This window comes from Camellia sinensis, chromosome 2 (assembly GCF_055761805.1).
Source record: "Camellia sinensis isolate YWXY chromosome 2, ASM5576180v1, whole genome shotgun sequence".
Lineage (NCBI taxonomy): Eukaryota > Viridiplantae > Streptophyta > Magnoliopsida > Ericales > Theaceae > Camellia > Camellia sinensis.
In genome coordinates this window covers 47,692,389-47,764,477 of record NC_138962.1, presented here as the reverse complement: position 1 = coordinate 47,764,477, position 72,089 = coordinate 47,692,389, and the positions used below count along the sequence as shown (strand labels likewise).

General features: G+C 36.6%; 2 protein-coding genes across 4 annotated transcripts; both read left to right on the top strand.

Moving 5' to 3' along the window:
• Positions 1 to 57,469: 57,469 nt before the first annotated feature.
• On the top strand, positions 57,470 to 61,329 carry LOC114266784 (endo-1,4-beta-xylanase 5-like). 2 transcript variants are annotated; one of them, XM_028207711.2, is made up of 8 exons: positions 57,470 to 57,604; positions 57,907 to 57,984; positions 58,221 to 58,267; positions 58,430 to 58,652; positions 58,751 to 58,917; positions 59,088 to 59,189; positions 59,322 to 60,113; positions 60,932 to 61,329. In XM_028207711.2, exons 2-8 carry the CDS (start codon positions 57,927 to 57,929, stop codon positions 61,274 to 61,276), a joined length of 1,734 nt encoding a protein of 577 aa, XP_028063512.2. In that variant the 5' UTR covers positions 57,470 to 57,604; positions 57,907 to 57,926; the 3' UTR covers positions 61,277 to 61,329. The 2 variants fall into 2 exon arrangements, with proteins under 2 accessions (XP_028063512.2, XP_028063513.2); XM_028207712.2 differs by lacking the exon at positions 57,470 to 57,604 and having other exon boundaries at positions 57,782 to 57,984.
• Positions 61,330 to 63,600: 2,271 nt separating this feature from the next.
• On the top strand, positions 63,601 to 67,404 carry LOC114266785 (14-3-3-like protein). Of its 2 annotated transcripts, XM_028207714.2 has the most exons (4): positions 63,601 to 64,340; positions 65,297 to 65,419; positions 66,909 to 67,025; positions 67,122 to 67,404. In XM_028207714.2, the coding sequence occupies exons 1-4, from the start codon at positions 63,738 to 63,740 to the stop codon at positions 67,182 to 67,184; spliced, it is 906 nt and encodes a 301-aa protein (XP_028063515.2). In that variant the 5' UTR covers positions 63,601 to 63,737; the 3' UTR covers positions 67,185 to 67,404. The 2 variants fall into 2 exon arrangements, with proteins under 2 accessions (XP_028063515.2, XP_028063514.2); XM_028207713.2 differs by lacking the exon at positions 67,122 to 67,404 and having other exon boundaries at positions 66,909 to 67,094.
• Positions 67,405 to 72,089: the final 4,685 nt, after the last annotated feature.

Sequence of the window (72,089 nt, the reverse complement as noted above, 5' to 3'; positions counted from 1 at the left end):
AGTTGTGGGAAGCCGCATCTCGGGGTTTGTCGTTGGGCGACAGGGGCCTGCTTTAAATGTGGCGAGATAGGCCACCGCGTGAAAGACTGTCCGAAGGCAAGGGCTGATGATGGCAAGAAAAATGGGAGCACCTCGGGCTCTGCACACGAAAGCAACGTCGGAAGGACACAGATGAGACAGGGCAGAGTTTTTGCTCTGGTGCCAGGAGACACCCAAAATGCTGAAACGGTAGTGTCAGGTACACTCTCAATTTGCTCTCAAGTTGCATACATCTTGATTGATTCGGGCTCTACACATTCATTTGTATCTGTTAAATTTGCCGAGAAGTTGAACAGACCGCTAGAACCCCTTGATTATGTGCTATCCATATCTACTCCATCTAGGGGAATTATAATTGTTGCATCCATATATAGGGCGTGTGTTGTGGTGATTGAGGGTGTAGAATTATTAGTTGATTTGATGCCATTACGCATGACTCACTTCGATGTTATATTGGGAATGGATTGGTTAATAGCGAATCATGCATCCATTAATTGTGCTACTAAGAGAGTCACATTGAAGACCCCAAACCAAGCTGAGGTCATTTTGCAGGGTAAGGGAGTAGTACCCCCACCTTACTTAATCTCATCCATGAAAGCCTATAAGTTGATCCAAAAAGGGTGTTAGGGTTATTTGTGCAGTATACTAAGTGATTTGAATGGAAGTGTTAAGTTAGCCAACATACCAGTTGTTAAGGAATTCCCTGACGTCTTTCCAAATGAGTTGCCTGGCCACTTAGTTGATAGAGAAATAGAGTTTACTGTGCACATCATGTCGAGAACGCAACCTATCTCCAAAACACCCTATAGGATGGCTCCAGCTGAACTTAGGGAACTGAAACTGCAATTATAAGAATTGTTGGATAAGGGATTCATTAGGCCGAGCACTTCACCATGGGGAGCACCCGTTCTATTTGTTAAGAAAAAAGATGGCACACTTCGCCTTTGCATTGATTACAGAGAACTTAATAAGGTAACCATTAAGAACAAGTACCCATTGCCTAGGATTGATGATTTGCTTGACCAACTACAAGGAGCACGAGTCTTTTCCAAGATTGACCTTAGGTCGAGCTACCATCAGCTGAAAGTTAAAGCCGAGGATATTGAGAAGACTGCTTTTCAGACAAGGTATGGCCACTACGAATTTTTGGTAATGCCTTTTGGAGTAACCAATGCTCCTGCAGCATTCATGGACTTGATGAACAGAGTCGAGTTCGTAGTTGTTTTTATTGACGACATATTGATTTATTCCAAGAGTACAATTGAGCACGAGAATCATCTGAGACTTGCCCTGCAAATCTTAAGAGACAAGAAGTTGTACGCCAAGTTGAGCAAGTGCGAGTTTTGGCTTTTCAGCATTTCATTTTTAGGGCATGTGATTAATGAAGAGGGTATATCAGTTGATCCTAGTAAGATTGAAGCCATTGTGAATTGGCCGACGCCGACCAACGTGTCTAAGGTTCGTCGTTTTCTAGGCTTGGCAGGTTATTACAGAAAGTTTGTGAAAGACTTCTCAAGGATTGCAGTACCATTGACACAACTAACTAAGAAGGGAACAGCATATGAATGGACCGATGATAGAGAATCAGCCTTCCAAGAGTTGAAGATGAGGTTAGTTACGGCACCAGTTCTTGTACTTCCATCAGGTAATGAGGAATTTCAGATTTTCAATGATGCTTCACATAAGGGTTTGGGTTGTGTATTAATGCAAGGGGGCAAAGTCATAGCATATGCATCTCGTCAGTTGAAAATTCATGAAAAGAACTATCCAACCCATGATCTAGAGCTAGCAGCCGTGGTGTTTGCTTTGAAGATTTGGCGTCACTACTTGTATGGAGCCTTTTGCCAAGTTTTTACAGATCACAAGAGTTTGAAGTACTTATTCACTCAAAAGTAACTAAATTTGAGGCAGAGAAGATGACTTGAATTATTGAAGGATTACGACATGCAGATTCAGTATCACCCAGGTAAAGCAAACTCGGTAGCCGACGCATTGAGTAGAAAGTCAGTGGGAAGTTTGGCATGCCTAGCCATGATTTCAGTGGAGCCGAGTACTATTGGGGAAGTAAAGGCAAGGCAAATAGAGGATGAATTCCTGAAGAAGGTAACCGATGAGATTATCACCAGGCCGAGGTCAGGTTACACCCTTGAGAATAGAGTGTTTAAGTTTAAAGGAAGATTGTACGTGGCCGACGTCCTAGAGTTGAAAGGAAAGATTTTGCAAGACTCTCATGGATCCAGATTTACAGTTCATCCAGGGAACACCAAGATGTATCAAGATGTAAAACAGACTTTTTGGTGGCCGAATATGAAAAGAGAGATAGCCGAGTTCGTGTCCCAGTGTTTGTATTGTCAATAAGTGAAAGCAGAACATCAGAGGCCAGCAGGACTTCTCCAACCTTTGCCGATTCCTGAGTGGAAATGGGAACACATCTTCATGGACTTTGTGATTGGTTTGCCGAAGACATAGAAAGGAATGGATTTGATCTAGGTTATAATCGACAGATTAACTAAGTTAGCATACTTCTTGCCTGTTAAGACTTCGTTTAATGCTGATCGACTTGCTGTGTTGTATATGAATGAGATTGTTAGACTTCATGGTGTGCCGATGTCCATTGTGTCAGACCGAGATCCAAAGTTTGTTTCTAGATTTTGGCAGAGTTTACAAAGGGCTTTAGGGACCGAATTGAGGTTTAGTACGACTTTTCATCCCCAGACCGATGGCCAAACGGAGAGAACAATTCAAACACTTGAAGATATGCTTAGACTATGTGTATTGGACTTCAAAGGAAGCTGGGAAGTGCATTTGCCATTAGTAGAATTCGCTTACAACAACAGTTATCAAGCTAGCATTGGCATGGCGCCGTATGAAGCCTTGTATAGAAGAAAGTGTAGATCGCCGATATGTTGGACCGAGGTAGGAGATAAAGCTTTAATCGGCCACGATCTAGTTCAAAGGACAACCAAAAAGATCAAGCTTATCCAACAGAGAATCAGAACCGCTCAGAGTCGACAAAAGAGTTACGCCGACCAGAGAAGAAAAGAGTTAGAGTTTGAAGTTGGGGATCATGTATTCCTGAAGATCTCGCCGATGAAAGGAGTTTCAAGATTTGGGAAGAAGGGTAAATTGGCACCCCGTTACATTGGGCCGTTTGAAATTCTTGAGAAAGTTAACCTGGTTGCCTACAGACTTGCTTTACCACCGAGATTAAGTCAAGTTCATAATGTGTTTCATATCTCGATGTTGATGAAGTATATTTGGGATCCACTGCACGTGATTGATCATTTTGGGATTGTGGTTGATGAAGATTTAAGCTATGAAGAAAAGCCGATGCGTATTATCGATAGACAAGTGAGGCAATTGAGAAACAAGGCAATACCGATGGTGGAAATTGAATGGACAGAGCATTACAGCAGGGATGCTACATGGGAAATGGAAGAAGAAATGAAAGTCCGATATCCGGGGTTATTCTTGAATCGAGGTAACTCAAGTTTGGGGACCAAACTTCTTTAAGGGGGGTAGGATGTAATAACCCTCACACTGTCCTAACCATACTCATATGCATTCATATGATTCTGTCTTGTTAAGCTTGCATTTCAAGTCTTGCCCTTGTTCACTTAAGTGTTATAACATGCTTTGTACCTTGCTCGGTGTGGGTTTAGCCAAGGTCACCCTGATCCTAGGTCAGTTTTGAACCTCTTACATCTAAGACCATCTTAGAATTTACTTTGGTAGACTCCACCTTCGCTCTGACATGTTGGCCGAGATGTCACTATCTAGGCCGAGGTGTTCATTGCCTAGGCCGAGATGTGTATTATCTAGGCTGAGATGTTACCCTTGAACCCAAGTGACCTTACTCCTAGATTGGTACGACCTAGACCGAGGTGTGGCACATCTAGGCCAAAGTGTGGCACAGCTAGGCCAAGTGTTGTCCTTTCTAGCCGAGGTCTTTGCCCCTTGCTAGCCGAGGTCTTTGCCCTTTACTTGTCGGAGTGCTCTTGTCGCCTAGCTTGTTGAGTACACTTTGTCATAATCTTGTCTTTTCACTCAGTCATCTTTTTTAGTAGAACCAACCAGCCGTTGCCACGTATCCCTGCAGAGGGTTAAGTCAGCCGACAAACCCAGAAAATATACATTTTTGTATTATATCTTTGCCTTGTAGAGAGAGAGAAGCTCTAGGAAGAAGAAGAAGTTTTAGAGTGAGAGAGTGGGCTTTCGAACTTGATTTCTAGAGATCAAACCGTTAGATTCGTGTATTGGGGTTAGATTCTTGATTTACTCTTGTTGTTCTTTATGTTTATCTAGCTGCATTGCATGATCTAGCATGATTCATGAGCCGTGCATTGATTTAAAGTCTGGTTCTAGAAAGAGAAATGGTGTTCTTGAGTTCTTAAAAGAAAGTCTTGTTTTGATTCGAAAGTTTGTATTGAGAACCATGTTTTTGTGTTTGTTTTCGTAAGATCCTCGAGTATGGAAACCCAGGACCATGTTTTCGAACTCATAGCATGAAATCTTAGATTTTGAAATAACAAGTTGCGATTGAGCATTCATATTTCTCATGTTCATGTTCTTCATGTTCTTCAGCAGAGGGAAACCCAGATTTTCCCGACTTCATTTCCTTGAATGTGGCCATCGAGGCCACAGCTCCGCAAGGAGGTGTGGGACCTCGGCCTAGACCTAGTAGTTGCCCAGCATGTTTTCTGAGATAAGAAACTGTGTTTTGTTTTGATTTGACTTAGTTTTTTGAGGAAGGCCGAGATCATCTGTATGCATGTGAAACTTGTTTGAAAGTGCATTCAACAGACTTTGCCATGTGTTTGTAGGACTTGGACTTGCCTTGACCCCGACGTTTGAAGAGCTATGTGAGTGGTATTTTTAATAAAGCTATGTTATAATGCTTTGATAAAAGCCTTGTTTTGCTTTGTTTTGAAAAGTATTTGTAAGCATGAATGGTTATTCCTAGTTGGAAAATATGTATTATCTTGTTTTGATGACATTCTTGGAAAGTCCTTACGTGCCGGAGGACTCTAAGCATTTGCAGCACAATCTTGAAAGTCCTTACGTGCTGGAGGACTCTAAGCATTTGCAGCACAAAGTTTGGAAGTCCGTACGTGCTAGGGGACTCTAAGCATTTGTAGCACAAGTCCTTACGTGCTGGGGGACTCTAAGCATTTGCAACACAAAGTTTAGAAGTTTGTACGTGATAGGGACTCTAAGCATTTGTAGCACAAGTCCTTAGTGCCAGGGGACTATAATGCAACTGCACCACTGAATTGAGATATCTCCCTTGTCTTGCCTTGTTTGCCGCGTGGGTTTGTTTGTCCGAGATGTCATCACTTGTACTATAATGATGCTAGTAAGCATCCCTTGAAGCTTGAAAGATTTGCTAGATGGACTTGGTTCATCCCTTGACTTGCACTAATTATGTTATGTATCGTTTGATAAAGATCTTGAATACCAGTCATGCAAACTCCATTATTATTTATACCATTCACTGAGTATCCAAGCTCACCCCTCTATATATATATATATATATATATATATGTAGGTGACGAGCAGAACGGCGGTGACGCCTAGATGTACTTGCCACTTGTTTTGAATTTTGCACTTTTGCAGTATCTTGAAGATTATACTTCTTAGTTGTATTTCATTGTATTTTATATTTGATGGCTGAGAAGCCTTCTGATCAAGATGTATTTTTGTACTTCATTTTGTTGTATTAAAGCTATGTAAAGATGTATGCCATTCCATTTAACTTATGCACTGCTCTTATGGACTACTTAGCTTTGAATCTATTGCTTCCGCATTTGTAAGCCCCATATGTACACTCTGTTTGTGTGTGAACCCTTGCAAGTTGGCCTTGGGTAATTTCGAATTACTGGCCATCATGGCACCATTCTACTAGGGGCGGAATGGGGTCGTGACACATAGTGAGCATTGGGAAACCAATCCTGCATGTACAAAAATTTCTTTTGAAATAAGTGAATATACCTTGAATGGGTGGGTAGCTACTACCCATCATAATATCATCTCAAGTTACCTTTTTTTTTTTTTGTTTAGAAAAAATTAAATTTATTTATGACTCACAATTTTTCTTTTGGCCCCCAAATCAATTCATATAACACATTTTGGTTACCATATAGTATTTGTCTAAGTGCAAACCATTGTTTAGATACATAGCATGAACATGTAAGATTATGCCTTCATTTTAGCCGACACTCACACTAGTCACACTTATACTTTTCACAAAATAAATAAAACAAACTACTTAATTAAAACCCAACCGACCCTTTTGATATCATTTGAATCTCAATTAATCAGAATTTTTATTTACCAACAATGGAGGACCATAGGCATTTTTTTTTTCTTAAAATAATCTTATTTAACACTTAATTATTAAAATGGGGGTACCAATAACATTTATAACTTATTTATCCCCATAAATTAGCAAATTAATTTTCATGTCATCATAAGTAACATAAAAACCCACAATGTATATATATATATAAACATGAATATGGTTACATGCCATCAATAACAAAAATAATATTCATGAGAAAATCTATAAAGATTTTTATCAACTGAACAACTTCCCATTAACTATGGCATGTCTAAAGCATGATAAAATATTAATTTCACATGATAATATCTCAATGTAATTCAGAAAAGAAAACATGTTAGAATATTTAATCATGAAATTAAAATTCATCAATATAAATAAATCATGTTATTTAAAATAACAGTATGCTACAAGTTCTAATCATTTAAAAGATCTTAACATGTTGTATACAATATTTAAATAATGTTACAACATATTTCTATAATTTCTGCAATTTTCTGATGTTTTCTAGAATTATAAGTGATTAATAATTACACAGAAAATCAGAAATAAATATTACAGAATCTGAAAATACAAAAATTATACCAGTAAAATAAAATTACATAGCAGTAGTCTATTGTAAAAATTTCAAGTCCAGAATCCAACTCATGCTCCCCCAAGAGCAATTTAACATAAAACTATTGAATTATTCATAAATAAAAAAATATTTTATCTTCCATAAAATTCTGAAACTTTACCATCTTGTAGAAAAAATAATTGCGAGTCCAACGGTATAAGCCAAGCTTCAATCAGAATTATAACGAATAATATATAAACAATTAAGGTAGTTTTAAATTAAAACCCAAACAAACAAGGTCTTAACAGTCCTACGCCGCATCAGCGTGTGGTAGAAGCGGATGGCGTCATCACGCGTGTCAATGACATTAGCACACGGATCGACAACGCTTTCTTCTTCGTTAATGGCTCCAACCCTCACCAAAAACTAGGATTTGAGTTTTCTCCTCAATCCCAAGTCGGAATTAAACCCATAATATATCGTTTCGAAGGTCTCAAAATAAGGATTCTAAACATATATAATTTTCATAACATGAAAACGAAGCATGTAGTCAAAGTTACGAAAAACAAATATAAATATCAATTTTTCTCAAAATTCGGTCGTCCGATTTTTGCAAAATTTTGCAAATATGATCTATATTATATGGACTACAACATATATAAAATTGGATGATCAGATATGGTACGAAAACTATCAATTTTTTTTTCACAAAACTGTAATCATTGATATGTGCATGCCATCAATAAAAACAAAATTTGGGGTGCAACCTTATCACCGATTAAATAGTGACCTATTTTTTTTTTCCACTATTTTGGTCCCTTTTCTTTTGTGATTAATATAAGAAAATATAAATCATATATTCACAAGTTATATAATCAACTATTATGTGAGACAACATTGAATATTCAATATTGCTATCAAACTATGAAAAACAAAAATATAGATTCATGCAATCAAAATGGCGTGGCTTTGATACCAATGAAAGTTTGCGAAAAAATAATTTATTTTGAAAAATAATTTTTCAAAGAAATGTCACTTGATTACACAATCTAAAATACCTCAATCCAAGGGTTTGATAATACCTCACAAAGCGATCCAAGTGTCTCGCCTCCAAAGTGATTCACCTTGCACCCACTTAAATTTATTTCTGTGTATATTTTGTCACGACCGGCTCCCTGTACCTAAGGGTTAAGCATCGTGATGGCCAGTAACTGAGGTTACCTACGGCTAATTCTTAAACAAATCAAATAACGCGAGCGGAAGTAATATTTAAATAAGGGTACCAAAAGAATCATTGAAGCTTCTATTTTTATTATAAAATATATTGACCAAAAAGGTCGATATTTACATAGAAAAATATTAAAAAAGTGTTGTGTGTATCTATTCCGTAGCCTCGCATCTAAAACTTTCCAAAAGCTATTTCTGAATTGCATTATTTCTTGAAAATTGGTAAATAGCTATAAGCACATGGCAAAGTGAGAAATATTATACCAAGAGTATAAGGGACACAAAATAACCATGGATAGTTAGTCAAGCCAAAACATTTACATAACCCAATTTGATACATAAATCATTAGTAACCAAATCATTTAAGTAGCAGAAACTGAAATACAGATATTATGTAAATATATAATCACGGTACAGAACAGAACAGAACAGAGGTCACAGAAGTGACAGTCAGAACAAAGGTACGGATTCAAGAAGTGGCTCGTACGGATTCTAGAGGTGGCTCCCACGATAGTGTAGCACTTAGCTCCGCATAGCACTTTGGTCCGCACAGAACAGAGGTACGGATTCAAGAGGTGGCTCGTACGGATTCTAGAGGTGACTCCCACAATAGTGTAACACTTAGCTCCGCACAGCACTTTGGTCCGCATAGAACAGAGGTCAATGGATCCATGGCAGACAGAGGACCACAAAGTGGTCAAACAGAGGCCAATAATTATTTAAGTCCCCCAAGGCGTGGGACTCCCATGGTGGTACTTACAAAACATAATTGTATATAAGGTTATAGTCAAATATTCTTTAAATATAAACAAACATATCCATCGGTTTCCTTTTAAGCAAATAGGATTCAGAAATAAAACCACACAACTGAAATAATAATATAGTTTATAATAATTTATAAAACATAACTTGTATAAAATAAATATGGTAAGTCAAAACATACGTAAAATACATTTTGGTAACTCAAGATATAATACAATTCACCTTAATTTTAATACCCCACTCTTTCTTTCTACCACCAACGGCCCTTTCAGCTTCCATTATTTTTTCTCTATTTTCTTTCATTTCTTTCTTTCTCTCCTTTCTTTTCTTTTCTTCTCTTGTTTTCTCTTCCTTTTATATTAGACGTAAAGCTTGGCCAGCAAGCATACGTGACACGTAGCCACACACGTGGCCTCTCTATATTAGGTATCATTATAACTCAAGACTTGAAACTTATTTGGATAAGGTTAGATTAGTTTACGTATTTATATTTTAACCCCTAAATTCATAATAATTAATTATTTATTTTAGTATCACACCCATTATTATTATTATTATTATTATTATTATTATTATTATTATTATTATTTATGTTTTGACCACTAGATTCATAATAATTATATTATTTTATAAAATTACGCATAATAATATATAATAAATTATATATTTTCCAAACTGAGATTAAATAATATTAGTATAAATTCTACAGAATAATTAAAAATCTGGGTTGTTACATATTTTTCTACAGACCTTAAAAATTCTAATGGCCAATTTTTGTATCAAATACATCTGATATATATACACAACACATGATAGAGTTTGCATGTAGGTGGGATCCTTAAGGATCTCTATCTTTTAGTTGTGGGGATAAAATAAAAGATGTATCTTTCATCTTAAATATGCAGAATACAACTTATCCAATTTTTCATTAATTATCTTTTAAATAGATAATATAGAACTTCCACTAATTGTAATAATGTCCATCAACACATTACAATTAAATCCCTAAAAGTAGAGAATTACAAGTGAGGCCCTTCTTACAATTAGTCACAAATTTCCTTCCACCAAACTATATTCCACATGAGCTACTAGGTATGGACAAATTTATCACAATCAAAAAACCCTAACTCATGTAACCGAATTTAAAATTTTTCCTTTTTCTAATTGGACCCCAAAAGCATTTTTCAAAAATAGTACTTTGTAATTATATATGTATAGAAATATTTTTATGAAAAAGTAACCGGCCAGTTTTCTTTTGGTCCAACGTTAATAGGAAAAATTGCTTGAATATACTTTCTCACTTTGAGAATGGTGGATTCCATGTTAAGCACCTATATAAATTGTTGGAACAATCTTCTGTGTAAATAAAATAAATTGAAACTAAATCAAACAAAATAAAATAAAAACTTACAGAATTTATTTTGTCGAACCAAATAAAAAAAATAAAAGACCAAGTCGAGTGTGTGAGACTCTATCCTTAAGACAGATTCGCCCCGCAACGGTGCTTACGGTTGAGTGGCGTCTATCTCTCAAGATACAATGATCTTCACAAATTTGTAGTAACACTCCAAACATATTTGTCCGGCGAACTAGAACCTTGTGTTCTAATACTCTCTTTAATTTACTCTAATACTAGAATTAAGAATAAAATGCAAAAGTGAAATATGGAGAGCAAAAATGAATATTTTCTGACTAGTTTTTGGATATCCAAGACTGCTGGAAATGTCAAGTATTTATAGGCAATAAATGAGACCCGAACAGGTGCTTTGTGGAAGTGAACAGGTGTGATACTGTCTTGAATAGATATGATTTCAAAATTCAAATAGATCTGGACACTGTTTGAATCTGTAATTGCTAGCAGTTAATTTTGTAAACTGCTGGCAGTTTTCAGCAGTTAAAATACCTGTTAAACCTTAGTTTAAATCTGTTCAAAACTGGCTAGGTAGATTTAAATTTGTTTTGAATAGAAATAAATCTATCCGGGTTCATACAAATATAAGACCTGTTTGGACTGATCTGTCTGAACAGTGCACTGTGCAAACTTAATCTGTGAAACTACAACAAATAGAGCAGTTAATCTGTTTGGAATTTTCGGACTGAATAAGATAAAAATGGACAGAAAATTAATTCAATTTTTGGCACAAAAGTTGAATTTAATTTTATTTAAAATTAATATTAGAACTGACCCGACCCATACCCACGCCCGGCTCGACTCAGCCGGACGGACGGACGGCGCTCGCGTGGTGGTTTGGGCTAAGGTTCACTTTGTCCATAACTCCTCCCTTCTACAAACTTGGGTGCCCCTTGGGGCCCAACCCAAGTGTTGTAGTCTAGAGCTTATATACACAAAAAAGCTCTCTTAAAGTTTCAATGTGGGACAACCCATTAAGAGGAAACCCACATTTAAATTTTTAAATGTCCATTCTACGAACCCAAAAACGACGTCAACTTTCCATTCACTCATAAATGGTTTTGACGAAACGTCTTCATCGTCTGATTTGCCATGCGGCAAGGAACACTTCACCTCTTCGGAGAGAAAATGCAATAACATGATCTAAATATAGAGAGTACAGAAATTGGAAATATTCTGCAAATGATAGGTAGCTTTTGGCTTTCAACCTTCCCTTGTGAGACACTATCGGATTTACTAGCTAACCAATGAACATGATGTCTTGAACTGTTCAGCCGTTTATGTAAACCAAGACAATAGAACTCACACAGTATATCCCCAGACACAGTTTAGTTCTCACTATTATGTTCATTTTGGTCCTAAACAACCTGGCTTTTCATGAGTGCTCTAGGGACTTGTAGCCCTTCACAAATCTCATAGAACCAGTCCAGTTCACACTCACTTAGGTGATTCTTATGAAGAGTATCCTGTCATACTCTACTAGGTTTTCCTAGATATAAGAATCGTTAAAATTTTACTTAACCTAAACCGCTGCAGATATCACTTATTTCATCCTAGAAATGGATAGGAATTGGACTCCCCAGTGATCATTCTGAGTCATTCACAACTCGGTTGTCCCTTTGAACCTAGATCTTGGGATCTCCAATTAACTAGGTTGGATTGCCGTTGTGGTAACTCTTACTTAATAGGCTTAAGTCTCATTCCCCTCGATGAATTTTTAACTAACTCTTTTACTAACCCTTTAGTTAGTGGATCCACTATATTGTCTTTAGACTTCACATATTCAATGGCAATAATTCCATTATAGAGTAGTTGTTTCACGGTGTCATGTCGACGAATGTGTCATGACTTACCGTTAAACATATGACTCTGTGCTCTACCAATAGCTGATTGACTATCACATTGTAAGCATATAGCAGACATCGGTTTTGGCCACATTGGAATATCTTCAAAGAAGTGGCGAAGCCATTCTGTTTCTTCCCCAGCTTTGTCTAAAGCTATGAATTCTGATTCCATAATAGACCTAGCCATGCAAGTTTGTTTAGAAGATTTCCAAGATACAGCTACCCCACCAAGAGTAAAAATATACCCACTAGTGGACTTTGAGTTTCTAGTATCCGATATCCAATTTGCATCACCGTATCCTTCAAGTACTGCTGGATATCTAGTATAATTAAACCCAATGTTACGAGTAAATCGGAGATATCTTAGAACCCTTATAATTGCTTTCCAGTGTTCTACTCCCGAATTATTCGTATATCTAGTTAATTTACTTACTGCATAAGCTATATCTGAGTGAGCGCAGTTCATCAAGTACATTAAGCTTCCAATAATTTGGATATACTCTAATTGAGAAATATTTTCCTGTACATTCTTAGAAAGAAACAAATTAACATCTATAGGTGTTCTAGAAAGATGGTCATCATCTTTGCTGAATTTGTCAAGTATTTTCTCAATGTAATGAGATTGTGACAAAGCATATCCTTTTGATGTTTTGGTAATTTTCATACCAAGAATTACATCAGCAATGCCCATGTCCTTCATGTCAAAATGTTTATTCAACATTTTCTTGATAGTTTTAATCATATCATTATTACTACCTATGATGAGCATATCATCCACATAAAGACATACAATGGCATAACCTTTGTCTGTGTTTTTAATATAAACACATTTGTCACAATCATTAATTTTAAAACCATTTGACATCATAGCCCTGTCAAATTTCTCATGCCACTACTTTGGCGCTTGTTTTAAACCATATAATGATTTAACCAATTTACACATTTTCTTTTTTTTTCCTGGAACAGAAAAATCTTCTGGTTGTTCCATGTAAATTTCTTCATCTAACTCACCATTTAAGAAAGCGGTTTTCACATCCATTTGATGAATTTCTAGATTGTATAGACATGCAATGGCAATTAGCATTCTAATAGATGTTATTCTAGTAACCGGTGAGTAAGTGTCAAAATAATCAAGACATTCTTTTTGTCTAAAACCTTTGACCACAAGTCTTGCCTTGTATTTGTCAATTGATCTATCCGCTTTCATTTTTCTTTTGAAAATCTACTTGTACCCAAGAGGTGTACAACCTGGTGGCAAATCCACCAATTCCCAAGTATGATTTTGCAAGATGGATTCAACTTCACTATTGACAGCTTCTTTCCATAAATGAGCTTCAGGACTGGACATAGCCTCTTTAAAAGTTAAAGGATCATTTTCTAACAAAAATGTTAGAAAATCTGGACCAAAAGATTTTGAGGTTCTAGCACGTTTACTATACCTAAATTCCTCTTCCTCATTTTGATATTATTCTTGATCATTATTAGTAATAGCATCAAAAGATCTTTTATTAGTACTAGTCTCTTGTCTAGTCTTATTTGGAAATACATGTTCAAAGAAAGATGCATTTCGAGATTCAATAATAGTATTTACATGCATTTCGGAATGTTCTGATTTGTGAATCGAAAACCGATATGCACTATTATTCTTAGCATAACCAATGAAAATGCAATCAATAGTCTTAAGACCTATCTTAGTCTTTTTAGGACTAGGAATAGCCACTTTAGCCAAACATCCCCACACTTTTAAGTATTTGTAGGATGGTACTCTTCTATGCCACAATTCATAAGGTGTTTGATCCACTTTCTTTCGGGGTACTTTATTAAGTATATAATTAGCAGAAAGTATTGCTTCCCTCCAAAGTTCTGAGATAATCCAGAATTTATTAACATGGCATTCATCATTTCTTTTAAAGTCCTTTTTTTTCCTTTCAGCAATTCCATTTTACTGAGGTGAATAAGGAGCAGCGGTTTGATGAATTTTTCTATGTTCTTTACAAAACTCACTAAAATGTGATTCATATTCACCACCTCTATCACTTCTTAGTTTTTTGATTTTCTTACCAAGTTGATTTTCAACTTCTTTCTTATATTGAATGCAAGTTTCCAAAGCTTCATCCTTGGTTCGAATTAAATAAACATAACTATATCTAGTATAGTCATCTATAAAAGTGATAAAATATTTTTTCTCACCTCTGGTTTGAATTGATTAAAAATCACAAATGTCATTATGAATTAATTCAAGTGGTTTCGTACTTCTTTCAATTGAATGAAAATGAGTTTTAGATAATTTTGCCTCAACGCAAATTTCACATTTATGATTTGAATTAATGTCAAATTTAGGTAAACATTCCATATTAATTAATCTACGTAAAGATCCATAATTAACATGTTCTAGTCTGTCATACTATAAATTTGAAGACTCAAGCAAGTAAGAAGAAGATGTATTTTTATTAATAACTGAGGGTACAACGGTCATTACATTCATCTTGAAAAGGCCATCAGACACGTAACCTTTTCCTACATACATCCCATTATTAGTAAGTACCAATTTATCACTCTCAAATACTAGCCTAAACTCATTCTTACTCAACAAAGATTCGGAAACAAGATTCTTGTGAATGTCCGGTACATACAGCACATTGTTGAGAGTGAGTTCCTTTCCATATGCCATCTTAAGTATAATCTTTCTTTGTCCTTCAACTTTGGAAATTGAGGAGTTGCCCATAAAAAGTTGTTCACCGTTGTCCACTATAGAATAAGATGTGAACATCTTTTTGTCGGCACAAATGTGGCGAGTAGCACCAGTGTCCACCCACCATTCTTTAGGATTTCCGACAAGATTTGCTTCGGAAACAACTGCAGAAAGATTGATGTCATCTACACCATTGGAAATATTGTCCACTTCAGTTATATGGGCTTGAGCATGCTTCTTGCTTGTTCTTCTTTTGCTTTTGCTTTTGCCTTTGCTACGGCAATCTTTGGCCCGATGTCCCTCTTTGTCACAGATGTAATATTTGCCATTAAACTTGTACTTTTTATTTTTCTCCCCTTTAGAGCTTTGTGATGAACTTTCTCCAGAAGACTTTCGTTTCTTGGTTTTTGAAACATGTTCCACTACATTTGCCTTTGACTCCATAGGATGTTTACCAGCCCGCTTTTCAGAATTGCGGTTGTCCTCCTCAATCCTCAAACGCACAATTAATTCTTTCAAAGACATTTTTTTGCGCTTGGGTTTGAGGTAGTTCTTGAATTTCTTCCAGCCTTGTGGTAATTTCTCAATTAAGGCTGCAACTTGGAAGGATTCACTGAGAGACATGCCTTCTGCGTGAATGTCATGCAGAATGAGTTGGAGATCTTGAACTTGGTTTATCACAGTCTTAGAATCAACCATCACAAAGTCCAGGAATTTGCCAACCACAAATTTCCTTGAGTCGGCATCGTCCGTTTTGTACTTTTTCTCCAAAGACTCCCAAAGTTTCTTTGTTGTCTTGATAGGACTATAGACGTTGTATAATGTGTTGTCAAGTCCGTTCAAGATATAGTTCCGGCAAAGGAAATCGGCATGTTTCCAAGCATCAACCGCAGCAACCACTTGCCGGTCGGTTTCATCCTCTTTCAAAATAGGAGCATCTTCACGGAAGAAACGAGACAGGTTCAGAGTTGTAAGATAGAACAACATTTTCTGTTGCCATCTTTTAAAATCAGTTCCTGAGAACTTCTCTAACTTTTCACCGTGATTTACTAGTAGTGTCACAACAGGAGAGGGGGTTGGCGCAATTGCAGTCACCACAATAGTATTTGTTTGGGCATTTGTTTCAGTAGCCATGAATTCTAAATTATAAAATAAAATTATAATTAGAATTTATACTACACAGAAAATTAAACCAAATTTACATAATTAAATTCTGTAAAAATAAAAGAAACAAGAAATGTAAATTTTATTTTTTCAATTTAATTTGAAAATAAAATAAAATAAAATTTTATTGAACCAAATTAATTTCACACAGAAAATTAAATTTATGTAATACTTCAATAATTAAAAAACTGAAACATAATTTTAATTAATGAACACTCAAAAAATAATTTCTAAAAATTAAAATTAATTTCTAACAAAATTCCACAATAAATATTCTGAATTGTTAATGACACCATTATATTACTACTAGTTGTCAAAGAAAATAGACAGCATATTACTATTATCTGTCAAATAGCATATAATCGCTATTTGTTTTTCCAATCAGAATATTATTTTGTAAATTCACAGACAATTATTTTTTTAAAAGAAGAAAGAGAAAGGAAAACAAACGAAAAATTCTGTAAACAGAATAATTCGAATATGTCTTAAGATTGTTGGAACAATCTTCTGTGTAAATAGAATAAATTGAAACTAAATCAAACAAAATAAAATAAAAACTTACAGAATTTATTTTATCGAACTAAATAAAAAAAATAAAGACCAAGTCGAGTGTGTGACACTCTATCCTTAAGACAGATTCGCCCCGCAACGGTGCTTACGGTTGAGTGGCGTCTATCTCTCAAGATACAATGATCTTCACAAATTTGTAGTAACACTCTAAACATATTTGTCCGGCGAACTAGAACCTTGTGTTCTAATACTCTCTTTAATTTACTCTAATACTAGAATTAAGAATAAAATGCAAAAGTGAAATATGGAAAGCAAAAATGAATATTTTCTAACTAGTTTTTGGATATCCAAGACTGCTGGAAATGTCAAGTATTTATAGGCAATAAATGAGACCCGAACAGGTGCTTTGTGGAAGTGAACAGGTGTGATACTGTCTTGAATAGATATGATTTCAAAATTCAAACAGATCTGGACACTGTTTGAATCTGTAACTGCTGGCAGTTAATTTTATAAACTGCTGGCGGTTTTCAGCAGTTAAAATACCTGTTAAACCTTAGTTTAAATCTGTTCAAAACTGGCTAGGTAGATTTAAATCTGTTTTGAATAGAAATAAATCTGTCCGGGTTCATACAGATAAAAGACCTGTTTGGACTGATCTGTCCGAACAGTGCACTCTGCAAACTTAATCTGAGAAACTACAGCAAATAGAGCAGTTAATCTCTTTGGAATTTTCGGATTGAATGAGATAAAAATGGATAGAAAATTAATTCAATTTTTGGCACAAAATTTGAATTTAATTTTATTTAAAATTCAAATAAATTTTGTCCAAAAAATTAATATTAGAACCGACCCACACCCACAATCACACCCAACCGGACAAACGGACGGCGGCGCGTGTGCATGTGTGATGGTTTGGGCTAAGGTTCACTTTATCCATAACTCCTCCCTTCTACAAACTTGGGTGCCCCTTGGGGCCCAACCCAAGTGTTGTAGTCTAGAGCTTATATACACAAAAAAGCTCTCTTAAAGTTTCAATGTGGGACAACCCATTAAAAGGAAATCCACATTTAAATCTTTAAATGTCCATTCCACGAACCTGAAAACGACGTCAACTTCTCATTCACTCATAAATAGTTTTGATGAAACGCCTTCACCGTGTGGCTTGCCACGCGACAATGAACGCTTCACCTCTTCGGACCCACCCCAAAGACGTTCGGGGCCCACTCAATTTTGGGCTCAAAGATGACCCAAAATAAGCCTATATTACACCATTTTTCCAACATAAATCAATTATCATTTACATAACCCAACATGTCCGTATATAGCCTTTGGTTCGATGTCATCGATATACAATATCAAAGTTAAATGAATAGTTAATTAATTTATATAAATCTCTCAAGTCAAAGGAAAATAAGTGTATTGTAATAAAACTACCTTTTAAACTGATAATGATCATTCTATAGGTGTTCTCAAAATCGATCATGTTCAGTGCATGTACTTATTGCATAACACCCACCTATTTGCTTAAGGTCACTACCTCAATGATGAAGTTAATTATTCTATCATATAGCAGCAAAACAGGTGTAAGCCATAGTAGTGCGATGCCCAATCAACACCCATAGCCTAGAACATTAATTGGGTCTACAAAGCACCGAAAAATCATAACTCCTAGCTTTTAGTTCATTCCATTAGCATGTTTTTCTACAATGTTACCTAAAGGACCTTATGTTCACATCATATGTAACATTAAATATAATATTACCTATAATAATATACAAAATGCAAAATAAAATGCCAAGCAATTTTATATAATCAATTAATAAAGTCAATAAATTGGTTTTTGATGGCACAAATGCTAACAAAAAGATACTCTCCCTCACTTATATTTTTTTTTCTCTTTTTTTAGTTGTTGTTGTTGTTTTTTTTTTTAAAGAAAGTTATTGATGATGATGATGAAAATTTTCTTTTAGTTGTATTAAGTTTCTCGCTTTCCAGTTTTATCGATTTTGTTCTGTTACAAAAAATGAGAACTTAGCCAGTCAGTTCTTGGTACTTCTGTGGTCTAGCTTTTGTGATGGTAGCTCTTGTTCTATTTTGACCGTTCACGATTTTATTTGTAAGCATGTTGGGCTTAGTCAGTTCTTGGTACTTCTGTGGTCTAGCTTTTGTGATGGTAGCTCTTGTTCTATTTTGACCGTTCACGATTTTATTTGTAAGCATGTTGGGCTAGGTAAGATGAAGATGCATAATAGGTTTAATTTTAGTTCCTGATTTATGCTTATTGATTATTTTTTTTTGGGATTACTAGTCACTGACTACCTTGCACTTTTGGTTTCATATATATATATACACATAAACACACACACAGATATATATATATATATATATATACATTAGCGGTTGGTACACGTGATGCATGTGCAATTCAAATAAATGAACATAAAATAAAATATTTATTATATATTAGTGTGCTAGTCAAGTGGCAAAAGTTTTCTTCATTTGATTTAAGTCCAAGGTTCAAGTCTCCTCGTCTTATCTATCTATTTTTTTTTTAAATAAAAAAGTAGACACATGGTAGCACAAGAAATTAAGGCTTCAGGGCATCATAAAAGATTTTCTCTTTATATATAGTATAGATATATATAATCTACAAGTTTGTGATCCGAAAAGATCCTCTCTCCTCTTCTCTCCTCTATCTTTTTTTTTTTCTAGTAGTTATTGTAGGTCTGAGATATCTCTCTCTCTTCTCTTTTTTTTTTGTCCTTTTATCTATCTTTTTTTTTTTAAATAAAAAAGCAGACACATGGTAGCATAAGAAATTAAGGCTTCAGGGCACTATAAAAGATTTTCTGTTTATATATAGTATAGATATTTATAATCTACAAGTTTGTGATCTAAAAAGATCCTTTCTCCTCTCCTCTCTCCTTTTTTTTTAAGTTGTTAGTGATATTTTTTTTTTAGAAGATTGTTGTTGTTGATGATAATAAAACAGATTGCAAAGTGAACAGATAAAATGCTCTGATCTGTTCAAATAGATAAGGGACCTTATGTGGCTCTGATTTGTTCAAAATGACTCTGATATTTCAACAGGTAGTTTTTTAATAGATAAAATGCTTTGATCTATTTCAAAAAATTGAACAGATATGTTGAAATAAGAAAAATATGATTGATTAATTGAATAGATAGTCAAAAAAATAAACATATAAGAAAAAAGATAATTTTTTTTGAACAGATAGGAATTTTAACAGATAAAAATAATTTGAACTTTACACAGAAAAAATTTAAACAGATAGACAAAAAATTTGAACAAATATAAATTTGAATCAATAGTAAAAAAAAAAAGTCAACAGATAAATTAAGGGACAAAATTGAAAATAAAATGTCATTCAAAACAATGTAAAATAACTTATCACCAAACTATTTCACAAAAGGTGAACCTCTTACCAACAAATAATATTCACTGGACCTAATGTTTTAGACAATTACTAAACTAGATTTATCGACAATTTTCTCTATATCATTTATGAATTTTCCATAAACAATAGGAAAAATTATATTTTGTTGCAATAGCAAATTTGTATTTGATTGATTAAGACAGTGGACGTAGTCACTATAATTTTTGTGTACGAGACAACAAAACAAGAGTGATGCGCTAAGTAATGTGGAGCAATGCACTCATTCTAGGGGTGTGAATTGGGCTCGGCTTGGCCCATGTCAGGTTGTCTGGGCTCATACCAAAATTCGGGGTGGTTCACGGGTTAGCAAATTAGACCAAAGCTCAGGCGGTATTTGGGCTTTGGACGGATCTTCTTTTTTTTTTTTTTTTTTTGCATTTTTTCGATCAAAATTTTATTATTTTTCACTAAACATGACACTAGGCCTTTGGTGGGTCGGGCCACGAACTGGACTTTGAGAGGGCCTTGAACGAGCAGATGGGTCGGGTTATGAGTCGGATTTCAAAATGACGGCTCAGTCCCAGACCCAGAGTCCTAGGCTCGGGTCGGGCCCATCTCGAATCGCAAGTGAGTTTCGAGTCACTCACGAATCGCAGACTATTTTTACACTCTAACTAAGTCCATTGAGTCACACATCAACTAGTTTAATAAATGCATGGATGATGACTTTTAACGATAAGGTGAGTTGATGAGTTAATTTTAGTGGTACAATCCATGCCTTTATAACACAACAAATTTTACAAAAATAAATAGTTTAAAGGTGATGAGCCTCATAAATTCAGACGAGGAGATTATTTAATATTTTTGGAGTATTGTTAGGTGGTGTTTTAAAATAATAATTATTGGTTTAAATTATGGGGCCTATTACTTTTGTGTTAGATATATAAGAAAAAACTAATAATGTGGGGCCATTTGGGAAGCCAAAAAAGGGTTAATTTTTAGTTTTTAACTCATTTTGAGTCATATCACCTCTTAAATTTTTTACACACTAAAAAGATAAAAAAGTCAAAAAATTAACTTTTTAACTAACTTTCCAAATCACCCAAGTATTTAACCTGGAAGTGAAAAGTAGCAATGCCCCAAAAGCATTGAATAATTTCCCATGTGGACTGGACTAAACGCAAAGTAGGTTGAAATTTTTGTTTTTGGGGTATTTTAATCTGGGATTAAAAAGTCTCGTTTCGGAAGAATTTTTTGACTTTTTATGAGAGAAAAAATGTAATGATTATAAGTTGAATGTGATATTTTGTCTTATTAGACTAAAAAACTTATTTGTCTTTTTGGGACTAAAATAACCCAAAATCCAACCCAACTCAACCTTCTTCCCAAATGAAACCAAAATAAACTCTCTAATTCATTTAACTTATCAATTTATCTTTATGGCTGAATTACACTTTGTCTTATATTTGATTATTTTTTCATTTTAGTCCTTAATTTTTTTTTTCTTACTTTAGCTTTGTTATGTTTCAAGTTTTTTTCAATTACCTCCAAAATTAATTTTTGTTTAAAATTAGTTAAAAAAAATATAATAACTGTCACATAATATAAAAAATATATTATTATATAGAGTTTCAGTTTATGTTAAAGATGTAAGTTATATATAATAAAATATTTTTATGCCATATGATTATTAATGTGTCATTTTTTGTATAATTTTAAACAAAAATTAATTTTAGGAGTAAACTGGAAAAAAAAAATCGAAACATAAAGGATTAAGTGAGAAAAAATAAATTTTAAGAATCAAAATGAGAAAGTGACCGAATATAAAATGAGCAAAGTATAATTTACTCTATCTTCGTCATTAAAAGAGATCATCCATACATTTACGGGGGGAAAAAAAATTACACAAATATGAAAGGTGCAAATTTACACCCCATATATTTTTATAATTTTTTTTATATGTTCCACTATGTTGAAATTTCCCCTATATTTATTAACTAGCCGACGTGTGAATCAAGAATTGGAAGTCCATAACTTTATTGTTTATAGGTAATCCGAACATATTCTCATAAAGTAAATATGACTGTTTGATATTTGAGTCAATGTTCGAGAGTCTCTTTATTTTAATAAAAAATGTAAAATTAAATTTTTGGGAGTCTGTTCTTCTACTTAACAAGAATTAAATTTGAAATTGTCATGGTTTAAATAAGAATTGAATATCCTCTAAGATTTTAGGAGTCTGTTCTTCTACTTAACATTTATAACTTATGACCAATCTATAAGAAAGTAAAGTATAATAAAATAAAATAACTTTTATAACTTATGGTTACGAGTCAAAAAAAAAAAATTAATAAGAAAAAAAAATTGATCTCAAAGATAGGGAAATGGAACTATGAAAACTACAATGGCGCGAATACAGATGGGAGATGTCTCTCCATGATCCCATTTTTTTAGGGTAAACTATTAATACGTCCTGATAGTTGAACTTAATTTTTATCAAGTTTTATTAAAAATAATTTTTGGTAAAATTATCGTTAAAAATATTTTTTTTGTGACAATTTTTTATATATGTTGCTAAAAATTAATAATTAGTCACTTTTTTGTCATGATTTTTATAAATTATCGCTAAAACTTACAATTAGTAACTTTTTTACGACAAATTTTTTCCCTGAGATCTATTAGATAAAAAATTCACTTATTGAGACCTACACGTAAATACCATTTTTTAAAAATATTAGCGATGCTGCTTCTTCTGTGTAATTGGCCTTTGGCTTTCTGCATTTAAAATTTAAAAATTTTAAAAAATAAAAATTAGAAAAATAGTCCTTTTAAATATAGCTTAAGAAAAATGTTTGAACTCTAGAATTATTGGTAACTTAAAATAAGTACACTAATTGGATATATGACAATTTCTCTCAGCCTCCACATCCCTCATCCCAATGAGGAGGTGGGACAATGGCAGATTTTGCTCTTCTCATCCTGCTCTACCTTGGCCTTCCATCTTTTTTTTTTTTTTTTTATTAAATGTATTTATATATATAATCTATTTTTTAAATATAATAAGAATTTTTTTATCAGGAAAAAAAATTCATTGCAAAATTGATAATAAAAAAAAATTAGATCAATCCAGTATAACGGTATTTCAAGAATGAAGGATTCAAATCTCTATAGAGGAGGAGGAGAAAAGGCCTATAAGGGAGGGAAACAAACCTCTACACAAGAATAAATATTACATCAACAAATTAAAATTAAGAAAATCAAATAAAAAAAATACCTATTTTATTATAATAAGATTAAACACTAAAATATTACACTTGTCACTTTCCTTTATTATGTTATTTATCAATTTACATCTTTTAACCCTCATCACGTGTAAATCATTAATCAAAATATTCTATATTTGTTGGCTTTTTTGACTTTCGAAAGTTAGTATTATAATTTTAAGCGTGTCAGTAAAAATCAATCAGTCCTTACAGAAGATTAATTGCCAACCAATTATCAGACGATTGTGTTTTAGTTATTTCAGTCTCAATGAAAAAGACTTTTACTAGTAACTTGTTTAGGAGAATTTAGTAAATAACAACAAAGTGAAGAATAATTTCAGAATTTCATTAAGTAAAATGAAAGACTTACAATGATTTGACCTAACCTCGTAGAGGTTTACAGTAACAAGCTATTTGAAACTACTCCTATGAATGAAGTGCAATACAGTATTTTGAAGTACATAAATGTAAAGAACTGTGAAAACTAGAAGGGAAAATAAAGTAAATAAAACTGATTTTTTAATCTGAGTCAGGATCTTCTTTCTAGGGCCTTCTTTGCTATTTATACTTCTCATTATGATAACCGTCAAAGTGGGCTTCTAACCGTCAAAATGTCCTTCCATGATTGCTGAACATGCTCTCTCACAGTCAGTCCCACTATGCCACATTTGCAGTTAGGCTTCCCTTCTGATTTTGAATTTGAACCTTGTGAGTAACCGTTAGGCCACATCACCTTATATCCCTCGATCATTCCAGTGTTACGTATACCCATTAATACAATATGGGCTGACACGTGTTTGACTATGGTTGGCAACTTGTATTAACTCCCTAAATTGTCCTTTTCATGTCACGTGTTGAATTGTGATTGACTTATACAAATTATACAGCCAACATTACCCCCCGCACTAATATACCCAATACTTGGTGATATTAGTGAATCAAGGCACTTTACCCACATCCTAGGACGTACATAGGCCTTGAATCTTCTTAGAAATATAACCAACGTCCCTCATTGCAATGTTTGTACTGCATTAAATTCTCTTTTATGCCTCGAACATTTCCCACTATCTGAGCATTCGAAAAGGCTGATACAGTTCGCATGGCCAAACAACCCTTTTCTTACATAGATCAAGCATACGAAGAGTTATTAGATAATGATGTTCGCTCTCGAAAGAATTTTCATGCATTTATTAACCACACCTATCCATCTCTATTTATTCAAGTCATGGAAGCTTTTGCAATTCATCGACCTTTGGATCAAGAAACTATTCTTCAAAATTCTTTAGTCCAAGACTTTGCAATAATGGATATTGAAAGCTCTTCTTCTACCACAAAACTTTTTGCGTGGGATGAGACTGCTGCTTCCTTTTCTTCTTCTAAAGCTTCTGGCTAGGGAGTTTGGCCTACTCCTACTCAACCTCAAACGAGGGAACGCATCCATCATCGATTTCCTGAATTCGATGACCCTCTTGCAATCCATCATTCCAAGCGTAGCTCTGTAGTGTACCCGTATGTCACGACCCAAACCCGCCCCTATGGGTTTAGCACCGTAACCGGCCAGTAATCCGAGATTATCGAAGGCCTGCTTAACAGTAATACAGTAATACAGAGTACAGGGGCTGGCGGAAGCCAATACAATAATTAAACAATGTCCAATGAGCTGTGACAGTCTGTATGCCAAAAAGACTTTTCATTCAAATATATATATAGTCGGACAAAACAGTATGTACATATATACAATCATTCAGTTCAAGGACCTAATCCTTATTAACCAGTACAGTACAGTAAACAAAACAGTTACAGAGACAGAATGGGGAACTAAAACACCCCTAAGCCATAACTTGACAAGCTCGGAATCTCGCAGTGAGGCACAGTGGTTAGCTTGACAAAACTAGAGCTTACCCCGACGCTTCTAACCACGGTCTGGTGCTTGTACACCTACATATATATATGAGCAGTGAGCTAAAGCCCAGTGAATAGTGTAATGCGTAAAGAGGTTAAGAATGAATGTCCTTACAGTAATGAAAACAGTTCGTTAATCCAGTATATCAGTCATTCAGTCATATGTGGTACATCCATTAGCATAACAGTACAGTAAACAGTAGGTCTTAAAAGACCGGACAGTAAATGATGGCCATCAATCAGTAAACAGTAGTGGTTCCAACAAGGGAACTGACAGAGATCTCTGTAACAGTAACAGTCAGTAACAGTAATTGCTAAGGATGCCACAATACAGTTCAGAATATAGGACATACATTCATTCAATTAACAGTATCAGTTCAGAAAGCAGTACAGTTCAATTGTTCAGAAGATAATCATTTTGAACATATCTTTACACAGTTGTTACTCACAGAGTTCTGGGCTACAGTAAAGCTAGAGCGCGTCCCCATTCGCCAACCCTACATAGTTACAGATTGAACACACACTAAGCTACATAGTTGGGAAAGATAATAACTTAATCCCTAATTTGCCTCGGTGTGTTCTACATCTATATCCTCATTAAGATGTCTTAAACTAGGCCTAAGAATGCCTAGGATGGGATGAGGATGAAAAGATGCACTTTAAAAGCATTTTCAGAATTTTCAAAAAATAGGGGTCACGTTCGAGCGTAGGTTACTCCGCTCGAGTGGACATGCAGACAAAGGTTTCCGCTCGAGCGCAGACTTACCCGCCCGAGCGTTCTGCAAAACAGTCAAAAGTGCTGGATAGATGAAAATCACGCTCGATTGGGCGCTCGACACCCGCTCGAGCATGAGACACAATGTCCCGCTCGAGCGTCAATTATTTCGCTCGAGCGGAAATCAAAACAGTGCAGAGTACTGGGAGCACGAATTTCACGCTCGAGCGCCAGTCACCCCGCTCGAGCGTAAGTTCAAAATCTGGAATTTCCAAATTTGAACCTCAAGCTCAAATTCAACTTTTAAAACATAAATTTCGATCCTCTTAGGCCAATTTTCCAGAAAACATCCCAAAACTCATAGTTTAACATGATTCCAAAGCTCAATTGTAAAATCAAAGCCCAAGGGTGTTTCAAACAACTCAATTTCAAACCAATTTTCAAGAATATGAAAAACATGCAAACATGCATGAACTTAAACCATTTCAAAGCTTCAATTTGATGCTCTAGTGAGCCAATTGTTCCCAAAACAAGATGAAATCATGGACTTAAGCTTAATTATGAACATGCATGTGACAATTTGCTATGAAAACAACTTAAAATTCATCAATACAACCATGCATGCATGAATTAAGTTATAATTCAACATGTGAAGCTATTTCATGACTTAATCCACTAAATTTGACAAGAATCATGTAAGAACAAGTTCAATTCACAAACAAGAGGGTAATTACACTACCTTAGGTCTTGAATCAGAGGTATGGAGGCTCAATGTTGCAAGTTTCCTACAATATCCTCAAGATTCCAAGCAAATCCCTCAAGAACACATCAACTCTCTCACTCTCTATCTTGGTCGGTTGGCTTCTCAAATGTGGCTGAACAAATGTGTGTCTAAGTGTAATAAGGCTCAACATGTTGAGGTAGTGGTCACTAAGGATGGCAAAATGGTAATTAAGTCTAAGTTATGCAATTTATCAATAATTAACCTAATTTAAACATACCAAATCACATTTTAACTAAATATGCCATAAAATCACATTAATTCTGAGGATCACAAATCATTAATCAATTTCAGATTCAGTCGCCGATAAGGCCTTCAATTCGCAATTTAAACACAAAGGCATGAACAGATAATCATACAGTCAACAGATAGACATACAATTAAACAGATATACTTAATCAATTCAGTTCCAGATTTCAGTCAATCAGTTCAGTACTTCAATCAATTCAGTTACCAATCATAATCGGTCTCAGTTTAGCAGTAATCAGTGGTTAATCAGTAAACAGTGACGAGGGTTGTTACACCGTATATTCCTTTCAACCATCTACGCAGCCTTGAGCACAACTTGCTTTTAGCATGGTACACTTCTACTCTGCCATCCCGAATGTTGCGAAGGGCTCCACACCCCGATGAAGCCTTAGGAATCAGCCCCGCACTCCTAGCCAAAAGAGCAAAACTTTGCTCCTCTGATTGGCTTGAGTGCGTGAACGAACCTGAATTCTCATCTTCTTTCAAAGCGGCTCCTATTGCTCCTTTATCGCCCCCCAACCCAAATTGGATTGAGGAATTGAGGCTAGTCAACACTTGACTCCTTATCAAGCTACAGTTCCCCTAACTGCTTACCAGTAATATAGGGCTCAGACCCTGCTTGCCGCTTTTTCCCATTTGTCCTTTGAAGTCCTGTGAAATGATATTCCTCATAAAAACCTATTATGGGCTTGTGACATCATTTCTCGCAGCCATCTTCTCACCCCTGTAGCCCATGCAAAGCTCCATACTTTTCTAGACCAACTTCTTCTCCTATTCAATTGGCATATCAATGCTTCAATTACCAATGAAGTATTGAATGAAACCACTGCTGCTCGAATCCAAATTCAGTACGAGGCAGAGAATCTCCTTGAAGAATTTGAGAACTTCAAAAACCCAGACTTAGAGTATGGAGAAGATGCTATTATGGGCAAAACACATGAAGAAGAGAAGATGGATGAGATAGAGTAGGCTCTTAAGCACATAGAATTTGAAATGAAAGCCCAACAACTCTTTTTCTAATTAAGGACTCATCAATTAGATAAACCAAATTTGGATAGGATAGAAGATAGATTAATAAAAGAGTATGTGTTTATTGATTTTTGCTGGACTAAGTTTCATGACCTTGTAACTTTGTCCATTCCTTATTTTTACGAAATTGAGAATGTAGCCAAATAAGTCTTCCCAATGTAAATATTTTATATCAATAAAGCTAGGCTTTTCTTTCTTTATTCAGCATAGTTTGGTTTTATATTCTAATTGCATACTTGTAACCATTATATTTGCCCAAAGCAACCAAAATCAGAGCTTCAAATTTACCAATTTTGTCATTCGAAACCTGATTTGAACATTTCCAATGGAATAATGGAAACCTAATTTGAATTTCTTCAACATATGGAGTATAATTGACAATCTTTGTCTTAGGTTTTCTCATTCCAATTATATGGTTAACACCATCAACAGCTTTGAATTAACTATCTTTGCTTCGAAAAACAATCTACATGTTTCGAAGTATGGAAACTTCCCTTAAGGATTGCACTGTTTTATTCTAAAAGAGTGAGTCCCTTTGTGTTCTTTCACTACTTAACCAAATATTGGTTTTTCGTAACTGTGAAGTCTAAAACAAACAACTTCTAGCTGCAGAGTACTTCAAATTTTACTTTGAAGGATTTTACTTTTAACAAGAAACCTAAAAGCAAGTCTTTAACCCCCTTGAAGCAAACAAACACCTGAGCATTCTTGTACTCTTAGGTATGAAACGTACTTCGAAGTCAACTTCCTGTTTTCGAAGCCCTAGCTGGATGTTTGTCATCTGGCTTTGGAGCCAAAACTTGGCTTCGAAGCCAAATATTTGATTTCGAAGCCAGCATGAGTGTTTAAGATACGTTTCCCTCCCAAATGATCACTCTTGATAAAAAAAATTCATATTTGTACCTTCAGTACTTCTTTATGAATTTTACCCATTTAAATTGATTGGATATTTTTTGGACAGAAAGGTTTAAAAACTCTTTCCTTTTGTACTTTTAATTTACTTGCTAGTCCAACACACAAATCCTTCATTTCTATTGATCTATCCTCTTCTTTACCCTTCTTTCTCAACTTCGTTCTCTGAAAACTTCGTTCTCTGAAAACTTCTGTCAATAGCTTCTTCCTCCTCGAAGATACCAGTCATAGAGCGTATGAGTCCATCTGTAGCTTTAAAAAAGATCATTGCTGAAGAGTGTGAGAAATACAAAGCTGGCGAGAAAAGTGCTATTGATGGGTGCATTTTCATTCCCCGTCGCCATGAGCAACAGGAATATGCGCTTGGGCCTATTTTTAAATAGGTCTCTACTCAGTTTCTAGCTTTGTACTCGCGTTTGGAGGACCATTGCCTCCTTTATGAAGACGATCTTGATTGGGGAAGCTGGAGAGTGAACCAACCCCATCGCTGCTGGCCCACAAAATGGGAGGAATGGTATGATCGGGTCGTCCTAGCTAGAACACTGGATCTCCAGGAACTTTGCCTCTTCAACGCCCTTCAACTGTCTAGGTTCGCCATTTCGGAGGACCTATTTTTAATACCTGCTGCTCTTTGTTTTTGGAATTTTGCTTTCAATTTCTTCCAATTTAGATGTGGTATGATGGCTCCTACTATCCTTGACATCTGTCATCTGTTAGGATTATCCCCTATTGGTACTCCATTTGGTCCAGACTACCCTGACCTTAGCATCCCTTTTTCTCTTTCCCTTCTGAACTCATCCTATAGTGACTTTGTCAAGACTGAGAACAAAAGAGAAGGCCTTGTGACTGATAGGGAATTCTTTTCCTTTTTATTGTATTGGCTTTGCAAATTCCTCTTCTATATCTCTTCTCAGAGGATTATGCCTGAGTTTGCCCCTCTTGACAAAGCCTTTGTTTTGCATAAACAGGTGGCCTTAGCTTCATATGTTTTGGGCCATGTCTACAGAGCTTATTTCCTCTTTTGTGAAAAATCCATGGATGCCAATCAAGGAGGCCCATTTTGGATACTCCAACTCTGGCTTTTTGCATACGTCACTGATTTGCGCTCTAAATGTCTAAAGTTTTTAATGCCAAACCCTACCACTTATGGCATAAAGTTAGCCAATGTCTCTCGTTATCCTTCCAACTTTGCCTTTTACTTTTCTTTTTTTCACAAACTTCCAGCTTTCTCTTCTTCTCTTAACTTTTTCTGTTCCTTTGAAGCTAATATTGGCCCAACCTGGCTGAGGACCTTTCTGAGCGATAGGTCCTGCTCTAGGCCTCAGCATAAAAATATGTAGGCTTCTATTTTGATCTCGAGGGAGTTATTCATTGGCACTATGAACCCTAGAGCTTATAAGTGCGTCTCTGAGCCCTTTTACCCTGTCCAATTTGCTAGGCAATTTGAACTCTCGCAGGGGATCCCTATTAAGGGTGCAACTTAGGCTGATTCGGTCGGGTTGGGAGGTTGTTCAAGCCCACCCTAAGTTATGCTGAAATCTGCCTAGGCCTGCCCAAGCCCAAATTGTAACCTGAGGTTGCCTGCCCAAGCCCAACTCGAGTTAAACCCGAATTGCCCGAATTGTATTTTTTTTGCAGCTACATTATTAAATTATTAAAATTTGACTCTATTTATATTTTTTTATATCTAGAAAATTATTAATACCATCAAAACAAATAATTTATATAATGTAAGAGAGATATCGCTATAGTAGTCTTTACAATTTATGAGTGAAAATATAAAAAAAAAAGAAGTAAGATTTTATGTTATTTGTATATGTAATATATATTCAATATGATTTAATAATTTAAATTACTTTAATATCATGCAATGACTAATAATTTATATATATATTTAATATTTTATATATATATATATATATATGTATAATTCGAGCTCGGGTTGCTCGGGTTGTTTGATGTCTTTGCCCAAGCCCGTCCAAATTTAATTTGGGCTTCTCAATTTTTGTCAAAGCCTGTACTTAATTTAAAAATATCTTATCCGAGTCCTAAAAAAATTCGGTCTGGGTTCGGTTTGCTCGGGTTAAGCTCGCCCAAATTGCACCCCTAATTCCTATCCCTCTCTGCAGTCAGTCTAACTCAAACCTGCAAGCAGAGAACTGAAGACTCCAAGATCCAGATTATAAGAGGCAACCCCTCCAAATTTATCCAAGACTTAATTGATTTTGAATACCTACCTTTCACTCCCCAAAGCAATGCATTGAAAAGATATCAGAATTGATGGATGGCCAATATGGAAGTGCACTTGGCCATTGCTCCTCAAGATCTATTAATGGTATTAGATGTGCCTCAAACCACGTCCAAAGGGACTGGAGTTATTACTTCCTTCACTACTCATGCTACTTCAGCTCTTACTCTTGCTACCACAAAGTCTGCTCATGCTGCCTCACCTCTTCCTAGAGTCACTAGAGTTGCTTCGAAGAAAGGTACGCACTGCTGCTTCTTTTCTTTTCTCTTCCTTTATGACGCTTTTGTTTTTTACTTATAGTTCCTTCTTTAGTATAGGTGATATAGGTGCCTCACAGGGAGACTCTCCTCAAAGAGTTCAAGCTTTAAATCTCCTCAAGAGCAAGCAGCAACAACAAAGGAAAAGAAAACTCTTACTTGATCTTGAAGAGGAGATACTTGAGGCTCATGTGGAAGAAAAAGAAGCAGAGAAAGAGCAGGCGACACCATTAAAAAGAAAGAAAAAAATGACAATCTTTCCCTTTGATTTCACTGGGGATTCCATTCATGAAGCATCTGCTAAAGCAGTGGAAGTGGAACACTCCAAAGAGATCATTGTATTCTAGAGAGTTGAGAAGAGAAGACAACAACAAATACTTAGGGATGAAGCTGCTGCTGTTGATGCCCTCCAAAGAGAAACTGCAAGGAGGCAACAAACTGCTGAACATTATACCCTTCGCAGTTCTCCAACCATTGCTACCACTTCTGAAACTAGTAATTTCTTTTTATGTCACTAGTTTTCTTTCTCTAATTTTCAATACTGAAACTTAACATTGTTTCGTATTTCTTCTTTTGTAGCAACAACTACTCTACTTTCTCCTTCGATAAGGACTTCTTTAGTTTCATCTGAAGTTGAAAGACTATTAGAAGCACCCTCAAAAAAGAAAAAGAAGACTGACACTAAAGTGCCTCTAAGTGTAGAACCCATTCAGGCAATAGTCCCACTTCCTGGTTCTACACTTTTCACATCTTTTTTTAGGCAAAGCATTCATATATCTTTATCCTTTGGCCTGACTCCACATCTTCCTTTTCTAACCTTTAAATCAACCCAATTTATTCTCCCCCTTGCTACTCCTTTCCCTCCTGAGGAGATCTCAATTATTACTTCATCTCCAGTGATGGCTGATTCCCTTAGAGAAGATACTGGTAGCTTACCAACTCTTTGTCCACCATCATTATCCAGCTCTATCCCTTCTTCTCTTGACCTACTGGTGGCTAGGACTATGGAAACTGATAGGGACACTTCATCCTCCTCTCCTATCTCTATGCAGCCATCTCTTCTTACCACTAGAGCCCTTTCTGCACTACCAATGTCAATGGAAGAGATAGACATTTTCGAAGCTAGAGTGGCTAGCCTTTTTGACATGCCTTCTACCATTCCAACAGCCAATAATGAAACTGAGCCATTGGTTTTGGCTGATTCTGTCTTGGAAATTTTTTAGAGCTCTTCAACCATCAGTAGGGCTTCTTCACCTTCACTGGATTTGGGCATCTGTTTAGAGTTGCTGACATTGTTCTCGAGGATCCCATTCAAAGCCTTGCAAAGACCTATTATCAAGAATGGTTTCCTCCAGTGCTGCAAGGTCATTGAACAAATCAACATGGCCATTTCAAGTCATTTGTCTCAAGCAGCGACTACTATTGACTTTTATGTCAACATCTACCATGTTGCCAAAGCTGTAGAGAAGAAATTGTTAAGAGACCAAGAATTTGTTTCCTATATACATGCTGAGGTGTCTGAATTGAAAGAACAACATTCCTCTGTCTCTCAATTTCGAGCCCAACTGTTGGAGAAGAAAGCTCAATTAGAGAAAGAGTTATCAGCAGGTAACCTGACTTTGGATCGAACTGCCACAAAGCTGCAAATCACCAACCAAGGATTGGCTGATTGAAGGCAGGAGATAACTAAAGCCATTTAATTGTCCTCATCCATTAAGAGTACAGAATCAATTGTAAGGGAGCAACTGAAACATTGTACTAACTTTTGGGCCAATCTATGGCTGCATGTACTTAACCCATTATGAAATGAATTCTTTATTTATTATTTGAGTGTTTTCATGTTTCTCTTGTTTAGCATCTTCTATACTCCTTGTGTTTCCCATACAGTTGGATAATAAGGCTTCAAGTACCTGCCATTAATTTTCTTAGGGTGTACATACCCATTCAAATTTCTCAAATGGTATGCTTCTCAAGGCAAAACTCTATGAACTTGATATGGTCCTTCCCAATTAGGTGACCATTTGCCAAACTTATGATTTTTAATTCCTATTGGGAGTATTGTCTTCCATACCAAATCATCTTCATCAAAACTAATGTGCTTGACTTTCTTATTATAGTTTTTGGCTGCTTTCTTCTTTTGGAAAAAAATGCTATTTAATGCCAAAATTCTAGCTTCATCCACATTTTCTAATTCCAAGAACATGCTCTGATGGTACTGCTCAGGAACTGACTGACCTTGGCATCTCACCCTCAAGGACTTGATGTTAATTTCTACAGGTAATACTACATCATGCCCATATACTAATGCATAAGGAGTAACTCCTGTACTTGATCTTGGAGAAGTCCTATAAGCCCATAATATATCCAACAGCAAGTTATGCCAATCCCTAAGATTGTCTTCCATAACTCTCTGTATTCCCTTTTTCAAAGACTTATTGGATGATTTTGCCTGACCATTTGCTTGTGCATGATAAGGGGTGGAATTAACAAGGCCAATTCCAAACTCTGCCGCGAAAGACTTTACCATCTTTTCATCAAATACAGTCTCATTATCCACAGTTATGGTTTATGGGATACCAAACCTATGAGTCAAATCTTTAATAAATCCAATAACGCCTTATATGGTTTAGCTTCGACCCACTTAGTGAAGTAGTCTGTGGCCACTAAGATGAAACAATGGTGCTTCGAAGAGGGTGGATGTATTTTCCCTATCATATCCATAGCCTATCCTCTAAATGGCCAAGGCTTCACAACTGCATGTAAATTAGTTATTGGTAAATGTCTTATCATGCCATGTTTTTGGCATGCCTAGCAACCTCTAGCATATTCTATACAATCTTTGAGGATGGTGGACCAATAGTAGGAATGTCTTCGAAGCAGCCATTTCATCTTCACACCAGGCTGATGAGCACCACAGATGCTGTAACAACCTCGACCCATGATTAACATTAATCCATGATTAATTATGCCTAAGGAGGAATTCTGAATTAATTTGCATATGTGTGTTACATTATCTGTGTTTATATCTGTTTTGCGTAGGAAGATCTATTCGTATCTTAGTTTCGATTTACGAATTGAAGGTCTTATCGGCATCCGATACAGAAATTGATCTGAATTATGTGTTAGTTGGAATTTATAGGATTTTATGGTAGGTTTAATTGAAATTCGCTTCGGAACGATTAAATAAGATTAATTTAATCCCACTTAGTTGCCTATGACTTAAATTAACTAGGCACCATTTCTTTTACGAACACTCATCTATTTTCATCTATTTTGGTTACATCTTTGAGCCTACAATACACACACGTGAGAAAGAGAGAGGGGAAAGGAGAATTGAAATCAAAAGCAAGAGGAAATGAGGATTGCTAGAATTGTTGGCAAATTAAAGAGAATTTGGGAGCTACAACTTTCATACTTGTAAATTCAAGCCTTTAGGTAAGAATTTTGTCTTATAGCCTTGAAGCCTAGACTTTAATGCATGAAAACAAGAGGGTTAAGTTGATTAATGCAAGAATTGAGCTAATGATTGGAATTGAGAACAAATTTGTGTTTACATGTGCATTTCATGAAGTTCTGAATGTGTTTTTAAAGAATTTCCTCATGCATGTCTTGTATTCACTTTAATTTTGGGAAAACAATGAGTTTTATGTTGTTTGGTAACACTTGATCATGTTTTGAGAAGCTTTGGTTCATAGAAATGCATGCATGTCATGTTCTTGGGTTATTCTTGAGTTTCGAGTTGAATTTTGTACAATTGGCATCTCATTGGGCCATGATTTCTTGAAATGACCCTTTAAACATGTTGTTTTATGAGTTTCTAAGTGTTTTCTAAAGTTTTGGCCCAAAAAAAATGAAGTTTGATGCTTTAATGTTTGAGTTTGAACTTGAAGATCAAATCTGGAAATTCCAGAAATTTGATCCACGCTCGAGCGAGCACTCTGAGTACGTACACTTCTGCTCGAGCGACGTGAGTCACGCTCGAGTGTGAAATGCATGTACCCAGAAGTTCATATGTTTTACAGTCCGCTCGAATGAGGAATTTCACGCTCTAGCGAAGGTCTAAATCTCACGCTCAAGCGGAGGTCGAGCGTCCGTCGAGCGTGAAATTCATTCATCCAGTACTTTTGTTAAAATTTACAGTCCGCTCGAGCAAGAGAATTCACGCGCGAGCTAACCATCACTTCTTGCATGTCCACTTGAGCGAGGAAAGCTACGCTCGAGCGTGGACCCTGTTTCCAGCAAGTTTTGGAAAATATTTTCAAGTGCATTTTTGCATCCTCATTCCATCCTAAGCATTCCTAGGCCATGATTAAAGCTCCCTAATGAGGTTAAAGACTAGAAACACACTAGGAACAAATAAAGTAAGTTATGTACGTTTTGAATGTGTGTTTATTATATGTTCGTGTAGGTTACGTGCCATAAACCGTTGGTTAGTCTGCACTGTCTGTCTGTACCTGAAGCCAACTGTGAGTAATAACTTAGTAAAGCTATATTCAACTTTATGTATTTTTTGTATGAAGAATTAAGATCTATTTTTTGAAACGTTATGTTCTGTACAATGAATGATTGTTCAATTTCTGACATGTATTCGTGGCATCCTTAGCATTATGTGATATATGTTAGCTATTACCTGGTATCGGAGGTCCCTGTCACGACCCAAACCCGTCCCTATGGGTTTAGCACCGTAACCGGCCAGTAATCTGAGATTACCGAAGGCCTGCTTAACAGTAAGACAGTAAAACAGAGTACAGGGGCCTGGCGGAAGTCAATACAGTAAATAAACAATGTCCAATGAGTTGTGACAGTCTGTATGCCAAAAAGACTTTTCATATATATATATATATATACAGTGCAGAACAGTATGTACAACATTTATAATCATCCAGACCAGGGACCTAATCCCTATGAAACAGTACAGTAACAGTCTATACAGTCTACAAAACAGTTACAGAGACAGACGGGGAAAATTAAAACACCCCTAAGCCATAGCTTGACAGGCTCGGAACCTCGCAGTGATGCACAGTGGTTGGCTTGACAAAACTGAAGCTTACCCTGACGCTTCTAGCCGCAGTCTGGTGTACACCTACATATATATATGAGCAGTGAGCTAAAGCCCAGTGAATAACATAATGCGTAAAGAGGTTTAGAATGAATGTCCTTATAGTAATGAAAACAGTTCATTAAATCAGTATTTCAGTCGTTCAGTCAATACAGTCATATGTGGTACATCTATTAGCATAACAGTACAGTAAACAGTAGGTCTTGAAAGACCGAACAGTCAATGATGGCCATCAGTCAGTAAACAGTAGTGGTTCCAACAAGGGAACCGACAGAGATCTCTGTAACTGTAACAGTCAGTAACAGTAATTGCTAAGGATGCCACAATACAGTTCAGAATAGAGGACATACATTCATTCTATTAACAGTATCAATTCAGAAACAGTACAGTTCATTGTTCAGAAGATAATCATTTTTGAACATATCTTTACACAGTTGTTACTCACAGAGTTCTAGGCTACAGTTAGGCTAGAGCGCGTCCCCTCAGAAGCCAACCCTACACAGTAGCAGATTGAACACACACTAAGCTACACAGTTGGGAAAGATAATAACTTGCTCCCTATCTTGACTCGGTGTGGTACTACATTTATATCCTTATCAAGATGCCTCAAACTAGGCCTAAGAATGCCTAGGATGAAATGAGGATGCAAAGATGTACTTTAAAAGTATTTTTAGAAAACAGGGGTCCCGCTCGAGCGTAGGTTAATTCGCTCGAGCGGACATGCAGACAAAGTTTTTCCGCTTTAGCGCAGACTCAACCGCTCGAGCTTACTTCAAAACAGTCAAAAGTGCTGGATAGGTGAAATTCACGCTCGACGGACGCTCGACGTCCGCTCGAGCGTGAGACACAAGCCTCTTCTTGAGCGTGCAATCCTCCGCTCGAGCGGACTGTAAAACAGTGCAAAGTACTGGATGCTCAAATTCCCCGCTCGAGCGCCACTTTCCCCGCTCGAGCGGGAGTGCAAAATCTGGAAAATCCAAATTGCACCTTCAAGCTTAAAACCATGTTTTGATGCATAAATTTCGATCCTGTTGGGCCAATTTTCTGGAAAACTCTTGTAAACACATAATATTACATGGCTCAAAGCTCAATTTGTAAAATCAAAGCCCAAGGGTAGTTCAAACAAACCCAATTTCAAATCAATTTTCATAACAACAATTCAAATGAACATGCATGAGTTTTAAATCAATTCAAAGCTTCAATACATGCTCTAATGAGCCAAATCTTTCAAAAACATGATGGTTTCATGAACCTTAGCTAGAACTTGTACAAGCATGCAACAATTATCCATGAAATCAACTTAAAACTCAACAATACCAACATGCATGCATGGAATGAGCTCCAATTCAACATTATTAGACTAAGACATGACTTAGCTCTCTAGAGGCTCAAGAACCATGCAAGAACAATCTTAAATACATCAATGAAAAGGTGAAATTCTTACCTAAGTCTTGAATTATAAGGTGTAGGAGCTCAAATTCACAATTATCTTCTAAAATCTCCAAGTCTACAAGCAACTATCAAGGAGGAACTCACTTTCTCTCACTCTAACTCTCTTGTTCGGCAAGAACAAGGGAAATGAGCTGAGCAAATGTTTGATCTAGGTGTAATAAGGCTCAAAGGTGGTCTTAGATAGTGGCCACTCACAATGGCAAAATAGTAATTAAGTCAACAATGCAATTTAACCCATTTTAATCTAATTAAAACATACCAAATCAATTTTCAGATAAATATGCCATAATTTCACATTAATTCTAACGATCATAGAACATCAATTGATTTCAGATTCGGCCGCCGATAAGGCCTTCAATTAACAGTTTAAACATAAAAACTGAACAAATAATTAAACAGTCAACAGATAGAAATGCGATTCAAACAGATATATTCAATCAATCAGTTTCAGATTTTAGTCAGTCAGTCCAGTATTTCAATCAGTTCAATTACCAATCATAATCAATATCAGTTTAGCAGTAATCAGTAGTTTATCGGTAAACAGTGGCGAGGGTTGTTACAGTCCCATTATGGGACTTATTATGTCTGTCATCTGTTACCCGTACCGGAGGCTCCAACATGGAGCTCAGCATGTTTATTCTTTGTTACCCGGATCCGGAGATTCCTTTATGGAACTGGTTATTCATAACCACCATATGTTCTGCATCTGTTCTGTATCTGTTCTGTTAGTGCTAATGGATGTACCACGTATGATTAAGCATGAACTCTGATTTTTGTATTTAATTTGGACAAGAATATGAATATGAATCTGTTTATGAATCTGAATTATGATTTCTAAATCTGTATGGACTTTATTCATTAAAACCCTTTACTCCGTTATTATTCACTAGGCTTCTGCTCACTGTTTATATTATGTATGTAGGTGAGCCGGCACGTGATCAGGGCCAGAGTTGACGGCCTACGTTTCTGTTTTGTCAGCCAACCTTTGCGCCTCCAGAGGAGGTTCTTGTTGAAGTTTGGTTTTGTGGCTGTTTTTGTAATCTGTATTAGACTATGTTTGTTTGTTAAGTTGTAGGCGAGATTTTTGTCATGTACGCCTAAGTGTGTTATTTATATATTATGTTTGTTGACTTCCTTATATTTTATAAAAGTTTCAAGCTATTCTGTCCCATGTAAGTTATCGCAGCTCATTGGACCTTGTTCATTTTGTATATTTGCTTCCGCAGCCTCTATCTATATGTTAATCTGCCATGAGGCCTTTGGTAATCCAAGGATTACTGGCCGGTTGCGATACTAAACCTATAGGAGCGGGTTTGGGTCATGACAGAGTGGTATCAGAGCACGTGTTCTACCGCACACACAGGTCCATATGAGCTTAGGATGTCCTAGTGAGAATTAGGGGCATTCCATTTGCATGTGTGAGTGGGTGGTAATCCGAATGGATATGAAAATTACGTATAAATCTGAGCAAATGAATTGAAAGAAAAGAATGAGATTATTCCTATGTTTATTATCATTTGATGTCTCTATAGCAACATAGAGAATGCAAGGGGAAATGATGTAAGTGAATCTTCAGAGGCTCGCATGAGCCGAATGGAGCAAATGCTTGTGGCGCTGACTGAAGTCATGACACAACAGCAAAGACAACAACCTTTGCCCCCTCCACTTCCGCCAGCATAAGCCGAAACAGATAATAATGACATCATCAACTTGACTCAAAAATTCATGAAGATGAAACCACCAACGTTCTTTGGTGGAATTGAACCATTGAAAGCAGAGACATGGTTACTCGAAATGGAAAAACTGTTTGAAGTGTTTCCCTGTACCGAGATTCAGAAGGTTTTACTGGCCACCTATACTCTAAAAGACAAATAAGTCTACTATGGGCATGGGGTACTTATCTTTTGGAGTTACTAGATTCAGGTTTCTAAAATCGATGCATACCCTCATTTTACCATTCTTTTTAACCATAGGCACAATATTATATAGCCATTTAACATATCTGGCTGTTTTAATAAAACCTACCTTAAGGAGCCTAAGAATTTCCTCCTTGACCTTCTGAATCACTTCAGGACTCATCCTTCTTGGTTTCTGCTTGTATGGCTTGAAATTAGACTTCATAGGGAGCCTATGTTCCACTAATGACCTATTTGGCAGTTCATTATAAGACCATGCAAAATAATCTTTATATCTCTTTAAAATCATCAATAATTGGTCCCTGTCTAGAGCACTTAACCAAGCACTGATGTAAGTGGGTTGCTGTGCAAAACCTTCCCCCAAATTAACTTCTTCCAAGGGGTCTTGTATTTGAGAACTCACTAATGCTTCTCTTTTGATTTCTTCTATCCTCGAAGCAATTTCTTTGCTTTGTTCTGCTCCCACTTTCTCTGATTCAACATCTTTGTCTTCTTTCTCATAGACAAAGTATGTCCATAAGGCTTTTTCTTCTTGTATTTCCTGGACTTTTGTTTCGATGTCCAATGCACAGTATTTATCAAAGGTCAAAGGTCTGATCTGTTGTTGTTCCTATTTACAGCCAACTACCATGGCTTTCTTCTCTTGTTCCTGAACTTTTTGGACTATTAATTTTAAGTCCAATGTTGAAAATTTGACTAAAGCCAAGGGTCTGGCTTCTTGGGTTTCATTTTCTTGCCTATAACCAGGCATCATTATCATTTTTGATAACGAATTCTTTATCAGCACTCTCCTGTACCAAGTGCTTCAGGTGTGCTACTTTCTCATCAGCCGTCACTTCGGATGAACCATCAGGTTTTCTCAATATACAGAGTGGTGTCACTCCTTCAATATACAACTTGGCCTCTACAAAGTTAGCACAAGTGACAAAGGGTTGAGGGTCTGCATTGATCTCCTTTGTCTCTTCATTGCATAAGGCCATCATTATCTTCTGATGTAGAGAAGAAGGCACATATTTGTTGGTGTGAATCTAATCCCTGCCAAGTAAAGCATTATACTTAGCATTACTATTAATAACAAATAATGTCGTCATGCAATCTCTGGTTCCCACGCTCAGGTTGATGGACAAAATACCTTGAGCCATCTGTTTATCCCCAGCAAAACCAGTAATGGTTGTGCTGGTTGGGATTAATCTAGGGTTCCTTTTCCCTAGTTTCTTCAAAGAGGATTTCGGAAGCAGGTTCACTGCTGCCCCATTATCCACCAATACCCTATTCATCTATGTCCCATTGAAAAAAACCTTGATATATAAGGGCTTGACATGCTGTGTCATGGATGTTGTAGGATATTCAAAAGGATATGAGAGATTAATACTCACTTCTTCCTCACTCTCGTCCTCAGTTTCTATCGGTGTGGCCACTTCAGATTCATTTTGAACCATACTAACTTGTGAATCTTTACTAGAAACTGGAATAAGGTCAATCTCCTAACCTTCTTGGTTTCCATCTTCAACCTGGAACTTTTGTGGTAGTATATGCACCATATTCACTGACATTGGAGGAAATGAGCCAAACTGAACTACTAGCTACACTTGCTTCTTTTCCAGGCTAACTTGTTCAATTATTTTAGAAGCATCTTCTATGCTACATTTTGGCATTTCAGTACTAGTGACTTCCTTCGAATGGTTTGTTCCTGCTGGTTTTTCGACCAAAAATGTTTGTTCAGCCATGAAGGCTTCAAACATCTCCTTCTCAACCATTTCTTTCCTTTGGCCTAGATCAACTTTTCCTTCTGTCTCATTGTTGCTTTCCATCAAGGCCTTTTCAAGACCTGTTAAGCTGGATCTTTCCTTGGCTTTTAGTTCAAAGTGGACTTTAGCCAACTGCTCTTTGCTGAAACCTCTTCTATTTTGAGGAGTCAATTTTGGACTATGGTCCAATTTTGGACTTTCTCTTTCCTCTGTCTGGCCTTTTGGTTGGGCCAATGAAGAACTCTCCCTACTTTTCTTCAGATCCTTTTGGTACTGAGTATACTTTCGCTGGATCTTCCTCCTTTAGGACCTAGAAATTACTAGAACCATATCTGGTTCCTTTGTTTTTCGGAGCTTCAGTAACACCCAATTATTTGGAGCCACCAAGGGAGGTTTAACCATTTTACCCTGGTCTCCAACAACACTTCTTTAGGCAGACATTTCTTTAGGCTTGTTCTGCATGACAAACTAATCTGGAACCCCAGGTACCAATGAACTCACTAGCTCAGTTGTTGAACTAGCTCTTTCTACCTTCGAAGCCAGTTTTGAAGCTGCCTGTGGGGGCCACTGCTTGGCCTTGATCCCCTGTCTTGGGCCTAATTTAGGCCTTCTGTTAGGGTGGTTACTTTCCATCTTGTTTAAGGCTAATTTAGAAGGCCAATCTCTGGCTCTGATTCCATAACTTGAGCCCACTTCAGGCCTCTTCTTAGGATGATTTCCCTCCATCCTGTAGTAGTTGGGTGGTCTGAACCCATGTAGAGGTCTCTTGCCCTTGGAATGCACTCTAGTAGTTGATGGTTCAGCCGAGAATGGCTGCTGTCTAGGACTAGTTGGGTATGGCCTCTTGTTGTAGGTATTGGTTGGTTTAGGACGTCTCTGCACATCCTTGTAATATTGTTTCCCATCAATTGGGAGCCCTTTCAACCATTTGTAACTTAACCTGCATCTGGGACACATCCTTTGCATGACAGCTGCCTCTAGGGAGTCATCATCCAGTGTCTCTTCACTAGAGTCCTCCTTTTGGTCTGCAAAGCTCTGCCCATTCGCTAGTGAACCTCTGGTATCTTTCTTGTCAGTAGTCTAGTTGGCAACATGCATCTGCACATTAACCTTTTCCAATTCTTTCAAGGATAAGTTTTGGAAGTCTAGCATAACACCATTGGTTGTAACTTCTCCAATCTCTGGGAATGGATTAGTGTCAATCCCCATAGCTTTCTCTACTTTAGTTGGGAATTTTAAACTCCCCTTTCGAATCTGTTCTTGGATCCTATCCCGAAAAACAATACAGTTTTTAGTTGAGTGAGACCAAGAATTGTGCCATTTACAATACATTTTCCCTTTAAGTTCTTCCTGAGAAGGAATTTTAACTCTTATTGGTAACTTTAGGAAATTCGTTGCAAGCAAATAATCAAAAATGTCATCTGCCTCTGTTAAATCAAAAGAGCATTTCCTATGAAGGTCTTTCTTTTTAAATTGTTGGTCTATTATAGTGTCTTTATGAATTAATGTCTCACAGATCACAGGCTCTTTCCTTATGATCTCTGCTGCATCAATCTTATAATTAGGATCTTTATAATAAGTCTTGTATGATGCATTACTTCGATCTTGTTCTTCCTCAAGTAATGATTCATATCTAGACACCTTATAAGTTAATTCCACTAAGTTTCGAAACTCAATTGAGTCAAATTTCTTTCGAAGTCTAAACTCTAAACCATTTTGAGCCAATCTCACAAATTCAGGCTCTAGTAGAATGACTCTACACTTGTTTCGTGCTTTTTTGAATCTGACAATAAATTGAACAGCCTTCTCATCAGGCCTTTGACTCAACCTTGCCAAGTCCGTCGTGGAAACTTCTGGCTCCATTTGGAAGAATTGGGCATGAAATGCCTCCTCCATTTGCTGCCAAGTTTGGATAGAGCCAAGTGAAAGGTTAATATACCATACAAAAGCTGCCCCAGTTAAAGAATTTGAAAAAAGTCTTAACTTCATGTAATCATTATTGGTAAATTCACCACATTGGGCAGCGAATCTAGCAATGTGTTCTACTGTTGACTGGTTTTCATTTCCATAAAAAAGAGCAAAGTCTGGTATTCTAAACCGCCTTGGATATTTATGCACCCTATCCACCCATTCTGGATATGGCTTCCTATACATAGGATTTTGAACCCCCCGAGCCATAGGTCCACACATTTCTCTGACAATATCACCAATTTGGTCCCTAGGAACCATATTTTGTGCTTGTTGGACTACCACTGGAGGAACAAACACAGGATTTGGTGGAAAACCTTGTGTCTGAGGTCTTCTTGGTCCATAAGGAGGTATATTTGGGACTGGCTGTCTCTGTGGTATTGGCTGCTGTTGGGGGTATGGTTGACCTCTCTGAGCCTGTCCTGCGAAAGGTGCTGTAATAGGAGGAACATATGTTGTTTCTCTTTCAGCCACAGGAAACCCTTCCAACCCCCCAAGTGCGAATTCGAACAAGGGATTAGTGAAACCCCTTGTGCTAGGTATGACTTCGAACATGGGATTTGAAAACATTCTCATGCCATTTTCTTGTGTTGGCCCAGATCCACTAATTTGTATGGCTTCACTGTTAGGTAATAAGGCATGTTGATTTACCATAGGCCTTGAAAGAGGCTCATACCAAGACTGAGGTATAGGTGATGACCTTTCATAATTTTGATTACTAGTCTGACCATTAGTATGTCCATTACTTTGCATAGACTGTTTATCTCTAGCCAATCTTTGCTGAGGAACATTTGAATTTTCCTCCATATGCCTTGTGTTAGTTGGTTGATAGTGTAGACACCCCATTTTTGACCGACCTTGAGACTCAGACGTCACCAGTTGAGCACTTGGTGATATTGCATAATGTGCTTGTTCAGAAGTTTCAGAGTCACGGCTGTGAGCCCTACCTCCGGACTTCCGAACCCTCTTCTGTGTCTTGTCTCGGTTTGCGAACCAGACTCGGTTTTCTCTGTTTCTTTTCCTAAGGTAAGGGAGAGGTCCCGTAGACCATCTCTCAATGTCCGTAGGTTACATTTGGTGGCCGTAGGCCATTGTTCCCATTTCGGAGTCCGGTTTCCGGTTTTCGGGGCCGTCAGGCCGTGTGCCTCGGTTCGGGACCGCTTAACCATCTCCTTTTGCTCCGGCTTTTGGCATACTTCCTATTTGCTCCCTTTTGAGGGACACTGGGGTCTGAGAAACCCACTTCGTGGCCGAACGCCACTTTCGGTGTTTAACGGGCAGTTTCTAGGGCCCCGAACTGCGTGTTTTGGCCCCCGAACATTCGTTTTACATCGGTTTTCGTTCATTTTTGGCAGGTACCTCTGTTTTATCACCAGGAAGGTCACTGAAGGGTGGGAGGCTAGTAATTGTTGCAACAACCAGTTATCTCTCCTCCGGAGCCTCCCGGCGCCCGTTTTTCTGACTTCCGGGCCAATGTTGAACACCCTGGGGTTAGTGTTGCCAACTTTCAACCACATATTTGTGATCTACACACCTGGGAGGACCCTAAAAACCCATGGCCGGCCAGTAATTGTAAAATTACTTTTTTACCCCTCTCTTCCGGGCCAATGTTGAACACCCTGGGTTTAGTGTTGCCAACTTTCAACCACATATTTGTGATCTACACACTTGGGAGGATCCTAAAAGTTTATGGCCGGCCATTAATTTTTCTTTCCATTTTTGCCCCTCCTCTTCAAATGCAATGTTGAACACCCTTGAGTCACTGTTGCCAACCCCAAACCACATATATGTGATCTACACACATGGGAGGACACCAAAAATTGGTGGGAGGCCAGTAATTTTGCCGAAAAGCCAACTTCTTTTTGGTCAAAAGTGGTTCAGCATGAATCTGGGAAGGAGAAAAAGCTGCGCGGCTTCACCGAAACGGGCGTAACTCTTTGCACAAGAGGAATTAAGATATGAGGCCACCACCATTGGAAAGCTTACTTCCGGGGCTTCATTTTGCACTCAAGAATCTCCCAAGTCCAAGTCCGGGGGGGAGAGATGTGGTTGGTTGAAGTCCGCTTGGACTGAATCTGCGCGACTTCACGGAAAGGGGCATAACTTTTTCTACAGGAGGAATTTTAATGCAAGGTTTGCGCCATTGGAAAGCTAACTTTTGGGGCTTCATCCTAGGGGGTGGCCGGCCACTTTTTCTGGCCGGCCGGCCATTTTTTTCTTTGATCTAGCCGGCCGGCTATGTTAAGTGGCCGGCCGGCCACCTGGAGCAAAAGTGATAGGCCGGCCTGCTTCTTCAGGTTGAGTGCATTCCAGCTGTGCCTTGGTTTTCTCCCAAAAATATCTACATCCGGGGGGACCCTTTTGGGGGAATTTTGCTCTCCTTTATGCCCCACCTTTACACCCTCCTTTTGGTCCATATAACCAGCTGCCAACATGCATTAGAGAGGTTAGAAAAATTCTCCTTCAAGCCTCCATACACAACTCCATCTCCATCCTTCTCAATTCCTTGAAAAACCCTAAGTCCCTAACCATCATTCCTTCTACACCACCAAGCTCTACCACCACCACCTCATTTCCAGCAACAAGGAAGGTTTTTCAAAGGTCAAAGAAACTGCAAATTCATTCAAGAAGTAACAAAAGTTTGAGTCTTCAAGGGTAAGTAATGCTTTTACCCTTTTGACCCTTTTTCTTGATCTATTTGTAAGCCTCACTTGCTTTTTGTTTCAAGCTCCGGCCCTAACTGAAAAGGGCCCTCTTTTGAGCTCATATTCACTTTTCATTAAGGGCTCAACCCTGTTTGAGCCCTCCATGACACACTTGCTTCATTGATCCTCTTGTATGTCATAATTGTGCATGCTATTTTTGACCCATGAGCAATTTATTTTCGAGCATGTTGTAAATTTATATTAGGCTTATTTTGAGCCCCTCTTCAACATTGAAGAAGGGCTCAACACCATTTGGGGTTTCCATGTTGTACCTACCTTTATACTCCTCTTTTCTTCCCCATTCTTGCATGTTTAGTTAGCCTACCATGCTTTTGTTTTTGGCCATTTTACAGTTCTGAAAAAGTTCTTATTTTGGTCCATACTTAATGTTTTATTTAGGTCCTTTCATGTTTTGGGGCTTCCATAGGTCACTTCATGTTATATCCCTCTTTTATTCCCCATTCTTGCATGTTTAGTTAGCCTACCATGATTTTGTTTTTGGCCATTTTACAGTTCTAGAAAAGTGCTTATTTTGGTCCATTCTACATGTTTTATTAAGGGTCTTTGGCTGTTTGGTGATTATTTTGTATACCTCATGTTATAGCCACTTTTGAGCCTTATTTTGCATCACATTTCTATCATGTTTGTATACTGATTTTAAGGCTGCCATAAATTTGGTCCCTCTTCAATGTTGTAGAAGGAAATTTTTCAGTTTGGATTTTTCTTATACCACTTGCTTCATTACCCCTCTTTTGGCCCCTATTCTTGCATGCCATTTTTGCCATACCTATGCTTGCTGTTTGGCCATGTTTATAACTGTGAAAGTGCATCTTTTGGGACTGTCTAGCTTCTGTCTTTGCATTGCATGTCCATATTGTGCATGTTTGGCATAGCTATAGGCCATTTCGGGTGCCTAGATTCACATTTCGGGACAATTCCTTGCATTTCATGTCATTTCGCCTCATTTCGGGACTGTTTTCCCCCATATTTTACTGCTGAAATTCCATTAGAATGATTGCATGTCATTTTCATGTCATTTCATCATATTTTGTCATTGCCTCGGTTTGCGTGCCCGTGTGCACGCATTTCGAGGCACTCCTTTTTTATCCGACGGCATCCCATGTGAGTGTGGCTGAGGCTCACTCATGTTGGTATAAGTCCATATCATGTTTTCATGTCATTCCATCGCATTTCGTCACCACCTCGGTTTGCGTGCCCGTGCGCACGCATTTCGAGGCACTTCATTTTCATCCGTCGGCATCCCATGTGAGTGTGGCTGAGGCTCACTCATGTTGGTATAAGTCCATATCATGTTTCCGTATCATTTCATCACATTCCGTCATTGCCTCGGTTTACGTGCCCGCGTGCACGTATTTCGAGACACATATCATCGCCTCGGTTTACGTGCCCGCGTGCACGTATTTCGAGACATATCATCGCCTCGGTTTGCGTGCCCGCGTGCACGTATTTCGAGACACATATCATCGCCTCGTTTTGCGTGCCCGCGCGCACGTATTTCGAGACACATATCATCGCCTCGGTTTGCGTACCCGCGCACACGTATTTCGAGACACATATCATTGCCTCGGTTTGCGTGCCCACGTGCACGTATTTTGAGACACATATCATCGTCTCGGTTTGCGTGCCCGCGTGCACGTATTCCGAGACACATAGCATCGCTTCGGTTTGCGTGCCCACGTGCACGCATTTCGAGACATGTCATTTTCTCGATTTGCGTGCCTGTGTGCACGCATTTCGAGGTGTCTCATTTTCATTGCATTTACCATTGCCTCGGTTTGCGTGCCCATGTGCACGCATTTCGAGGCATCTCATTTTCATAGCATTTTATTTCCATAGCATTATATATGTTAGAATTGTATCTTAGTTGCATTTCACGCATATCATGCATATTGCATCATGTCCGGAATAAGAGTTAGCCCGGGCACGGGAAACGTGGTACATTTCGTACTCCGAGTGACGGAATGTGTCTCAATTCCCCAGTCACCGACACTCCGGATTATCCATGATGGAGTTAGGTTTTAGCTGTAGTTTCATGTGCATTCATTCTATATTGAGTTGTGCATTTCGACTCCTCGGCCATCATGCCTCGGTATGCGTGATTGGTGGCGCGAGGATCGAGACATGCATATATCTGTGCAAATACATTGCTATGCCCCTTTCCTGCTCTCTGTTGTAGCAAAATCAGGAATCAGCAACTTTTCGGGGCTTGGCACGCATTTCAAGAACAGGTGTAAACAGAGGCTAATTGGGGCATTCCGGTGGATTTCCGCGCAAGACAATCCGGACATGCATCATCCATCAGAAGCAAGGCAGTCCCTGGTTTGCACGCCAGTTTTACTTGTTTTCTTAGTTAATTCATTAATTAATTAGGATTCTGTAATATTTTGGACTGTAATATTCTTTTATTCGGGACTGTAATATTTGGACTGTATTATTTATTCGGACCCTCTGCGCGAGGGCACGACTGTAATAAGTGTGCGTGAGTGTGATGTATGTCTTCCAACCCCACGTCTTTCTCCCTTTTATTTATCCGCTTTTGATGGTTAGATTAGGGCATATTTAAATTAGCATACAGTATGACGGCATGTTTGCATTCATTCATCTGTATTGCATGCACCGGGCTCGGCGCACCATACTAACTGCATCGTACTTTCAATTCCAAATTGAATACATGTTAGTTGTAGCATTTCATATGCCATGTTTAGAATAGCCGAGCCTGCTATAGTTGCATTTTTGCATGTGTTGCATTAGGCATTTTTGTATACTTAGGATCATGCATAATTTCTAATGAGTTTCTATTTTGGCTTGGAGTACTCGGTAAGCTTTATGCTTTAGCATCCTTGCATGCGTGTGAGTACTGCCATGAATAGCATGCTTACCATGAGACTATGTGCTTATCTGATATATCTGCCTGAATGCCTGTGGGTGAAGGTTGGGTTACTTGGATTGGAACAAATCATCAACTGTTTGTTTTAAGCCCACTAGATAGTGGCAAAACCATCTTTTCTAAACTCACCTCCGGGTGGCAAAATCTGCATTTTAAGCCTACTTGCGAGTAGCAAACCATCTTTCAAATAAACAAGCATGAAATGTTTTGCTCCAATTCAGGCAATCCAGTCTATACTTATATGCTGTGCGCATCACATAGTAACCTAGGCTAATAACCGGAATAAGAACTCACAATATTTTCAAAAATTTATATCATGGTTAGTAGAGGCCGGTCTATGACCGGGCGAGCGGGGGTGCTCACGAAGTGACCTTCCCCAATCGTACCCAAGTTCCCGAGCCGAGGCAACTTTGGTGATGACGGACACGTGGCCTTTTGGCACCGAGTCAGGGTTTCCTAAATTTCCCAAAATAAAATATTTAGGTGGCGACTCTGTATCTGGCAAAGCAGTCCATGTTTGGCACTACTTTTTCAAAAATCAGTTTCTCAAAATGATTTGCCGGATTTGGACTCTTTGGTTCAGATTAGGAACCGTGACATTCAAGAGTCCGAGCTGTAGTGACCCCAAATGAACAGAACGGGAGCTAACCCTCCCGGGGCGTTCGGGGGACGTCTACAGATAGGCATTCATCTGATCTATAAAGGATATTACCCATCTTTCCATTGTGTTCATTAACTGCTATTCCATGGCATCTTCTAGGCCTCCCCATGGATTCATTGGCTGAACAGATGGAACAGTGAATGGTCCAATTCCATGGCCTTGTCCAATATTTTGAACATGTGGTGCGTGTTATGAATTACTGGTTTGTTCGACCATAGGTTTTGATGAGATAGGTGCTTCCATAGGATGTGTTATCACATTATCCTCTGGATCAGGTACCTCTACCTCTCATTCCACACCTTTTTTCAGGCGTTCATTTTCTCCTTATCTCCTACGTCTAGCCATTTCAATTAGTCCCACTGGGCATGCCAAAAATATAAGTTGGCTTTTTTGGCTTTCGAAGGTTAGTATTGTAATTTTAAGCGTGCCAACAAGGATCAATCAGTCCTTACAGAAGATTAATTGCCAACTAATTATCAGACGATTGTGTTTTAGTTCTTTCAGCCTCAATGAAGAGGACTTTTACTGGTGGCTTGTTTAGGAGAATTTAGTAAATAATAACTAAGTGAAGAATAATTTCAGAATTTCATTAAGTAAAATGAAAAACTTACAATAACCTGACCCAACCTCGTAGAGGTTTACAGCAACAAGCTATTTGAAACTACTTCTATGAATGAAGTGCAGTACAGGAATTTAAAGTACAGAAATATAAAGAATTGTAAAAACTGGAAGGAAAAATAAAGTAAATAAAACTGATTTTTGATCTGAGTCCAGATCTTCTTTTTGGGGCTTTCTTTGCTATTTATACTTCTCTATGATAACCGTCGAAGTGGGCTTCTAACCGTCGAAATGTCCTTCCATGATTATTGAACATGCTCTCTCACAGTCAATCCCACTACGCCACATTTGCAGTTAGGTTTCTCTCCTGATTTTGAATTTGAACCTTGTGAGTAACCATTAGGCCACATCACCTTATATCTCTCGATCATTCCAGTGCTACGTAGACCCATTAATACCAATATGGACTGACACGTATCTGACTGTGGTTGGCAACTTGTATTATTAACTCCCCAAAATGTCATTTTCATGTCACGTGTTGAATTGTAATTGGCTTATACAAATTATACAACCAACAATATTACCACTCATTTTTATTAGTACTTTTCTTATTTGTCTCACATATATGTATGATGCGGAGAACATACGACCCTGCCGGTTGTCATCTCTAAAATAAACCCTAAACATATATATATTATTGCATAAAAACAACACTTCATCAAATTATGCAATTTTTACTTCCTTATTTTAATTTATTATTGCTTTATACACACTTCATGCATTTCCATGTGAAAGATTAGTTTGAGAGAGTGAGAGAAGCTATAGAGTGAGAGAGAGACTCTGAAATGTTTGTATTGTGTTGTGTGATTTACAAAGAGATGAAGGCTCTCTTTATAGAGAGAGAAAGGGGCATTGGATACCACCATTATCACCGAAAGCAAACACTATACAATTAATAATATAATGAAGTCTGCTAAAGCTATTAGGGCTGGGCAACAAACCCACCCGCCCGCACAAACCGCCCGACCCTACCCTACCCGCAGTGCTTTGGGCGGTTTCGATGTAGGTAGGCGGGCGGGTGCGGGTCAAGAAATTAGCAAAAGATCGGGTTCGGGTCGAACCCGACCCGCCCGCAACCCGCAGTTTTTTTTTTTTTTTTTTTTTTTTTTTTTAAAGAAAAAATAACTAGTTATTATTATTATTTTTTACATTTTGGATGGATGGAGATAACTAGTTATTATTTTTATTTTTATATTTTGGATGAAAGTAAAATTTATTATATGGGCACTTATATACATTATCATGATCTAATGATATTTAAATTAGTGTTACTAGTTTGACTTTTATTTATACATATAAAAAAAAAATCATTATATTCTATTAGTCTAGTAGACACAGGTAAATATGATATTTTAAATTGTCATTCTATTATCACATTATTGCATATTAAAAGCTAAACAGTGAAGATTAATCTACTATTAAAATTAATGTTATTAGTTTGACTTTTAAGGGTTTGTTTTTGCATATTTAAATTAGTGTTACTAGTTTGACTTTTAAGGGTTTGTTTTTGCAAGCTAAGGAGAAAGATTAATTACTATCCTCAAGCATGGTTCCATATCATCTTATCTAACATGTGGACTATTTATTATGATCATGAATTGTATATCTTGTAATTTAATTTATAACTCTTCTAAAAAAAAAAAAAAGTGTTTAGAAAGTAACAAAAAATGTCAAATTTGCTTAAGTTATAAAAAAAAAAAAAAAAAAAAAAAAAAAAAAAAACCCTAAACCGCAAACCGAACCGCACCCGCCCGCACAAACCGCGAACCGCATCGCGGGCGGTTGCGGGTCCATTTTTCCCCAACCGCATAAGTGCGGGTCGGGTCGGTTTTGACCCGCACCCGGCCAAAACCGACCCGCGAGCAGCCCTAAAAGCTATGCTAAAGCTATTCTAACACCGAAAGCAAACACTATACAATTAATAATATAATGAAGTCTGCTAAAGCTATGCTAACAGCCCCCCGCAAACTCAAGGAGGGAAAGCATCAACCAAGTTGAGTTTGGAAACAAGATCATTGAAGCGGCCAGGAGGATGAGCCTTAGTGAAGATATCAGCGGGTTGATCGACTGAAGCAATAGGAAGAAGATGAACAGTTCCACAGGTGACATGCTGGCGAATAAAATGACAATCAATCTCAATATGTTTGGTGCGATCATGAAAAACATCATTGTGAGCAATCTGAATGGCACTCTGATTGTCACAGTAGAGAGGCGTAGGAGCAGATGAAGAAACACCCATATCAGCAAGGAGCCAGCGAAGCCAGAGAAGTTCTTGAGTAGTATCCGCAAGAGCTCGGTATTCAGCTTCGGTGCTAGAGCGGGCAGTGAGGGATTGTTTTTTGCTACGCCAAGCAAGAAGAGAATCCCCTAAGAAGAAACAGAAGCCCGTGGTGGAGCGTCGATCCGTAGGATCCCCAGCCCAATCAGCATCAGAAAAGGCACGTAGGTCAAGAGAGGAAGAAGCCGAGAAGTGAAGACCATGGAACATAGTGCCTTTGAGGTAGCGAAGGATACGGAGTAGAGCAGTATAGTGGGGAGTGCGAGGAGCCGACATGTACTGACTGACAATGTGAACAGCATAGGCAATGTCAGGACGAGTGACTGTGAGATAGACAAGACTGCCGACGAGCTGGCGATAAAGAGTAGCATCAGAGAGAAGAGTCCCATCGAGAGGAGTGAGACGAATCTGGGGATCAACCGGAGTAGAGGCAGTTTTGCAATCAGTAAGACCAGCTCGAGCCAGAAGATCGGATGCATATTTGGCCTGGGACAAATAGGAACCAGTAGAATCATGAGAGACTTCAAGGCCTAAGAAGTAGTTAAGAGTACCAAGGTCCTTCATCTCAAACTGTTGGTGGAGAAATTGTTTGAGGTGGAGAATACCAGCTTGATCATCACCAGTGATAATCATATCATCCACATACAGAAGAAGAAGAGTAGTACCATGAGAAGTAGTCCGTATAAAAAGAGCAGAGTCATAGGAGCTAGAGGTGAATCCGAAGTCATGAATGGTAGAACTGAACTTAGCAAACCAAGCACGAGGCGCTTGCTTGAGACCATAGAGAGCACGCTGTAGTTTGCAAACCTGATGAGGTTGAAAAGTGGACCCAGGTGGGGGTTGCATGTAGACCTCTTCAAGAAGATGACCATTGAGGAAAGCATTTTTGACATCCATCTGAAAGAGCCCCCAGTGGCGAGCAGTAGCAACAGCAAGTAAACTGCGAACAGAGGTAAGCCGAGCAACAGGAGAGAATGTCTCCTCATAATCAATGCCATATTCTTGGTTGAAACCCTTGGCAACAAGACGAGCTTTGTAGCGTTCAATAGAGCCATCAGAATGTGTTTTGATTTTGTAAACCCATTTGCAGCCAATCGCAGTCTTGCCAGGAGGAAGATCAACAAGATCCCAAGTATGAGCTTTGTCCAAGGCATGGAGTTCATCAGTCATAGCTTGCTGCCAAAGAGGATTAGTACAAGCCTCACGATAGGAGGTAGGTTCATAAGTAGAGAAGGCAGCAGATCCAACAATATAATCACGAAGATGAATAGGAGGTTGAGTTACCCGGCGGGGTCGACCCGTAGGAGGATCGGTGGGAGGAAGAGTCGGTGGAGAAGGAGGTGTGGCAACCAGAGGTAGACCTTCAGGTAGAGCAGGCTGGACAGGATCAGGGGTGAGCAAGGGCGTCTCGATGGAGGAGGAACCTGTATCAAATTTAGCAGAGAAAAGATCGATGGAAGGATTAGTAAACAGTGCAGTAGTGGAAAGTCCGGGTAAGTGAAAGGAGGATAGCGAGGAAAACATTTGGTGTTCCCAGAAAACGACATGGCGGGAGATACGAAGACGTTTAGAGAGAGGATCCCAACAGCGAAAACCTTTATGTTCAATTCCATACCCAAAAAAGCAACAAAGACGAGAGCGAGGTTCAAGCTTGGTGTGTTCATGGGATTGAAGTAAAACAAAACAAGCAGAGCCAAAAACCCGGAGATTGGCGTAAGGAGGGGGAGTGCCATGCAGACGTTCAAAGGGAGTTTGATTATGGATGACAGGGGTAGGAGCACAGTTGATAGTGTAAACAGCAGTGAGAGCAGCTTCTCCCCAAAAGTTTTCAGGACAGGAAGAAGAGAGAAGGAGAGCGCGAGTAGTGTCAAGAATATGCCTATGTTTCCGTTCAGCGCGGCCATTTTGCTGGGACGTGCCAGCACAGGAACGATGAGGCAGTGTACCATGATGCTGAAGAAAGGAAAGGAAATCTGAATCCCGATATTCCATAGCATTGTCAGAGCGAAAAATTTTGATGGTTTTGGAGAATTGGGTGTGAACCATTTGTGCAAATCGATAATAAATGTGTTTAAGTTCAGACCTATTTTTCATGAGAAAAAGCCAAGTAAACCGGGAAAAATCATCAATAAAAACAACAAAATAGCGGGATCCCCCCATAGTAGTAGTAGGGGAAGGCCCCCAAATATCCGAATGTATAAGATCAAAAGGGGCAAGAGAAACAGAAGTACTCTTATTAAATGATAAAGCAGGTTGTTTGGCAAGTTGACAGGGTATACAATCGAAATTATCGGGAATTACATGACCCAACTGTCCACTAGAAACCAAAGACCTTAAACGAGTAACAGAAATATGCCCTAAGCGACAATGCCAAAGATGAAAGGGAGATAATAAGGAAGTAGATGTAGGAGCAGCAATCTGAGGAGAGGCAGGAACATGAAGGTGAATGAGTTCATAGAGACGTCCACGCTTACGGCCGATCCCAATAGTCTGCCCTGTCTGAGGGTCCTGTACCAAACAATCAGTAGCAGAAAAGGTGACAGTTAGACCAAGTTCACATAATTGACCAATGGAAATAAGGTTTAAGGTAAGAGCAGGGATATGATAAACGTGAGGTAGAGATAAAGAAGAGGTGGAAACAGTACCAACATGACGAACAGACATGAGGGAACCATCAGCAGTATGTATTGAGGGAATATGAGGAGATGAAGATAAGGAAGAAAAGATAGTAGAACTGGAGGTCATATGATTACAACAGGCAGAGTCAAAATACCAAGAAGAGTTACCTGGGATGACAGACAAAGCAGTAGGAGGAGGTGTACCAGATGAGGAGAGAAGTTGTTTGAGCATGGCCTCTACATCCGTTGGAGAAAAGTGAGGGGTAGATGGAGCAGGTGACTCAGAGAACCCTACAGAGGGGGCAGTGTCAGGGTGATGAGACTGATTCCCGGAAGCAGCAGCAGCAGTGTGATAAGACTGATTCCCGGAAGCAGAAGTAGCAGTGTGATGAGACTGGTTGCCGGAACGATGAAAACTTCCCCGGGAAGAGCCACCGCGAGAGGAGTGGCTATTGGAGGATGAGCGAGATGGATTGCGAAAACAATCCTGTTGCAGATGACCAGGACCAAGTTTGTTGCAGTAGCGGCAGGATCTGACGGGGCAATTGACCAGGAGATGGGTTGAAGGAAGGCCCCGATTCTGACAATAGAGGCAAGCAGTTGTCCGCTGGGTAAATGATGGCCGGGACGGAGGAGTGGCAAGAACAGAGTCCACATGATGAGTTTGAAGAGTACCTAGACGAGTCTCCTCTGATAGCAACTCAGAAATGGCTTGTTCAAGAGTGGGCAAGGGATGGCGATGAAGCAGAGAGGCACGTACGGGCTCAAAAGAGGGGGTAAGAGCCATGAGAAATTGCACCAACCTCTGCTGGTTGCGATGGTTAGTAAATAAAACTGCATCTTCGGGGTCATGCCAGGTTGGTTCTGAAAGAGCAAGCTGATCCCAAACAGAGTATATTTGAGAAAGGAAGTCATTAATGGACTGAGTGGATTCTTGACGCATGCGGTGAAGTTGGTTCTGAAGTTGATATTGATGGGCAAGACCAGTAGTCTGGTATCGTTCTTTCAAAAAATCCCAGATGTCTTTCGCAGGAGTAGTTACAGAGTCAAGCTGAAACCGGCCAAATTGAAGACTGATAGAGGTAACAGAGGTATTACGAAACCAGGTAATGATTTGGTAATTCTTACTGTCCCATTCCTCAAGTCGGTCTTCATATGTAGCAGTAAGAACAGGAGTTTCAGTAGTGGCACTGTCTTTGACTGGTTTAGTCACATCCCCGGTGACAATTCGCCAGAGCTTCTTGCCTTTAAGAAAGGAAGACATGGCTTGGGCCCACAGAACATAGTTTGAACCATTCAGAATAACGGAAATGGGATGGGAGGTGTCAAGACGATCCATAATACTAGTTAAGTAGGTTTAAAGCAACAGGAAGAGACCTGTAGGAGCAAAATTTGGTAAAACAGAGTGTACCAGTGAGTCCGGAAGGTCGAAAATAGCCAGAAAAGGCTGCTGGACAGAGATGATGTCAGCGATGATGTCAGCGGCGCACGTTAGCAGAGTGCAGGGAGGAGCACGATAGCAGGCGCGGCGTACGGGAGTGGCAGGGCTGACGTCAGCCGCGGTTGTGTGGGCGCGTGGAGGCGCGTGGCGGAGGTGAGTGGCAACAGATGGCGCGTGCGGGCGCGTGTGAGAGTGGTGGCGGAGCTGGTGACGCGCAGAAGGTAAAGGCGGCGCGTGTGGGCGCGTGGAGGGTGTTCTGAGAACGGGCTAGGTGCCGTTGGAATCGTGAGAAAATTCCGAGCGTTTTGATGTATGCCACTGTGTACGGGACTAAACACAAAAATTGAAAATTGCCAGAAATGTAACACTGGGCTCTGATACCATGAAAGATTAGTTTGAGAGAGTGAGAGAAGCTATAGAGTGAGAGAGAGACTCTGAAATGTTTGTATTGTGTTGTGTGATTTACAAAGAGATGAAGGCTCTCTTTATAGAGAGAGAAAGGGGCATTGGATACCACCATTATCACCGAAAGCAAACACTATACAATTAATAATATAATGAAGTCTGCTAAAGCTATGCTAAAGCTATTCTAACACCGAAAGCAAACACTATACAATTAATAATATAATGAAGTCTGCTAAAGCTATGCTAACACCATGAAATAATTCCACGTGTTTGGGACCTGTGATTTTTTAAATAACTAGAACTGTAAGCACGTGAACTATTCATACAACCAAACAAACAAACCCATCTAACATTGTGGCCCTTCTCCTGTTCTATGTTATATGTTTTTTTGTGCCCATAAAGCTTTTACAGTACTACTATATATAATATATCAATCTTTTCACATTGCTCTTCATCTCCATACATTTTTCTCCCAAGTTCTTCTTATATCAGTCACTCTATCATTGCATTAATGCTCTTGTACTTGTTGTGGTTGGTCTTGCTCTTTATTATCTTTTTAATTTCTTACTCTTCAACTTCATATAAAAATATTTTAAACATTTGCAGTACTTGTCCTCATAATAGTGACATTTCCTCATTCTAAGTAGTTAAATCACTTGGATTCAGAGGGCTTATTTAAACATTTGGGTTGTGTTTGGATTTAGGATTTGAGGTTGATATGTGGAGGGAATGAGAAAAGTTTCCCTCCACAAATTCCTTCCCAAATCCAACTCCAACTCGAACTCCAACTCCAAACACAAACAGAAACTTGATTCTTTAATTTTCTCTTTCAGGAACTCCTTGTTATTGGGCAATGAAGGGTTACAGCAAAAACCAAATGTTTCTGGTACTATGTTCAATTTTCTTGGCAGGTGTGTATAAACCTCACTCAAAATTGTCACCCACTTATTGTTTCTTGAAATAGAGTCACACATTAATGTACTAATTGGGCATTGTTTTTTATTTTATCATAATAGTCATTCTCTGTTTATCTCAATGAAGTTTGTAAATTGTAACATTGCTCTTCAAGATTTTTATTTTTTTTTAAATTTTTTGAAGCTAATCATGGATATATGTAAACAAAAAATTGTGGCTTGACAACATACAGCTAGCACGATTGAGGCTTCATCTTACGACTACTCTGCAAGCATAGAGGTAAGAATAATCCTTTTATTCTCTTCATAATCAAACATTATATATAATTGACCACTTCATGAAAGGCAATAGGTCATTAGGTATCTCAAATTTACCATGAAAAGATATATGAACTCTCGTTGAGTTTCTAAGAACCCACTAACAAGTTTTGATCATTTCCAGTGCCGAGTGAATCCTCTAGGTCCTCACTATGAAGGAGGACTAGTGGTTAATCCTGAATTTCATGACGGTTTAAAAGGGTGGGATGTACATGGAAATGGGAAAATCGAAGTGAAAAGATCAAACACCGGGAACCAGTTCATCGTAGCGTATGGTAGAACTCAACCATCCGATAGTTTCTCACAGTGGCTATTTTTGGAGGAAGGTCTTCTTTATACATTTTCAGGTAGCAATCCACCTGTCAATAATGTTTGTTGATTATTTATTTATTTAGGAATTAGGAATAGCTTCGAAAAAAAATATAAAAAATTGGAATGTTTGCAGCTTGGGTACAAATTAATGAAGGAAGTGAAGCTGTGGTGGCTAAAGTTAAAGTTTTGCAAAATGAAACGATGGTTGTGGGCTCTGTTATAGCTCAATCCGGCTGCTGGTCTATGCTAAAAGGCGGTCTCGCTGTCAATCTCACCATGCCAGCTGAGCTCTTTTTCGAGGTATATATTATTGGAAAATCATTCCTTGTTCTTTGGGACTCCCTACATTTTGCCCTCCCCATATCCCGTTTTATGGTGAAATCGTGCACTAAGATGCCCTTTTTATCAGAAAATCATTCCCTAAAATGCTTTGCCATCTTCATATTACATTTTTTTTTTCTACTTTACAGAGCGAAAACAGCAGCAGTATTGAGTTATGGGTAGATAATGTTTCTCTACAACCTTTCACTAAAACTCAATGGGCTGAGCAACAATCTCAAAGCATCAAGAAGGTAAATTAACCGAGCTCTACGATGTTTGTTGTGTTCCTACTGATGATAATCGTCACTAGGGACCAAATTAATTAACTAAACAGCAACGCTGTAGCATTGCTGTTTGACTAAAAGGAACCGCTATTTGTGCAGATAAGAAAGAGAGAAGTGAGGTTCCATGTATCTGACAAACAAGGGAAGAAACTCGAAGGCATCAAAATCACTATGAAGCAAACAAGGCCTCATTTTCCACTTGGTTGTGCCCTCGCCTTGACAATCATAGACAACAAGGATTACCAAAAGTGGTTCACCTCACGTTTCAGTTTCACAGCAACAACTTTCGACAATGAAATGAAGTGGTATTTCACCGAGAAAGTACAAGGACAAGAAAACTACACCATCGCAGATGCCATGCTCGCCTTTGCCAAACAGCATGGGGTCGCAGTGAGAGCCCACAACATTTTCTGGGACAATCCAATTTATAATTTGGATTGGGTTAAATCTCTATCGTCAAAAGCACTTCTGAAAGCAGCCATGACACGAATGGGCTCAGTAATGTCAAGGTATTCAGGCGAAGTGATTGGATGGGATGTGATGAATGAGAACTTGCACTTCACATACTTTGAAGATAGGCTTGGACCAAATGCCTCTGCTATGTTCTACAAGATAGCACAAGCACTGGATTACAAGACAACTATGTTTATGAATGAGTATAATACTTTGGAGTATCCAGAGGATTTGAAATCCACTCCATCTCAGTATTTAAAGAAGATTAGGCAGATCAGATCATTTCCAGGATATGAAGAAATGGTGGTGGGGATTGGACTACAATCTCATTTTGGCACCCCAAACATACCTTATATGCGCTCGTGCTTGGATACTTTTGGTGCAGCTAAAATGCCTATATGGATTACAGAATTGGATGTCCAAAGAGGACCATATCAGGTACAGACTCATAATTTTTTTTTTTTTCTTTTTTCTAAACAAGTGCACAGAATGCAGCTATGGTAATATTGTATTCATATTGTTACATTCTGTGTACTTTTTTGTCAAAAAAAATGTGTTTGTAGTATTACAGGGGTGATGCTATTAACCTTTACATTTTTTTCTTTAGACTCAATTTTACCCTAATGTATAATCTCAACTCCACCTCCATCCCTAAACTTCCAAACCCTAACCCTACACCCCCTTCACCTCCAGCTGCCACCACCACCACCTTTCAAACCCTAGCCACTACCTCCTCCCCTCCAACCACTATCCCCTTACACCCCTCAGCAGCCCTCCCCCTCTACCGCCACCACCGTCTCCTCCCCTTCATCCCCTTCTTCTTCTTCTTCTTCTTCTTCTTCTCTCTCTCTCTCTCTCTCTCTCTCTCTCTCTCTCTGGAGTTACTGGGAAAGAAGTAGAGGGTTGGTGGGCAAGTGAGAGAAGAGAAGGGGTGGGGGCCGTTGGGAGAGGGTTGAGGGGTGGCAGGACTAAGGATGATGGTCAAGATAGAGGGGCTGCCAGGGGTCACAGTCATAGCTGAAAACGGTGACTAGGTTTAGGATTTAAAAGGTTAGGGATCATCGTAGAGTTACAAACAATTAAATTGAATGTTCAAATAAAAAAAAATCAATAAATTTAAGTGGGGTCTAAAAAATATGTGAGGCTAATAATAGCAGCACCACATTATTAGCCTTGCAAACACTTGCACTGCACTTTTAATATCCTTTTTGTGACTCAAGTGATGTGAAAACTGATGTGTTTCACTTTCTAAAAAGGCCAAGTACTTGGAAGAAATCATGAGGGAGGCCTACTCACACCCTGCTGTTGAAGGAATCATAGTGTGGTCTGGTTGGAAACCAACTGGATGCAGCAACATGTGCTTGACAGACAACAATTTCAGCAACTTGCCAGCAGGAGATGTTGTTGACAAGCTCATTCAAGAGTGGAAGACCAAAAATCTGAAGGGAGAGACTGATGAGAACGGAGTTTACGAGCATCAAGTTTTTCTTGGGGAGTACAATGTGACAGTTTTGGATCCACGTACTGGTGAGAATTTGATGAGGAAGTTGGAGGTGAGTAATGAGGGGTCTGAACCATTTGATGTTTGGATTACCATATGAATTCATTATGGTAGTTTATTGGAATAAATGAATGATAATTATTATTGGATGAATTGCAGCAATATTGAAGATCTTTATTATGATATGTAGAAGTCAAATGGTTAGTGCATCAAAGGCAAAACCTAAAAATTAAAAAAAAAAAAAAAAAAAAAGAAAAGAAAATGGCCATTTTACTGAAATTCAGTGCTGTCAATAAGAATTTACCCTTTTCTTGAAGGTGAGAAGTGCAAGGATTTGTGTTTTTTTTTTTTTTTTTTTTTTTTCTTGTTGTTTTCAGAAGCAAAATAATGAAAAATTTGGAAAATCAAGTAAAATTTCATTTTTCTGAGAAAAATAGTTCAAAAAAAAAAAAAGTAGAAAATAACTTTTCAGTAGCTACTTTTACCCAACTTCTTTCTTATTTTTTTTCTTCCAATAAAGTATATTTGGAAAATCTTATCCAAACAGACCCTTAATCATCTTGGCCATTAATAGATTAAGTCATCGTTTGGCAATGACTTTTTTAGTTGATTTTTTTGATTTTTTTAGCCTGAGATTTTTTTGTTCGTTTGGTATTCTTGATTGGTTTTTTTGACTTTTTAGCTTTGGAATGATGGATTTTTTTTTTTTTGTCCTTTTGTGATTTTTGACTTTTTGTGATTTTTTAACTTTTTTTTTTAATCATTTTTTGATTATTTAGCCCAATATAAAAACCAAACAAATGAAGACCAAAAGTTATGACAGAAGCAACTTCGTTCATCTACATAGCTTAGACCATCTCCAATGGTTCACCAAAACTGATATCAAATTCAAAATTTGATGAAAAAGTTACTATTCACTGCTCCAACGGTTGCACCAAATGAATATCATATTGAGATTTCATCAAACAATTTATCAAACTGACGACGAAACACTGATTTCACCAAAACACTGTTGGTGACCGTGGGAGGGGGGACCCGGTCAACCAACCGGTTGCCCGGCCGGTTGACCAACCGGTCGACCGAATTCCTTTGAAATTGATAGGTTCAAACCGGTCAAAAAAATGTTCAAACACGTAAAAAAAAAAAAAAAAAAATTATTTTTGCCTTACCGGTTGACCGGCCGGTCAACCACCAAAACCAAAACAGAGATGAATACATTCCGAGTTCATTTGATACGGGATTTGATGCACCGTTGGAGTGAGTGGTATCAAATTTGGTGAAATGGGTCATTTTTGACTCAAATTTGATGAAAAATCTGAGTCACCGTTGGAGATGCTCTTATATCTTTTAAATGGCTCATGACTTGGTCCTCTGTTCTCTATTTTCTTGATTGGTTCTTTTTTCCAGTGAGAAAAAAGATAAAAGATTTTTTTTTAAAAAAATTGTCCAATTAGTAGTGATCAACACAATTTTCCCAAGGTACAACAAGCTGAGCTGACCATGGAGTAACAAGAAAAGAATAGAAGAAGTCATATATTTAAATCAATTAAATTAAATATTAGAGATTGGCTTAATTAGAAGATAAAAGATTTTCTTTTTTTCATTATGCGTGATATAAAGGTTAGAGTCTCATTATTGCGAGTGCAATTACTCCTCCTTTATTCCTCATCTATCAATTATTTAGAAAACTAATTAAATTATAGAACAATTTTGATTATAGCAAAATCTTTGATTCAAAGGTTCGACCTATCTATTGAAAAAAAAAAATGAAAACTTATTTGAAAAATACTTTTCATTTCTACAAATAGTTTAACAATAATGCTTGAGACCACTAAAAGTGGTGCTTTAAAAGCACCACTAGTGATGTGGCAGTGGACGAGACCCACTCCTTATGTCTTGTTTTTTTTTTTTTTTATTTAAAGTGTTTACCAACTCATTAATGGTGCTTTAGAGCACCACTTTTAGTGGGATGTATCATTACCGATAATTTAAATAACACTTTAAGTCGTTGAGTTTATATTATATATTTGTAAAGAGAAAGAGGGGGGAGAAAAAAAAAGAAGCAAGATAAAATATTAAAAAATGGAGTGAAAGAAATTAAATTTATTATTTTTTTAAATTAAAAAAAGTAACAAAATGAATAGTTATTTGTCAAATAAAAAAAATCCATTTTGGCAAATTTGATTACTTTTTAAGGAATCACGGGTATCATATGTATTTTATAATTAAAAATAAAAATAATATAATTTTAATTTTTTGAGTTATGATTAAAAAAATATTATAACTAAATATAATATGAGACATAAATAAAAAAAATTATAATTAAAAAAAATGACATAATTAAATATTCATATAATTCACCTTTTTAAGTAGGTTAGAAGAAATTTTTGTATGTCCCGTGACATTATCTTTTATTAATTACAAATATATTTAATTTTTATTATTTTTTAAATACTTTTACTATCAAAATCAATTATAATAACAAAAAAATTTCCCTAGTTTTATCAACTTTCAGCAAAATTGAGGTAAATTTAAAAATAAAAAATAAAAAAAATTTGAAAATGGCAAACAAAAACCTCTCCTATATAACATCCACATTTCCAATTCGTCCTCTCTTCCCCTTTTTGTTTCCTCTCCTCTCCCTTCTTCTTCTCAGATCAGATCTCAGCCAAATTCCTCCAATGGCGACATCAACCCCACGCGAAGAGAGCGTCTACATGGCCAAACTGGCCGAGCAAGCCGAGCGCTACGAAGAAATGGTGGAATTCATGGAAAAAGTCTCCACCGTCGTCGAATCCGAGGAGCTCACGGTGGAGGAGCGCAACCTCCTCTCCGTCGCCTACAAGAACGTGATCGGCGCTCGTCGTGCTTCGTGGCGGATCATCTCCTCGATCGAGCAGAAGGAGGAGTCTCGCGGCAACGCCGACCATGTCTCCACCATCAAGGACTACAGGTCCAAGATTGAGAACGAGCTCTCTTCGATCTGCGACGGCATTCTCAAGCTTCTCGACACCAAGTTGATCCCCTCCGCCACCGCCGGTGACTCGAAGGTGTTTTATCTGAAGATGAAGGGTGATTATCATAGGTATTTGGCGGAGTTCAAGACTGGTTCGGAGAGGAAGGAGGCCGCTGAGAATACTCTTAATGCTTATAAGGCTGCTCAGGTTCGTATGTATTTGATTTTTTTTCTTTTTGTTTTTTGTGATTTGAATTCATGGATTTTGTGGCAAAAGGAGTTGAATTTACTCGTTGATTTGTTGTTAAACGATTCGCTTTCTGTATTTCGGTGATTTTGGCGAAAAATTAGGTTCTAATATCGTCATTGTTAGAATTGTAATTGAATTTGTGCATTAAGATATTGTAGGATGTTTCTTATGTGTTCAATCTGTGATTTTTTGTGTAGGTTAGGAGTGGCCGGGCTTTGTCTGGTTCCTCCTTATGTTTAATTGTGCATTGCCTTTTACAATTTTGAAAATTTTATAGTTTGTTGTCCCCTAGTTCATACTATGATGATATTATGGATTTGTTGGATGTTTGATTTGGTATTTGGGTTCAGTCCTTTTTTTTTTTTCGTTTCTTTTCTGTTTTGGGTTGCGTACATGCATTGTTTTTTTGGCATGATTCTGAATAGTGTTGTGTTACGCTGTATTTGATTGGGGGAATTTGGGAAGGAAATTGGAAAAGAAAAGAGAAAATGCGTGTAAAATTAGATAAAATATAAGAATATTTTATTCACATTTCATCTTCTTTTTTTATTTTCCTTTCCAAATACCTAAACCAAACACAACATTAATGTTATGCCTCGTTTATTCGTTTTCTCAACGTTGCAAATATTGATCTCTAATAAATGTGAGGTTAGGGTTTGGAGTGAGTTGTTTTGAAATAAATATGGTCTTGTTCAGTGCTGGTTTGTGTCTGTGATCGTAGGCAATATTTATTCAATTATTGAATTTGCAGTATTTTGTGGTTTTTACTTTTGAGTATGTGAATGTTGATGATGGAAATAATAAAAATGGGGTTAAGGGTTACTGATTACATTTTCAAATTTTTCCCCTCAATAATTGTAATCCCAGCTGATATTAGATTGTTTCAGGTATTGATTTCAGCTTTCTGTTTGCAGGATATAGCTAATACAGAGTTGGCTCCAACACATCCAATTCGACTAGGGCTGGCTCTCAACTTTTCTGTGTTTTACTACGAAATTTTGAATTCACCTGATCGAGCATGCAGTCTTGCAAAACAGGTGAAGGGTCACATCTTAATCTCTAAATTTTGACTTTCTCTTCATGTTGGTGGTTTGAGGTATTGATGGGAAGCTTCTTCGTTAAATAAAAATAGAAGAAAAATGGTTGGGAATGAATGATGTTATTTGCTTTTCTTGCACGTTCATTGACCTGAATGTCATTGAGCCCTGTTGTATGATGCAAATGCCTAGCAGATATGGGGACCAGGTGGACCCTCCACTAAAATTTAAAAAATGACTGTATCTGGTGTCTTTGTTATTCATACTTTATTTTGTTGACCAGGTTAATTTCATTTACCAAAACATGGATGCAATGGTGGAGTCAGGGTTTTAGTTGAGAAAGTTATTAGGTCTGCTTGGTTTGGAACACAAAGTTTAGTTTATTAAAAAAAAAACAACAACAATTATCATACATATCACACTACAATAAAATCATCTGAACATTCAAATTTGTAAAACTCTCAAGTAATAAGAAATGAACCCAAAAAAAAAAAAATAAAGACAATTATATAGATATAATTGATTTTATTTGTGAATTAAAGGAAATGCTTTCTTAGATTTATTTGTGAATTAAATCAGTAGTCAATCTATGTCCATGTTTTAATGAATAGTGTGTTGAGTTTGTTGGATGATGAATGTGAAAATTTTAAAGGGGTATATATATATTTATAATTTTAGCAGGAAAAATTTGAAAACATTTCTAAACCTTAACGTAAGATGTAATTTCCTAAGGGTTGGAAGGGGCACATGCCCCTCCTAGTTCTTTAACTGCTAAGAAGTATGGACACGGACACGTGACACGACACGAATACGACACGGACACGCCGACACGTTAATTTTAAAAAAATGCAGGACACGACACGTGGAGGACACGCATGAAGCATATAATTTTATATATTTATTATATGTTATATATATGAATATATTATTCAAAGATAATAAAAAATGCAATATAGCACTATTTCCTATAAATTTATATGGTTTTTGTTTTATTATTGTACCTTAAGTTGTTTTGTTCAAACTTATAATTAGTTTTACATATCTATAATCAATAGACACATGTGTTTAAACAATTGACACGTATGTCCTCCAAGTGTCCAAAGAGTGTCCGGGTCTTTAAAAATATTTAAAAAATAGGACACGTTTTGAAGAGTATCGGACACGTGTCCTAAGAGTGTCCAAAGAGTGTCGGTGTCCGGCACGGACACGATACGGATACGTCACCTTCTTAGAAGTGTCCGTGCTTCTTAGTTTAACTGCCTCCACCCCTGCATAGGCGAAGTGTATAACTAACATTTTTATATCTGGGGCTTTTAAGAACTGGCTGTTATTTTTCATGAACTGAACTTACTAGTCAGTGAATTGAGAAACTGCCCTCAAAAGTCCTCTTGATATCCCTCGCCTTTTGATGTAGTAGGTTATTCATTTAATCAATTTCATTATTTATTTATTAATAATTAGTTGTAATTGTTATATGGTTTCTATCAAGGCCTTTGATGAAGCCATTGCGGAGCTGGATACACTGGGGGAGGATTCATACAAGGACAGCACTTTGATAATGCAACTTCTTCGTGATAATCTGACTTTGTGGACCTCAGACATGCAGGTTTACCTTCTACTCTTTTCTGATGATTGTTGTGCCTCTTGTGTTTCATACTTTCTGATTGTGTATTGATTCATAATTTGTTTAACCCATTTATAGGATGATGGTGCTGATGAGATCAAAGAAGCACCACCCAAGCGCGATGACGAGCAGCAGCAGTGAAGTCATTAGTTTTCAATTTAGCATTTCACTTCTCCCAAAGTTTGTTTTTGACTGGAGAAGCTGCTTGGTCCCTTTATCTATTCTGTTACACGTCTTTAGGATTTGATGCCTTGATTTATGAAACCTTGGAGGTACTTAATTTTCTTACTTCCCCATTTTTATCTCTATGAAATTTTATTGTTTCTATTTTGGATTATGAAGTTCTGCTTTTGTGGTTAAATATTGAGTGTTGTATGTTTCCTCCCTAGCTTTATACTAGGTAAATAAGTAACCTTAGCTGTGCTTTGATCTTAAGAATTTAAAAAAGAAAAAGAAAAAAAAAAGTTTTTAATTCATTCACTTTTTCCTCCACAAATTCGAGATTTGACCCAGGTAAAATGGGGTGCGTCTTGTTTATTGGGGACATTTGTTAAATCAAGTAATCTGTTTGGATCTGTTACTTTCGTTGTCCTGTTATTACGACTGGGATTGGAATGGTGAGTGAAACTAACTTGTTTCTAGATGAACGATTAGTCCGGGTGGTTTGAATGGCAATATCTAATCTAGATGAACGGTTAGTTTAGTGGTTTTTTTTTTTTTTTTTTTTTTTTTTTTTTTTTTTGACTGTTTTTGTCAGCACATTTTCGTTTTTTTAGTGAGTTTACTTATTTTTGAGGCAAATTTTCTTATTGGGCGATTGGCCTCGTTTGGGAACAAACTTTTTTAGTAATTTTTTGACTAAAATATGATGTAAAAAAATTAGTATGTTTGGGATGGCTTTTTGATTTTTTACGAAAAGATGTGCAAAAAGTAGAGAGAAAAGGGAATCTTTGGCTTCTTGGTATAGGTTGTTGGCTTTTTGACTTTTTTAATAATTTTTTGACTTTTTGATTAAAATAGCCACTTGCCAAACGAGGTAGGTTGGGACTTGTGTCATTTTGATTATTGACTTTTTAATTATGGTACATTTGATTCAAAATTTTGAATCTTGTTCCAAACAAAGATAATAAAAAATGTTTTTTTGCAAATGGTTTATTTTAAGGTTAAAGTCGTCATACAATTTATTTTGTATTAGGTCTCGTTTGGGAACATGCTAGTAACTTTTTGGCTATTTGGCTAAAATATGAGCTAAAAAAAACTAGTATGTTTGGGATGACTTTTTGATTTTTTACGAAAAGATGTGCAAAAAGTAGAGAGAAAATAGAATTTTTGACTTTTTAGTATGAGTTATTGGATTTTTGGCTAATTTAGTAACTTTTTGGCTATAAGGAAAAATTCCCAAACGAGGCCTAATTAACTTGTATATTGTTTGAAATATAATGAATTTTTTTAATAAGTAATGTTGAAACTTTTTTGGTTATAAAGTTCTATTAGATTTAGTTTTTAGAATCTATTTTTAGAAATATTTTCTAAGAAACTAAAAATTAAATTAGTGAAAAAAAAATTAAAAACGTATCATTTTTATATAATTTTATCTTTTGGGAGGGTAGGAATAATTTTTTAAAATAAATTTTTTTCATATTTATTTTTATTAAATTAGTTTTTATTTTTTTAATTGTCAAATATGACGACAACTTTAATATTTTTGTTAAACTAATCTATTAAATCAAAAAATTCAAAATAAAAAACATTTCTTATATTAAATATATTTATTATATATTAAAAGCTTAATAATTATCTAATACATAATAATCATCTAAAAATATCTGTTAACAATAAATAAAACCATCTATTATATGATAATTATAAAAAAATATGAACAAAAATAACCACTCATTACATGATCATTATTTAAACACATACTAAAAATTAATTTGATAAAAAAAATAAAAATATAAAAGTAGAAATAATTTTTTAAAATTTAAAAATAATTTTTTGATATTTATTTTTATCGAATTAGTTTATATTTTATCAAATTGGCAACTTTACCCTTAAAATATCTTTAATTGTCCTGATTTAAAATGAAATTCAAAACTTAAAGTCAAATATATCACAATTAAAAGATCAATGATCAAAATGACACAAGTCTTAAACCACAAAGACCATTAGTTTAATTCACCATTTTTTATTTTTTAAAGTGTTTCCAGACTAGACAATTTTAATAATTAAAAATATAGAAATTTTTTTTTTTAAAAAAAATAGTGAAAAATCCATCCCAAAGAAGTATAAGGTAGTAAATTGAAGAGAAAATTTTGTTTATTGTTAAAGACAGAAAAAATCGGCTACGACAACGAGTGGTGGTGGTAAGTTAAGAAACATGTAATATTCGACAGATAAATTGTTAAATAAGTAATATGTGTTACATTTTAATATATAATTGCTTAATTTCAACAGACAACTTACTTTTAACAAATAATAGTCCTTTTGGTCTAAAAAGATTAGAATTTGACTCTAATAATTCAAAAGATTCATAAATTGATTTATGATCAGAGTGTCCATTACAAATGAAAATAAGTCAATTTTAATGTTTTTTAAAGTTAGTTTTTTAGTCACATCTTCCTTGGATTTTTTAAAAAATTTATTTATTATTATAATTTTAAGATCGTTTAATCTAATCTAAAATGGATTTAAACATTAAATAATTTTTATTTAAAATTTTAAAAAATATCACTTAAAGAAAAAAAAAGGTAAATTACACTAACAGTCCCTATAATTTGGAGCTCGTGTCACTTTGGTTCCTGACTTTTCAATTGTGACACATTTGACCTTACATTTTGAATCTTGTTTCAAATAAGGACAATTGAAGATACAATTACTTAATTTCAAAGGTAAAATCGTCAATTTGATAAAATACAAACTAATTTGATAAAAATATATGCCAAAAAAATATTTTTAAATTTTTAAAAATTATTTCTACCCACCAAAGATAAAATTATGTAAAATTGATAAATATTTTAGATATTTATTTATTTATTTTTCTTTTTTACCAAATTAATTTTTATTAAGTGTTTGGATAATGATCATTTAATGGGTGATTGTTAAGATTTTAATGTGTAATCGATATATTTAATATATAAAATGTTTTTAGTTTTGAATTTTTAATTTAATAGATTGGTTTAATAATAATATCAAAATTATCGTCATATTTGACTTTTGGAAAAATAGAAATTAATTTAATGAAAATAAAAACAACCACACATTACATGATCATTATCAACATACATAATAAAATTAATTTGGTAAAAATAAATAAATGTCTACAAGATTTATTAATTTTACATAATTTTATCTTTAGTAGGTAGAAATAATTTTTAAAAATTCAAAAATATTTTTTTGACATTTATTTTTGTCAAATTAGTTTACATTTTATCGAATTGACGATTTTGCTCTCAAAATTAAGTAATGATATCTTCAATTATCTTTATTTGAAACAAAATTCAAAATTTATGATTAAATGTGTCACAATTAAAAAGTAAGGGAGTAAAGTGACACAAATCCTAAACTATAACGGTCATTAGTATAATCCGCCAAAAAAAAAAAAAAGAAAAAAAAAAGGACAAACTTAAAAGCTGGGCCAAAGGAAAATTAATTTTGGGAACTGCTTTTCATGTTAGTTTTATTTTATTTTATTTTTGGTAAAACTAAATGAAAATAATATCCAATTTTTAAAATTGAAATAATCTTAAATTTATTTTACTTAATTTTTTATATCTACAACTCTTTTGCGGGGATTCAATAACTCTTGTGGACAGGACAGGACAGTTGATCTAGTAGTTTATTGACTATATATCTGTCTTTTGAAATAGTGCAAAGGTTAGAGATTTAGGTTTGCATTAATGGAATGACTATAACCTTTCATTATAATCTAACTTATTAATCTCTAATACTCTTATCATAAAAAAAATAAAAATCATCTTCATTTATTCTCCAAATGAAACATTGTTTGATCTAACCCACAACTATTAGTAAAGAGCAGTGTTAGGAATACATAATTATGTTCTTAGAATTATTGTTTAACAATAAAATTGGGTAAAATTAGATAAATAATATAAGAAGCATAATGCTCTAGTTAATTTATTAGAATTATAATGAATCAAATCATTTCATTATATGTCAGGTAAGAGTCTCTCTTCGCTTCTTGAGGACACGAAATATGGATGATGAAAAGCAACCAATATAATTCATCTCTTTAAATATCGGTCCATATTAATGTACAATTTTTAAAATCTTGTTAGTGGGAAGTTTGTGTCAATGTTATGTTAAAAAAAGTAATGTTAATGACCGCCTATTACACATTTGTTAAGAGTTACGTAATTTAAATATATAAAAAAATTAACTATATTTTTATACACATATTAACATATCACCTATACTATGTATTGGATTGGATTTAAAAAAATTTATTTATGATTGTGTCAAACATATTTTTTTGTTAGCATAAAATATACGTAATTTTGAAAGAAAATATTGACATTTCATAATTGAAGTAATAAAAATAAAAATTTATTACATTTGTTCAAAATTCAATAAATAAATAAAATATATTATAACTAAAATCTAAATTGTTGTGGGTGTTCTATCAGTATTCTTGCATTGTCAACAAGATAATTAGTATTATAATTGATGAACAACACATATATTATGTACTTATAAAATGATATAAAGTAAAAATGTTATTCTTACATATTATATTTTTTTTCATTCTAAAAGGTATAAACATTCTTCAAATTAATCTATATTTAAAACAAAGGGTCATGCATGATGCACAATCTAGTTGACGTAGCATTGTTGGTATATGTATGATAAATGCATAGGCACGATCTTTGGCATGATGCAATATAATCTTTAATCATTTTAACTTCATTATCCTATATAATTTTGGAATTATATCACTGTGTTTGAAAATGTAGAAATAAGTTATTTATAATAAATTTTATAGTTTCTTACCTTTGATCTCATATTTTTCAAATATGATGGTTGATATCG

Coding starts and splice junctions, on each gene's coding strand:
- LOC114266785 (XM_028207713.2), top strand. CDS start 63,738: ATGGCAAACAAAAACCTCTCCTATATAACATCCACATTTCCAATTCGT. Junction 64,341..65,296: donor ATGCTTATAAGGCTGCTCAG/GTTCGTATGTAT, acceptor TTCTGTTTGCAG/GATATAGCTAATACAGAGTT. Junction 65,420..66,908: donor CATGCAGTCTTGCAAAACAG/GTGAAGGGTCAC, acceptor GTTTCTATCAAG/GCCTTTGATGAAGCCATTGC.
- LOC114266784 (XM_028207711.2), top strand. CDS start 57,927: ATGAAGGGTTACAGCAAAAACCAAATGTTTCTGGTACTATGTTCAATT. Junction 57,985..58,220: donor ATGTTCAATTTTCTTGGCAG/GTGTGTATAAAC, acceptor GACAACATACAG/CTAGCACGATTGAGGCTTCA. Junction 60,114..60,931: donor TCCAAAGAGGACCATATCAG/GTACAGACTCAT, acceptor CTTTCTAAAAAG/GCCAAGTACTTGGAAGAAAT.